This window comes from Melanerpes formicivorus, unplaced genomic scaffold (genome assembly GCF_026170545.1).
Source record: "Melanerpes formicivorus ecotype bairdi unplaced genomic scaffold, bMelFor1.0.p_v2 SCAF_20, whole genome shotgun sequence".
In the NCBI taxonomy this organism is placed as follows: Eukaryota; Metazoa; Chordata; class Aves; order Piciformes; family Picidae; genus Melanerpes; species Melanerpes formicivorus.
Genome location: NW_027142372.1, coordinates 3,068,611 through 3,129,558, shown reverse-complemented (window position 1 = coordinate 3,129,558; position 60,948 = coordinate 3,068,611). Strand labels below are relative to the sequence as shown.

The 60,948-nt window shown below is 36.5% G+C and overlaps 1 long non-coding RNA gene across 1 annotated transcript; it reads right to left on the bottom strand.

Moving 5' to 3' along the window:
- Positions 1–19,600: 19,600 nt before the first annotated feature.
- On the bottom strand, positions 19,601–46,176 carry LOC137447409 (uncharacterized). Its single transcript, XR_010988861.1, has 3 exons — positions 46,130–46,176; positions 44,853–44,973; positions 19,601–19,683 (listed from the first exon to the last, which is right to left on the bottom strand). It is a non-coding gene; the product is annotated as an uncharacterized lncRNA (long non-coding RNA).
- Positions 46,177–60,948: the final 14,772 nt, after the last annotated feature.

The following is a 60,948-nucleotide window of genomic DNA, read 5'->3' as shown; positions in this document are numbered from 1 at the left end:
CTATCACTACTTACCCATGTCCAATCACATCAAAATATTAGTGAATTAGACATTATCCAATCTACTGGCCTCAAAAGGTAACGGCTTGACTGAGGCAGACCCGATGAATGGAACTCAGAAGCCAAATTATATTTCTGATATCAGCTAACTTCACCTTGTGTGACTGTTTAATCTTCAGCCTTTCTTACTGTCTGTATCCACTGTAAGAGTTCAAATATTCACTTTTTCCATATAGATGCCTCTTGTTCTTCAGTCTGAAGCATCACTGGTCCACTAGAAAAGAAACAACCACCAAAATAGAAGTTTCAAGACCCCTGGTTTCTTCAGTTGCAGATTATTAGTAATAACAATCATTCTTCAGTTGCAGTATTTTACTCATATTTTGAGACTCTGAACACACATTTCTCTATGGGCTATACTATACATCAATAGTGAAAAGTTAGTCATCCTTTAGTCAGCTTTTATTTTTTTTCTCCTCACCTGTTTTTCAAGAACAATAATCCAAGTTATTTCTCTCTATCAACTGCTAACCGATCTGAAAGCTATGAAGCTGTATTCTTTTTAATCATATCTGTCATTGTAGGAGATGGTCACCTTAGCAGAAAGATCACTGTAATGGGTTGCTAATGGGCTATTAAGGGGCTTTCAAGTTTCAAGATGATCATTGTAAGTAAGAACTGAGAACCATTCTTTATTTCTGTGTAAGATTAATTTTTCCCTAGTAATTCTGTGGATTAATAATGCAGGGTTTGTGCACTTCAGGAACTGCTTCATGGTTTCTTACCATATGCTACGCAAATGCAATAATTAGCTCTTGACTTCACAAATTAAAAATAAGATAGTACTACTTCCAGTTAGGGATAGGGAAAGCACCAAGTTGAGCAAGCTTTGTGAAGGACACAATTGGATGACACATTTAAAAAGGGTCTCGATTTGATCAGAGTTTTTGGCATTACCTTAACTCATATTCACTTATAGCTCATAAGCATTTTAAAATTACACAAATGCACAAAACATTTGTGACCTCAAGACTTGTTCTATCGTTGCTTTGTTCTATCATTGCTTTGTTCTCTTGTGAATTTATGGATGGCAATAGCATTGAAAATTTTCTAGACTATAAAAGTGTTCTACAGAATTCCTAAGACTATAGTCTCAGACTTAATATCCTTTTAAAAGAAGACAGAAAATATGGAAAGTGGCACCAGACATTGAGATGTGAAATATTTAACTCATTTTTGCTTATATAACTAAAGGAAAGAAAGAAAATTGATTTTATTTTATTTTCCTTCCAGTTCTATTTGGTTATACATCTTATAACAAACAGTCAGACCATTTGACTTATATGTTAGATTTTGCTTAGGTGTAGTTCTCAATTTCCTCCAAACTGAACAGGTGCCTTTCAGTGAAAAGCAATAGAGATGTTCACCTGCTCTTGGACCTTTCATATATATTGGTTATTGTTCCAAAGACGTACATACAAGTAACATACATGCAAAGGACTTTTCCTCCCCTGCCCCCAGCTATACACTTATTCTCAAATATTCCTTTCTGCCTTCTTTTGCATCCCAGTCAACATGGTCAAATCTGCCCAATGTTTAAAACAGCTTTCTGAAGTTGCTCTTGTGATTTGTCTGCGTTTTCTGACCATCCAGAGTCACCCCATGTTGCATCTCTTCCTCTCCTTTACTATTCTAACAGAATCTTGGAGGATAAGTGTCAGCAGGTGTAAACAGGCAAAAGGAGACAAGTGGCACCATTATAGTGTTGCTTACACTTGAGAGGGGCTACTTTTAGAAAAGAAAGCACTTGCAGCAACTCTGATTTGATTGGCATCATTGTCTAGTGAAGCTGGCACACCATCTTGTCAGCAGGCACAATGCCATCATAACAGATGGGCATGTGGATAGGAAGCCAAAAGATAATGTATGAGTACCAAATGTGTGTATTGGAGGGCAAGTTTCCTAGCCAGGAACATCAGAATGGCAGTTTATAAGCTTCTGCACCTATGTTTAAGGGAGATAATGTACAACGTTGCATCTTTACAATAGATGCATGGGTAACACTGCTGTGATACAACAGAAAGGGAGCAGCAAGTATGGAACCCAGTGACAACAGAAGGAATTATCAAATTTGTAACTTTCTGAAAGAAAAAGAACCATGCAAACCCCAAAGACTGTCTCCTCATAGTTGCAAACTAGGATACTGGAGCTACCAGCTGTGACATTGACCAAGAATGAATAACTGAAGCCCAGGATCCCAGGGCTCTCTGGAGGGGTCCTCTTTAAGGTTTAAGTCCCAAGTAAAACTTTCTGAGCTGGTTTTCATGTGAGCCATCACAGTTAATAACAGCTAGACTTAATTCCATTAATTCATGTTACATCTTTATGAATCCATTTGTACTTTTGGCTTCTATAATGTCTTATCTTAATGAGTTCTACAAGTGGATTATTCAGCATAAAATGAGTGACCACTACCTTTGATTTCCATTACACTTATCACTTGATCACTTTTACAGGGTAGCAGCACAGTTATGTTGTCAGAAACAACTGTTCCTTATTCCTCTTCTCTACACTGTTTGTGAATATATAGATTTCTACAATAGATCCATGCTGCACTAAGTTGTGTTTGTTTTCCAGATCTATGATTTCAGACTTCCCAGATTTCCCAAATTGGAAACAAGTACAGACAATTTTTAAGATCTGGTCTGAAGTCTTGTTTGGGCTGGAATTTGGTCTTTATTTACTTTTGTCCTCCCAACACCACCATCGCCATAGCTAATCTAGTCAGGAGCAATATTATGTGGAATACAACAGAAGAAACCAAATCAGTGGCATGATAAATATTCATGAGTAATTCCATGCAATTCAAGCTTGGCAATATTACATTTCTTCTTTAAATGGGCTTGAATCATAAGAAAAAAGAGATATTATTAGGTTTCATATCTCCTAAGCTCCCCTCCCTCCCCCGCCCCCCCTTCCCATACAAACACACTGAAGCACATTTTATTCCCAGTAACAAAAACATGAAAAAGAAAACCTATGATTCTTTTTGGTATATGCTGGAGCATTTTGCTATCTCCTTTAGTATCCACAGTAGAGTAAGTGATAATCAATAGTGATATCTGCTTGAATCTATGTGGTTTGATGGAAGCGCTTTTGAAACACATCATGGTGTCTGATCTTCTGTAACTTGGTCAGTTTTTCTTACCTCTGTAGCAGCACTGTGTCTAAATTATACCATTTTTTAGTTGAAAACAATTAAAGGTGATTATTAGCATTTCAAAATACAGTAGTACCTAGCTAGTTTCTCTCTTGTTAAAACTGGCCAGTTGGTTTAGCATTATTAGCTTCAGATCTGAAACAAACCATTCACAGAGGCCAGATATATGCATAGATATCAACACATTTAGCCACCCTTATGTTTTATCTCTGGTTTTTCACTGTAGGGAGGCTTTGCCTCTGCTTACAGAATCTTCCAAATAGCCATGTGAGCCAGACAAGTAAAATTATGCTACATTAAATATTGCATAACATGCAGAGTACTCTTCCAAGCCAGCAATAGGACCCAAACTACTCAGCACCTACTCAGCTTCTTTGGATAGGATGTCTCTGAGTCTGTGACCTGTCATATACAGTTCATTAGTCTTCAGCATCTATGTTAGAAGGTCACTCTGATCACCATTTAACGATACAAGATCTCATCAACTGACTAGGACTGTAATTCACTCTCTAGCTTGAAGATACTAACAACCTTCTGACCATTTAGTGCACCAGCACAATAATCTGCCACTAATTCTAGCAAAGCAAGTCAAGAGTTCCTGAAAAATAAGACAAAATATTTTTGTACTAGGGATTTCACGTGAAGTAGAAGTGCTCACATAATGCTCTTCAAAACATGCCAGATATTGGCACCTTTTAGAGCTCGGTGGATCTAGTATAGGATTGAAAATATAGTGTCCTTCTCTTCTGCAATAGGGTCCATTTTGCTGGAACACAAGAGCATTAATTAAAAATATTTTTGCCTATTTTTTTTCCACAGAAAAATGCTTATGTGAAATATTAACCATGTTATTTTCAGGGTTCTCATTTTGTTTGGAATTTATCACAGAGCATTCTATTGGAATAATTCTACTTCTACTGTTTTTATGGGGAACCATTTTTGATTCAATGTGCATTTGGATCTAGGTAAAATGCTGTTTACAGAGCATATTTGCCAGATTAGAAATTGTTCAATACTAAAATGCCCACCCTCTAGAGAACAACTTCTGCAGGTACTTCATAAACAACTGCTGAGGTTACTCATCCTGTTAATTACCATTGAAAATTCAGCCTAGTATCCAAATTGTGTATGTTACAAAGAATGTTTATGCCAGAGTTGTCAGCAGCAAGCTGCCTTCTATATCCCACCCCCACTGCCACTCTGAAATGCCCTTGAAACTAAGCAGATACAGTGTCAGTGAAGAATAAAATGAAGAATTCATGGGAACACTCATATACTGTAGGTACACACTCTGTAACGACATACTCCTGCTCTGTAAGCAATTCTTATACATCAGATGCTCCCAACCTAAGTTACACACCTAAAAATAACTGCTTATGTCAGGAGGTTGTAAAGCAGGAGGAACAAGTACTACTTGCACCCAAGACCCTAAAACCAAATGGATAAATACTCTACCTTTAATAATTGCAACAAGGACCATTTCAGAGCACAATTACAATTGATCTACTGATGAGATTGGGTTCAGAAAAGGCTACTGATAAAAATCCACACCTCAGGATAAAGTTAATGAGGCTGTCGAGGGAGCAGCAGGGCCAGATTTAGTGCCAAAAATGCAGCAGTCAGGCTAGAAAGCAGTGCTAAGTGATAAGGAACATTGCAGCTCAGTGACAGATAGATTTAGAGCCCTTAAGTCCAATAAACAGATGACAAAGATTGTTAAATCAATTCATAAGAATTATACTGAATCCTGACTAAGATGCACATCAGACAAATGGCACTGCATTTAAAGTTAGGAAATAAAAGAAGGTAATCCATGTGTCACATGAAATATGAACAAGCAAAAGGCTTTCTCTGTCTTGTAAGAAGTTCAGTGCCTTCTTGCTGAGCTATAGTGAATTTCTACCATCATGATGATGAAGACACCCTGGCATCCTTTCCCTGGTATTTCAGAGGCAGATTATAGAAACAACTGCAAAGCATCTTGAACTTGCAAAAGACCTTGAAGCAGGATACACTCAAAGCTCAACACAGATTTTTCCAGTTCTGTTTCCTAGAGTTTTTGAATAAAACTTGCAAGCCAGTTGGTGAAGGGGGACAAATAAATAAATATGTCAGAATGTACAGCAAATCACTATGTTATTATGGCTGTGTATAGTTCAGAAGTCCATTCTAAGGTCATTTCAGTGAAATCCTGGTACAAAATATCATGGCAGTGGATGGCTGCTTACAAACATTGAGTCCACTCCAAGTTAGCCAAACCAGACCGGGAAGTTCTTCTTGAGATCTCCTCAGTGTGACGCCAGAGCGCGTTCTTTCATGCAGTCCCAAAATGCTCGTGTCCAAACACCACAAATAGATTTCCTTCTGTGTTTTACTTATGACAGAATGGAGCTTCAAATCTTTAGACTTCTTACTTTGCCGTAATACTAATGGTGCCCGAGGATGACAAAATAGGGGGTTTGGTATCTGATGAACTAAAAATACACAGGGCAGTAAAATTTACAGAGAATAAAGTTATTACAGTTTCTTGAGTCCAGAAATTACTGTAAGAATCTTTCAAATGCCTTAATAATCTAGGTCAAAGCCACTGCATAAAAAATTCAATATTGATAAAAGAAAACTAATGTACATTGTGGAGACAATGGGAATTAGTCATTCATCTTAGCAAGTTCTGACCTGATATATTATGGGAAAGGTACCTAACCAATATTGTAGAAGGAACAAGAGCTCATAAAAAGAAAAGAAGTAAAATAATGTGGATTTCAAAAACCTACAGATCTTCAGCGTCTTATAAGGGATACTGAAGAAAGAGTGTTTACAGCAGCAGTAATATGATGGAAGCAAAGAAAAGCTCCTAGACAAGGATAAATTGCTTTTTAAACTCTTATTTTGTTTATTTTCTTGAAAAGAAGACAAATAGGAACAGGCATGACAAAAAGTGTATTAAGAAGTAATGAAAGCTATAAAAAGAAGGTCAACTGGGAGCTTTTCTTCTTCTTTTCCATAATACAATAAAATGAAGTAGTTATTAAATTGAAATGGGGCAAATTAGGAACTGATAAAAGGAAAATAATTTTTCTCACACAACACATAATTAGATTTTGGAACTCCTTGCCACGGCATTATGCTAAGGCCATAAATTTAACAAGATTCACAGAGGGATTAGATTTCACATAGATAAATTCTTGAGCTACACAGTAGCTGAAACCAGAAATTTTACTTCATGTTGACAAAGAATTACTTGAAATGATTTAAATCTCCATATTTCAGATGCTAAGACAAACTTAATGAGTGCTTCACAGATGACCCTTATTAGTCAGTATGTTGGACTAAGCCATATTAGAGCTCTCCTTCAGTATAGTGACTCCCAGGTACATCACTTTTCATGGCTATAAAGCTGGAGGAATGAGTCCACACTGCCAGGCAGATAACAAGTTTGGGGTCAGGGAGTTGAAGAGAAAGGAGTAAATAAGGGAGCAAAGTAAAGGGCTTTCCAGTTACTCATGTTTGAGGTTTACAGCCACATATGCCACAGCTGAGGAGAGATTCCACATGGAAGAAACTTGCAGAGATTTTTTTGGCCTCCTCCATCTTCACTAGCTACTCATACAGTCATAAGATATTCTTTTAAATGTTGATCATGAAACATTGCAATGTGGCAACTGTCATGCTAGATAATACAGTAATTGGTTAGTTTAAAATGTGGGAAAATGTCATCCTGTGCATAAAGAGCAAAAGCATGCTACATTTCTTTCCTAAGTGTTGAAGTCACAAGGCCCAGGAATGTAAGTGGATATCCCCCTTCCTGAGTGGCAGTGGTGCACAAGAATGAAGTTTGGCTGTTTTAACCAAGACCTAATTCATAAAGAAAAGGTGGGAAGTAGCTGCTCGACCAATTTATCATGAAATATAAAGGTATTTATATCAGAGTATTTCAGGTATTGAAAATAATTCAGACATTTATGGAGTCAAGAGAATGGCATGAGAACTAAAGGGAACAGAATCATGGGAAGAACGAAAAGGAAAGGAGTTGACAATTGCACGAACAGATCCAAAACTATCAAGGAGATCCTCTAATCAATGGTTTGGCCTAGCAGGAATACAGAACTTTTACAAAATAGAAGAAACACTGCTTCACAAGTGTATAGAAGCTGCATATTAGACAGCCTTTTTTGGGCTATGCTCTGTGATAAGATATCAGGAGTTTAGCTACACAGAATTTCATTTCTTTTAGCTCTTCTAACTTACGATCGTTTATTGAACTTCAGTATTGATTTACTTCCAAATCAAGTGATGTACCTACTTGGACTATTACTTTTTAGGTAAACACTAACAACACTACAAGATGGAGCTCATCCAGTGTTTCCTAATTCATCAGTAGTAGGAAACCTATGTATTTTCAAGCAATGCAAATTGGTTTTGCTTCTGCACTGCTCCTACTTTTTTCAAACACTGATGGCACAGAACCTTTCCCAGGATTCATATCAAGTATTCATTTTAACAGCATTAATTTATTATGTGCTTTATTCCATTCTACTCTGTGCAACATGACTTATTCAAAAAGCAAGCAATGTTCCAAAGCAAATACTCATTTTCCATTCTAACAGTGAAGTTCTTGGTGGATTTTGAGAAAGGGGCATAGTCTGGAGAATAGCTCCTATACTTTTTGGTTAGGTATCATTCATGGCAGTATTAGGGTATTTTAAATATCTATCCTTTCTTCCAGCATTTTAAACTGTATCACTGTATCCATTGTAAAGGTAGAACTACCAAGTAAAATTGTGACTTCCCAAACTAAATCTTTTAATTTATCTTTACTGCTATTATTTTGCTCTGCTTCTTTGGCCTCAAAACACTGTAGATCATTATATGATCACTCAGCTTAAAAAGAAGAGCATTTTTCAATACAATGTTGGAGCAACTGTCAGTAGGTCACTTAGCCCCCTTAATGATCCAGAGAACATGTCAATGTGACTGTGCCCTTGGTGCCAGAGTGAACTTGTGTTCCCAGTAACTGTACTGAAGTATTGGCTAACTACAAATCCTGCATTCATACAGCTGCTGGGACTCTATTTTTCAGCCTGGGTACTCTCTTCACAGTATGAACAGGAAGGGCTGCCAAAACCCAATACTAGCTGTTAGAACTGGTAAATAAAACAAAATGGAAGTTTGAGCTGCTGTGAAGGTGGTGGAGCACTGAAACACGTTGCACAGGGAGAGCCCATCCCTGGAGACATTCAAGGTCAGGCTTCATGGGGCTCTCAGCAATCTGACCTACTTAAAGATGTCCTTGCTTACTGCAGGGGGGTTGGACTAGAAGGCCTCTAGAGGTCCCCCTCCAACCCAAGCTAGCATTAACACTGCAAGGCATCTTTTCATTGTCATGATACATAACACAGGGAGTGAGATTTCTGGAGAAACTTGAAGTTCTAGACTTAAGCTTTGTCACATGAAAGATCATTTAATTAAAATATTTAAAATAATACTGGAATAAGATCACTAACTTGGACAAGCTCTCAAAGACATTGTGGATTTTGAATGTGACACAGCAAGCTTGAGAATTGCCCAAACAACTGAACTTGGTCAACTGAAAATTATGTGGTGGCAAAACAAGAGTGTCTGAGGAAAAAAAACAAGTAGTGCTTAAGAACAAAACATAATCTGTGAACATTAAAAAACTAAATAAATTTATATGTCATTCCTGAAAAATCCTGTCAAAAATATCTTTTATTCCTAAACTGACTTATCTCAAAGTTATTAATAAACTGACAACGTAGAATACAATAATTCTGTAGTCATTAATACTTATGTTATACTTTCTCTGTTTTGATAGCTAATTAAGTACGATTGGCTAATTAAACATCATCTTCACATTTGGAATTGAAATTTGCATGAATTTTTAATTCCTTCAGTATTACTAGCATGTTTCTCAACAGGCCAGTGCTCTGTAGTTTACAGCTAAATGTAGTTTTCAGAAACTAAGTCGAAATGCCCTCCATCAGCTAACAGGCAAAAACGTGTTGGTGTAAACATGTATGTCAGTGTAAAGGAAAGGGAGCTCAGTATCATGTTGGTAGTTACATCACAGCTGGAAAGTAAGGCATTAATTCTATAAAGTTAATTTTTCTCCTAGTTCACTGATAATACAAGACAATATGAGTATTTCTACTTGATATTCTACACTTAAGAACTTCAAATACTAGGCAAGATAATTATATAAATGAGCAGTGGAAAGGTGTTGTCATGACATAAGAGAGGCAAATTATGTAGCTGTGAAAAAGCAGATTCTAGGATATCTCTATGCATAAGAGAAGCCAAGCAGGTGACGGCAAGCTCTACTATCACACAGGCTATAGAATGTCATACTGTGATATCTGGCATTATGTTACAGTTCTTTACATGAATGATGTCTTAAAATTGCAACACTTCAACCTCCGCTGCAGTTGGGACTTAAAAAAATTTCTCATTTAGTAATTTATTAATATAAGTAGCATGTTAATAGAAACTGGTAAAGAAAAATCCTGGTATTATTCACATTTTGTGCATTAACACACTGTGATGAAAGACATACCCAGTACAAGAAGGGGTAAATATGTAACATAGGCAGAAAGAATGTGTATATTGTTACCACCATTCTAGTGAATCCACAAGTAAGTGATCACCGATGATGTTTTCACAAAACTTATGCCATTTACCGTTTCTCTAACCACACCAGTGAGGTCAGAGCCATTAACACTCCTGCATTAGTAGTGTATGTCCATTAGGACTGAATATTCAGAAACAATCCTGCTGCACTGCTGCTACAAACTCTGCAATCCTGCAAGCTAACTACAGGCATCAATCAGCAATGTAATCTGAAAACCTGAACCCCTAAACTGATCGCCTCAGTTTGAATGACATTGACAAAAAAAAGAAAAAAGCACCAAAAAACCAAATAGAACAGAAACAAACAAACAAAAAGCTAAGTGCATTTGGGGTGGCAAAAAGTAAGACTAGAAGAGAATCAAAAAAAATCTGTAAGGGCCAGCAGATCAGAACATACTGCTCTATTTAATTTTCACAGTAACTGCAGCTTGCATGAAGCTAACATTATTCAGCATAAATAACACTTAGAAAACTTCAGAAGACAAATTGCCTCCTGCAATGTGACATCAGGGCAGTGTAATGAATTTGATACACAAATTTTATACACAAAATGTATTTGAGGTACAGGCCTGAAAGTATACAGGAGACTTGTACTGAAAAGCAACACCAACCTGAGCTCATGCATGAAACATAAGACAACATTTCTGAAAAATGGTCATTTCTAAATGATTACAAAACCTTCTACTGATAAATATTATAGATAGTCTAAAATTATACTCCTTGGTCAAAAATTTAGAGGTTTTTTGGGAAAAAAATATACCATTTTCATATATTAATGGCAGCACCTTTCAACAGGTGTTTCCTATTTTTACTGGGCAAGAAAAATCACCTCTTTATAAAGATTCTCTTTTCCACAATCAACCTTTATTTTGTTCATTTCTAATAAAAGGAAAAGCTAACAAAGTAGATGGCAACCTTTTGTGTGTGCTCTATTAGTTTAATTCTATAAAACAAAAGTAGGTTTTGCTCAGCAGCTTTGCCAAACTGCATGCTAAATTTTGGGTTTCATCAGCTCTTAGCTTTATCATCAACAAAAAAAGATAAACTACAATAGTGGTCTTTCCTTTTAGAGCAAATTAGAAACTGTCATGGGTTGAAATTACCCCCCAACTAATTTGAGAAAATTACCCCCCAACTAAAATTGCCAGACCAGCTCAGTTTGGATTGGAAGCAAATGAAGCTATATTTACAAGCAAACTATGATCTAGAAATATGAAATGCAATGAATATGTACAAAATATACAATATATATACAATATTTTATATATGCATATGTATATAATTTATAAACAACACAGAAATGTCTCAGAACCCCACTGGATGGATCCAGGGGACCTGTTCACTTCCTCCCCTACTTCTTCCCTCCTTCCCATTGCCTCACACAGCAGTCAAAACAGTCAAACCAGAGATACCCATTAACGTGACAGAAGACAGAGAAGTTGCATGCAGATGCCACAGAAGAAGAGGAGAAAGAACTGTTTATGCCTCTGCTCTATGTTCCCATTAGCAATCCAATGACTTATATAGACCTTATCATTACTTTCCTTTTACATACAACGACAGTTTATTTTCAGTCTTTGCAGTCAGGATCTAAGCTACAGTTTCCCCTTCAAACTGCAACCCAAACTATTTAATAAAAAGTATTTTCAATACTTTGAGTTATGTACAGATAGTATTTCAAACCACTTAGATTTTTCCCATGAGAGATCACTTTGTGAAACAACATCTAAGAAAAACCTCACTCTTAAGGTATTTTTCTCTTTAAATTTAATCCTGACCTTGAAATAAACTGAATAAATTCTATGTGGATCTAATAGCTACTAAAATAACCTATTTATGAAGAGGAAGCTACATAGCCATTGAAATATTTATAAATAGATGGTGCATATAGAAATACAAAAACTGATTTTGCAAAAAAGCATGATTGTAAGAGATCTGCAGCTGTTCTCAAGCTTTAGCATTGCTTATGTGAGCCAAGAGAATTTTTTTTTTCCTCTAGTATTGAAGCTGAATTAAATTCATGGCTTGTTTTTCATCCCCTTGGGTAAACCCCTGATGTACACAGGACCAGGCAAAAAGCTTACCCTCCATTTGATTTTCCCAAAATTGAGATGTTTTTAAAAATAAGCATAAATGTATTTCAAAAACCAACTGCTTTGGCCCCAAATCTAGTTTTTTCTTGGCAGGGTGCACTTGTTTTTAATCTGAATGCTAATATTTTACAATGTGGCATCAGATATAAAATAGGAATTCGCATTGTGCCAGAGATCTATAGTATTTCAATACTAGTCAATCAGTAAATGACTGGACCGGTGCTTTTTATTTCAAAGGAACATTATTTAAACTAGAACATAATGCTGCAAATTATTCTGTAGATGATATGTACCAAAACGTCTAGAACTGAATGCATTACAACTGTCTCAAAGAGAGGGGAAGCAGGGTAGAAGAAAAAGTTGTGTCATTTTAGATCAGGTTAAATATGTCTAAGAAACATATGTGCAAATGCTATTCTGAAGGAGAACAAACCTTATGAAATTCTGAAATAAGATCTTTATAAATACTTTGGAATGCATTGAAAATTGAAGGTATTCAACAACTTGGAGCTTCAGTTCCACCTTCTATTTCTGCCCGCACACCTTGCTTATAAGTAGAGAAACAATTTAACCTTTCTCACTACTAGGTGAAACATATTATTTATAGTTAGTCCATTTTTACACACAGACATAGGCAGAATTCCTGACTGGACTTTCTTCTGTATGACTGTAAAACAAGGTACAGCATTGATTTGTGGATGTTCATTGAGTGTCTTTAATATACTGGATTGTATTTGATTTATCAGAAATAAGTAACCTGATACTCACACACATCAGGCTAAAAAGTCCGATGCAGTCAAAACTTACGCTACAAAATGTGAGACTGAAAGAAACTGTCTCAGTTATGTCAGGGAAAATTACAACTTCTAACGAGGCTTTGCTTCTTCACTAGCTGAGAAAATGTAGTGAGAAAGCTGACTTTTTTACCTATTGAAGCAAAATGGTTTTCCAGACACTAACAGAATATTTGCATACATTTGCATAGCTAGTTGAATAGATAATTTTTTTAAATATATTTAAGATTATTAAACAGAAGAAAACTCTTTGCAGAGAGTTTTGTTGCCAATTTGTAAGGAGATATAAATTTTAGCAGAGAATAATATATGTATTCCAGAGTTTTTCAGCCAATAATTTTTCCCCAAGTCCTTGCAGCTTTTTAATGTGGTGGATACACATGTCTTTCACAATGACCTAGCTAAGCATAAAGTGAATTGATATGCAACTACTAGGAGAAAGCTTTAAAAAACCCCCAAACCTACACATTCCTCCTTTCACCAACCTAAGCTTGATATCTCCAGTTAGGCTCATTAATAAAACAGTCACCTGGGTACTTCCCCACTTACTGGACAAGTGAGTTTCCCAATAATACAGATCTCTACCCTATATCTCCTGGAACAGATTCATTATTCCAAGTCAAACCCCTTCATTTTCTATTAAGTAAGTCTTTCCTATTATTATTTACCTCAATGTGTCTTCTCAGGTGGTACAGTCTCCATGAGATATTTTGCAGACCTGACACAGTTTATTAAGGCAGACCACAAAGATCTTTCAAGTCATACAAGCAATCATCTTTCTACTGTTGCCAACCCCTCCCTTGCTTTCCCCAAAACATGAGACCCCACTCACCAATTCACATAAGGAGGTGAAAAGGGAGGATGTGGCTGAGGGAAGATAATACAAGGGTTACATGGCTGTCCTCTGTTCACCCATACAGTGAAGGAAAGAAGTCAATAGAAGTCTGTAACAGGGAGAAAACACACAGAGTAGTTATTTTAAGTACTACACTTGAATTTTTCCATTTCTGTAGCCTTTTCATTTTGCTATATAGGGATTGACTTACAGTATACTTTATAATACAGTTACTATGATAGTGCCAGCTTACTGTATGTGTTTTATATGAAGCTTGACAATGCAGAAGCTATATTATTTCACATCCTTTCACTGTGGATTTTTATTTTAATACTGGGATTTGGTTTTAAAAAAAATTAATGATCTTGTAAGCCCAAGTAGCTGACCAAAGATTACTGAACACAGAGAGAATATTATCAGTCCAGTGCAGGATCACAACTGAACAGAAAAAAATCTCTGTAAGTTTTATAGGCTAACACTATAATCATGAATCCTCAAGCAAATTCATCTTGCTGTATTCCATCTGTAAAAAGTGTACAGGGAAACAGTTTTCTGGGTTTTTTTTTCATTAAAAAATATCCTTGCTAGTTTTAGTAGCACAAGAAGTTAGCTTAACTTTCTTTGGATTCCTGTTTCTTACTGCGATATGTGCATGTATTCAGCAAGCTGGTTTAGTTTTAGTTCAGTTGTACAGTGAAACACCAGCAAGGCTACTTAATTCCCTGTGTTCCCTCTACCTAGTGTTTATTGTATTTCAGATTTAATTTGACAATCATATGTTTAAACACCTGATTTACTTAAGTCTGAAAAGCAGCAGAAACAACTATTTACATTGTTTTTTGCTTCTGTACCCAACATTAAAACAATCTCAAGGCAGCCCCAAGCAACAGCATGAGTCCAACCACTGGGGCATGAAATCTGAGAAACCAGTAGTCCTGGTGGAAACTTTGGTTGGGAAGTTAAGGGATACAACAATATTTCTACATGAAGTGGTGGCACTCTTCTCCCTGAGCTGATTTTTATTTGAGCAATTGCTTTGTTCTGTATCTTTCACTTAATATTTATTATTTAGTCTGTTAGGATATGCATTATGAAACTTGGACTATATAATTTTTTTCCATTTGTAATTACATGCAGTATAAGTTAGCAGATAATAAACTCAAAAGCACTGTGTATATGCAAAGTCAAGGACATAAACCAAAACCATCTAAACCAAAACCAAAGCAACCCGCACCACCAAAGCAACCACAAAAATCCAACCCAAAACCAAAAGAATGAAGACAGATAAAGGACCAATAGTGCAAAATGGAGCGGAGCAGGCAAAATAAGGTGGAAAATAAAAAGAATGTTGTTACAGCAGTTGAGAGAAATTATGACATTAAGTGCAAAGAAACCCCAGGTTATTACAGGAAACAGTATGACTTCTAATGGCATGGGTATTCTGGTGACAAGAAGGAAATACACAGTAGACACTGCTTCTAGAAAGTGACATAAATGATTCTGTGAAGAAAGAATAAAATCTGTAGGAAAACAGGATCACTGCAGAAACTGAACATCTGAAGACTGACAAAAATGACAACATCAGAAGGCTTCTATAGAAAAATACTTCACAATCTTGGAATGATTTAACATTAAGTGGCAATTCACAGAAGAAACATAAAGAAATATCTTTAGAAGCAAGAAGACAGGTGACAATTTCTGGCTCATAATATGATCTCTCAATTACCCCATGCTGCCATAAATTACTTCTGTTTCCTAATAGAGGTTTGTTTTAATATAAATAAAAGCAAAATCTAATAATACAGTTTATGTATGCAAAATACTGTGCAATCTACAATCAAGATAAATTAATATCAGACTACCAAGATAATATGCACAGTTATCTCAGACCAACCACTGAGTCAGTAACAGAAACTAAAAATTCAAGAACTGATAGTGCATTTCTTCCAGTTGGTGAATTTTAGCCTTCACCATATGGTCCTATCATCTTGCAACAAAGAAGACATAATATCTTGGTGTAAAGTATTGGAAGTAATTGCAATCCACAATTGTAATCTCCAAGTTAATATCCTACGCTGTAAAACTGATGAGCGTTTTGGACTGGTATTCAAAATGAGCAACTTAAACTGGCAGGAAATTTGAACAGGGTTGAATGCATATCCCAAAGCCTTAAGTCAGACTTATAGCCTACCTGTGCCAAGATCTTCCTATAAGCCATGTTGCTGGAACAGAGCAGAACTGAACTGAAAAATAAGTGCATTTTTATATAGCTTTTGCTGTTATATTGAATTCTTATGCTCCAGCTGGTTTCTTTTATGACCTACATCTTTAATGTCAACTGACAGTCCAGAAATTTTATGATCTTGATTATCATTTTTATAATGGACTTCCTGAGAAAACATGTTGTTTTGGGACAATCTGACTTGCCCAAGGTATTGCAGACCCAAGGTCTGAATGAAGCTTTCCCCACATGTCAATCATGTAATGCTACTACCATTCAAGCAAATATCCTTCATACTATCAAGCAAGACAGCAATTAAGGATTGCCTTCTATGATTAGAAACAGAAGAAAACCCTATTTTGTGGCCATCATTTATTCTGTTGCATACAAAACCTAACTCAGTATCTATTTCACTATTTGGATGCAGTGAAACCCATCCTATGCTTTTGCAACTTTTTTTGTAACCTATCTCATAGGCAAAAGCAAATCTGCTTCATCATTTTTAACAGGTTAACACAGGATAAATGAATTATCCTGCCTGTTTCCCCCAGAACAGAAATGAGAACATACCACACAAAAAAAAAGAACTCCAGGTTGAGAGAAAGAGTTGAGATAAGAGAAGAGCTTAATATAAAATAATAATCATAATGCACAATTACCTTAGATTACTTGCACAGAAAGTACATTGAAATGCAGGAAAGTAAAACAAAAAAACAAGGCAAAACACACCCACCAAACAGCGTAAACCAGCAAACCAAACCCCACTCAACTCCCACCCATATCGCCACTATCCTTGCAGAAAAGAGCCAACACCCAAAAGCCAAGAGCAGTAACTGGAACAGAGAGCCTCTTGTGTTAACAATCTGAACTTCAAGCCCCATAACACCTTGCTCCAGCCAGCACTTTCATTTTGAAGCTGGCATGAGGCAGGATGGTTTCGAACAGCAGCAGCAAATTTAAATTCAACCCATGACAATCATTGTCATCTTGCTTGGGATTTTGACATTAGCTCTTCACAAGTATCACTAAGAGAATTTGGATTTTCATTGTTACATCTGGATATGCCCTGAACTGAACTTCTGCCCTTTCATCGTGCCTCAACTCATGATTTCTCTGAGAGTCAGAAACCACCTTGTTACAGCAAATATGCAGCTTACTGCAGACCTAGTGCCTAAAATAAGGCACAAGTGCATCCTTTTTATTGCTTCCATTTCTCAATACTGCTTCACTGGAGATACCTAGAGCCTTAGCCACCCTCTCAGAATCAGACCCTTACATTGGCTTCACTACAATCATAATCAGTTTGTTGCCATTAATTACGGAAAGCTATGATTAGAAACTGACATGTTTTGAGTTGCTTAACCATTTATAAAGCTCTAGAGCAAGAGATACACACAGTATTTGCCTTGTGCATAAGCAGCAGCAATATGCACAGAGAGTGGTCTGAGCACACAAATCATCTGAAAAGGAAAGCACTTCGTTTGTATTTTCAAAACAAACAACAACAGCAAAACCAACCCTATTGCATTATGTTAAATACCCTGAGGGTTTAGCATAAAACGTGACTGGAATGAATCTAAAGGAAAAAAACTTTCTGTCTCATTAGATGATCTGAGTTTCAAAATCTGTTCTAAAAGTGTTGTAAAGTGTGTAGTGTTGTAGATTAATGCACTGAATACATTTCCACAGTGCTTGATGTGTTTCATAAAAGGTCCATTTCAGAAGTGTGCTGTATTATAGGTGAACAGTCGCAGTAAATAATCTTGTTACAGAAACCTAAGCAATTTTTACAAGGCGTATTTCTGGCTGACTGAACAATTTATTCTCCAGATGTCACATTGTATTTTTCCAATATAAAATGAAACAGGTTTTTTTCCTTCTTCTTGTTTTTTTTTTTTTCTTTTCTTTTCTTTAAGGCAGACTCTTTTGTTTGGTGAGACTGGATGAAAGGTACTTCCTTAAAGAGAAAAATGTATTAGTAAAACCTGTTACGGTATAAAATTTGCACTACATGTGATTACTATATGCAATTTATTATTTAATTTTATTTAGAGTGATAAGAGACCACAGCAAAGTGTGAATATTGCTGAGGATAGCTATGTTCATTTAAAAAACAGGAATCATTAGCTCTTGAACTGATCATCCATGTTGATTCTAAAGGTTGCAAGCATCTTGACTAGCTCGGTGCATAGTTAAATCTGTGTCACTTCAGACGTTACCCAGTAATAAACCCATCTGCCATATTATAGGCCCTGGAAAATTACATGATAATGTGATATGATAAGAACTGCCTCTCTAGAAGGCAAGGGCAATTAAAAACATTTTCACTAAGCAGACATCATCAGTAGAGATAAACAGGGTAATTTTCCAGCATGTATTTTCTTGGCTTCAGGAAGGAAATACTTTCACAGGAAGCTCTCACCCAGGAAAATTCACAGATTATCAGCAACCTTTTTATTGATGAAAAAAATGAAAAACAACCCTATACACTAGAGACTAGCACACATTTCTATTTTCTTGCTCTGTTTTCTTGATCATATGCATAAGAAAAGAAGTGTCAAAGGATAAACTGCCATATTTTAAAAAATATTGCCCAATTTACTCATTGTCTTTTATATCATATGTTTCTGTTTCTCTTTCTATCCACAAAGCTGTGTATTCCTGCAAACCCATGTAAGAATGCCAAACAGTTGAATTCTACAAGTGCTGGTCTGTTAATACATCTGCTTAGAGAAAACTGCATTAGAACCAATAAACATTGGCCTTAAGGGATAATACAGTTCCAGAAGCCTCGTCTTTAAATGAAGCTGGGTTTTACAGGAAACAGACTCAAGATGAAAAGTCTTTCTTTGATTCAATCCTATCTATGGTTTTCATATGTCAGTGCCTTTTTATGAACACTACAAACATATCTGGGTTCTGCTATATTCAGGGTCATACTGGAAGATACTCTGACTCATCTCAAAAGTTTCTCTGTTCTTCCCACCCTATACAACCTTTTATGCAAAGCTTGCCAGTAGACAGCTCCCATAAAACACACAGAAATGCCCAAAGGCAAATATAGTTACAACACTTAAGCATGCCATTGCTCAAGTAGATCTCTCTTTGAATATTTTTCATTGGTCTCATATCTTTCTGCCCACCTGCATTTTTAGAGGTATTAACATGTTTCTTGAGCTGCTGCTTGCAGGGGTTTGGTGTCAGGAAGAAATCTAAGACCAAAGTATAAATTGAGATAGTTTGTTCTCATGGACACCAGTGAACTCTTCCAAATGCTCTTTTCTGCTAAACATCACTTTCAGACCACTCAAGATTGTCCAAATACAGAATTTGATATCAAGTATGTACTGAAGAAGACCAAATACAAGACTGATTTTTTTGGACTTAACAGGTAAGAGGCTTAGGGAAAGATGCAAAAAATTACATCAAAGTCTGCAAGAAAGTATATTCCCCACATATTGGAGCCAAAGATTATTGATAAAATAGATTTAAACCTGAGTAATAGTCAAATTGTAAAGCACCTTCAGAATTGCTTCCGGACAGGGAAAACTCACTCTGATAACATTTGTGTTTTTTTCTCATTGTCATTTGAGTTTCTACCCTTGATTCCCATCTTGCAACAGAGGTGAGAAAATTGCTGCAAAAAGAGAATATTCATATGAGAACCAGAATGTTGATCATATGTAAAGGCCAATGTACAATGACAATGGTTCACTTACTCCTCAGCTTCTCATTCACTTCCCATGTCCTTTAGCAGGCTTTGGAATTTCATTCAAGTCCATTATTTTTTGAGGGTGAATCAGGATAATTGGTCTGGTCTCTCTTCTTGCCTGAGAGATGGAAGGTCTCTGATAGCCTTCTTATTAAGGTGATAACCTGTCAAACACATGAATGTGCTGTGATATCCTCACTTTTGACAGACAGTCCCCTTTGGCCTACATTGGGGTTTGTATCAGAGTTTCCTGTTGAAAGTCTAAGGGAGATGAATGAGGAAATAAGGCTGAGGCTTTTCTATACATGACCCATTATTCATATTCAGATACCAGTAAGCACCATGAAGAATCCTTTCATTGCTAGCAAGCTATGAATGACTACAGAATAGATATTCTGAATTTTGCTTATTACCTAAGTTCAAATGAATTAGATTAAATTTTCTTACCTAAGACAGAACTAATGCACAATCAGATGAAAGCAAATCAGTATTTCCAGGGTCATTCCTGGTTAAGTTTTCAATATAAACACCAGCAACAGCTGTGTGGTTTTGCATTCCCTGCTGTTGGTTCATCAAAATCCCAGTCCTGAAATGAGGCAAGAGCTATTGGAAGTCATGATAGGTGCAAGAAACACAGGAGCTACACAGTAGCCACACAGTGATGGATTGGACATTGTAGCAACACTTCCAGCACGCAGGCCAATAAATGAAACCTTCTTATCTCAAAATAAACTGTCCGGATTGCCTTCACATGCCTGCCTTTGTTACTCGCTTTGGAAGAGGTGTGAAGAAAAGCAGAAACACAAAGTTACACCTGTAAAGTATACTACTCAGCAGCAGATGGCATGGAGGTAAAAAAAACTCCAGCATTATATAGCTGTGGTGGTCTCACTTTAAAAAGCTTTCCCTCTGCTTCCAGATTTTCAAGCACAAAAATCAGCCTGAAGCTCCTTCACTGCCATTTCAAAAGCCCAGAAACTGACCACAAGGAGCATGTTTCACCACCAGTGCCATGTCCCACTGTGGAGACAAATATGCCAGTGTGAGGTAGATGATGCTGGTAAGAGAAACTGGGAGCATAAGGATCAGGTAAACCCAGGTTTTAGAAACTTCCAAGTAATGGGCATCTTCTTACCTTAAAAGTTTGCAATGAGCAGTTGCTGAAACACAGATCAAGAGACTGCAATGCAAGGTATAACAGCAAACGTATTAAAACATACTTATTAATTAGTAACTATGAGTATTCTTAAGGTTCTGGTGAGCTCATAAAATAATAGGAAATTTCACACTGAGGCAAATTGGAAGGGAGCCCTTTCACAAAAATATCTTTAATTGGCCATCATTTCCCATGCAATAGTTTTCTCCAACTACAGACACTTGTGTCCCTGTTAACTCTGCCTCCCACACAGTCCAGTCTTCTTTTTCCCAGATCCTACAATAAGGCAATAACACTGTGCTCATCAACTATCCTATTACCATAGAAATGATAGCAATGTCACAAATTCCACAGTCTGATTCCTTGACAGGGCTGATTAGGAACAGATGATGAGCTGGAGAAAAGCTGAACTCCTGATTAAACACAGATAGCTCTTATAATGAACAAATATGGTAATAAAATATATATTGAAATCATGTAAAAAATCAGAATCTTCATATTCTAGATGGAGAATATTCATTGCATTACACTGATTTTTAAAATTATTTACTTGTTTGTAAAGTTCCCTACGTTATTTTCAAATCCCACATATATATGTAATTAGTAATCACACATGCTCCAGGATTCACTGAAAAATTTGTGTGATTTCAGCTTGTAGAATACTAGTTCAAACTCCCCATTTCTTTCACAATAGATTTGCCATTGCAAATGCTAAGTAAATACATCCAAACAAATACAGATAAATCATATGCTTTTATTCTTTTCTCTCACATCTACCTGAATTTTAAGGCCCTTTATTTAGGACCCTTTCTGATAAGTTCCGACTGTTCCCTTAATAAAACCATCTCCCATGAGGTGCTTGCATTTTGCCTGAGTCCCAGAAAACCACTTTTCCCTATTCTCAGTGAAGACCTTGGCTCAGTAGGATACTGACACACTCCTCTCCCACTGCTTCAATACCTTAATGAATGAATCAAAGCCAGATACTTTATCGTCTTCTGAATCAAGATGTGTATTGAGCCCACAGCGACTGTAGATTGAAAAGGACTATTCGTATCATTCAAATCATTCGTCCCAAAAAGAAGCAGCACCATATATGAAAATAGAAAAGTGTTCCAGTACAGTTCCTGTTCAAGAGACTGTCTTTTCATTTTAAATTCTCACACTAAGCTGAAGTGCTAAATCCTCAATTCATACTTTACTGGAGACTTGACAACTCTGATTTCAACTGCAGTTTATTTTACTAGTAAAAGTGTGCAGTAGGGTGTGCATACCCATTCCAGGCCATCTCTATTCTCAGGCCTGCTGCAGTGTTTCTTCTACTTCAGACTATTTAGTCAATGCCATTAATCAAAATCCTATAGCAGAAAATGCATGCATAAGTCCTACACATTTATTGCCATGGCAACAATTCAGGCTCTTGTTCATATGTCAAGCTACATCAGTGGAGATAAATTCTATTGTTTTCACACTGACAGTTCTCTCTGTGTTGGACTTAATCCATGGAAAAATATAGCTTTGCCTCTTATTAAAATAAAACACAGACCACCCAACTCTCAAAATCTCATTCTTCACATAGTATAACTGAACAATCTGAAGAGTTATAAAATTACAGTTTGATACTTCGGTTTATGATAGTAATTAAAGTGTAAAAAATGGCCCAGTCCTCATGATATTGTTTTTATCTGTGGGACTGGTTAGGAATTTAATTCTTCATGAAAAGATGAGCTCATTGCTATGAAGCTAAAGAGCTATGATACTAGAGCACTGTTTCTTGAATTCAACTGCAGTATTTTAAAATAAATGCCTTTTAAGCTTTAAGTGAAGTTGATGGTAATTCATTTTCCAACTTAGCTGTAGATACTGTATTCTTTAAAACATAAAAATTAATGATTAATGAATAATATCCAGAGAGAGATTTTATATTTCCTTTAGCTCATGACAAAATGCACTCTCATGTGGGTGATTCACAAGTGTGAAAGAAAGACAAGCACCATTTTTTGTGTGTAAGCCTCTGTAGATTTACTGGTGTGTGCTGTATTATAAGTCTTAATGCCCAACATAATTTTATGTAATCTTACTGCATGCTAGACCACAGTTTTGTTTCCTATTATTTCCATAAAGACATTATCACAGACTAACAAGAAACCAGTCTCTTGTTAGTAAAATATTTTTAATGCTTCATACTCTCATTATTTCCAGTGTACAGTGTATCTTGCTTCCTGGAAAGCCACAAGCCTCATATTACCACTAAAGACATATCCTTTTCAATCTGACCCTTTTTTCACTTCCCCATGCAGATTTAAGCCCCTAATTTTACATCATGCTTCATATTGACAAAGCCTATTACCATGATATACTATACTGGAGTTCATTTCAACTAATATCCACCACTACATCTGTTACTGTCAGTACCCAGTCTAAGTTCCTGTGTCAATGAACATGAAGACAACAATTGCATTTACTTATTGTTGTGCCATGTTATGCCAGTATCAGAAACTGCTTCACATACACACTGTGTGTGACTTGCATCAAATATATATATTTTTAAATGGGGGGCTTTGTGCAATTTGTAAATATCCTGTGAACTTCATTCATATTAATGAAGCAGCGTTTGCACTTTACTGGCATTTTTATGCAAATTGCAGTAACTCTTTTTGTGCCAGGCCTCTATACGTGACACAGGCCACAGCCCCGTAAGCCAGACTCATTTCCCCGGATGAGCAGCACAGACTGGGTACAGAACATGCCTTTTCCCATCATCCAAAAGGGAGAACCTGGGGCTCTGAGGAATCATAGAACATGTCACATAACTTGTCTATTTAGTTTTCAATCTTGCCATGTTCTTAAGGAGAAGCGCTAACACAATGTCTTTCAGAGTCTGAGCAAATGAGAGCAAAATCCCTTTTCTTAACTCCAACAAGTAACGTTTTACAGTTCTTTTCCTTGCTCCAATTAAAAGCATCATGTTTCTCATTGCTTCTAAAACCAGACATACACTAGTTTCAATGAAACATATTTTTAAATAGTAATATCTGAAGCAGAACAAAACCAGCTTTCTTCCATAGACATAAATTACACATCAAAATAAAAAGTTGGTTCCCAGTTTAGCACTGCCCTCTGGTGATACGTATCTTGGATATGTATGTGACCCATTTCATTAGTGTATCTATCTGGACAAGAACTAAAATTAAATTTAGGCATTTAAATCTAAGACAGGGATTCTAAAAAGCCTCGTTTAACTAGTTTGGCTGCTAACATCTCAAAGATAAATACTTCCACTAAGCTCCCAAGCCTGAAGGTTTCTATATGTATAGGCAGAATTATTCCTTTCTTGATAGTGTTGGGATGGTTCTGCTGTCTTGCACACTCATCCTGTCATCTCCTTCAGGAATACCTTCCACAGAAGTAGGTTCTCAGCTTCCTAACATACATCTACAGGAGTACTGACAACCTCAGCCATGCTTTATCTTTGAAAGACTTCAGTATCTACCATCAAACAAGTGTTTTAAACCATAGATCTGTCTCTAGGTGATTGTATCTGAGTTGCAGGGAGTCATCTTAATCCCAGAGGGATGAAATTTATTAACCCTCTCTCAGCAGATGGTTTCCTGCAACATTTACTTCCTATTTGTGTATCTCATTAGGAGGCATCAAACTACCATGCTATTATTGAAGAGCTCAGTGTTTCTCAACATTTGAGAATCCATTATGCTGGAAACTTCTTCAAAGAAAGTTTTTGTTGAAGTAAAATTCTTCTACCGTGATGGCTTTCACTTACAATTGCATAAGACCAGGTTAATTATTCATTTATTACTGCTAAAGAATATAGATCTCCAATCCTAACCTACCACACTGAAAGACATTAGTCTATTGTTCCTGTCATGAGACTAATGAGCAATGCTCCACTTACGAATGGATATCATGTGTATACAGAATGAAAGGCTGTATGGGAAAAAGGTCTGCTACATATTCACTATCTGTGTTAAAATCCTTTTCAAGGCTCATTCAGAGTAACTACCAGGTGCTGGGCTCCTTTCAAAATCTGGCCTTTTTAATGTATGAGTGTCTCCTGATAATGTTGAAGATGCATCAAGAAGAAACGATGCAAGGTGGTACTCTGAATATAATACTGTTGCAAAGACTGACAATGTAAGATTCTTAATGATATAATTTTAAATACAGTGTGATTATATAATGATTTTTTAAAAAGAAACAAAAACGACACCAACCAAAGCCATTTCTGCATCTCAAGTCAGGGTCATAGCTGCAGCTAAATGGAGAATGCCACAAATGCATGAACCTGATCTGTCTCCTTAAACAATAATCAAAACAAAAAGAATGAACTTTCCTTCCAAGTTCATTGCACAATACTTCACATTATTAATCAGAATTATGTCACAGGATTATTGCTTTGCTTAATAATGTGTTTAATGTAAATTTAATGTAAAAGATCTGTGATAGAAGCAGTCAAAGCTCTATTAAAAACCTCTTGCAAAGTTCAGCCACTGCATTAATAGCTTTAGACTAATAGCCTAATGTTAATTTGGATTCTAATCTATTATTTTGCATGATATTTAATGTGTTTTTTAATTAGGTTTTTTTTCTTTTTTTTTTTTTTTTAGACAAAGCAAGGGAAAAAATATATGGGTCAGAGTGCATGACTGTCATTAACTGCAGAGCATTTCTGGGACATGTATAATCATAACACAACTTCTGCAGTGAAATAGTGTAGACTACACTCCAGTCAATAACCTCTGTCTCATTCTGTAAATGGGAAAAAATAGATGACAATCAAGTGATAAATACCTGCAGCTGTTCACACATACTGTTCCAATTTAACAGGTTCTCTCTTAGCTGGTCCAGAATATTAATTCACTTATTCATCCCTCACTCTGGTTCAGTAAAAGATGAATTAGACTAATACATCTTTGATAAACTCACTTCACTCCAAATGAGAGTTTGAGAACAATTACATGATTAATTGCTCTGGGAGAAGTGATGATATGGTAACCCCCAGAAAAAAAGGGCACAAGTTTATCCAGAACAGGATAGGTGAACACATCATGCCTCAGAAGTTACAGACAGAACGAACAGCCATAATGAGAGATGTATCTCCTTTCCTCAACTTCCTCCTAAATTCCCAACACAATTCCAGCAATCTTAAAGCTGTGATCTAGAATAATCAAATATTATTTCCATCAACTTCCTCAAGCTTTAAATGAGTCTCTCCAGGGTAAATTACTATAAAGTCAAAAGAAAAGTTTACAATATAAAAATCATTCTTCAATTCATATGGAGACTTGGTATCTTTAGAAGAAAATGAAAATAAACTCAGGAACAAGAAGTAAAGTAGCATTCATTTGGTCTCGATTAAATGGGGAATATGTACTTATCGCTTCATTTTTATCCTCCCTGGTCATCTATTTGGTCAAATCTTGTTCTTGCCAGAAAATATTCAGTAGATTGTACTACTAAAATTACTGAAGAATTATTTCAGTTCAACTCCCTGAGATAAGTCACAGCCTAATCTGAAATACCTTGAGAATTTATAGAGCTAACAGGACAGAAAGTAAAAAAGCTTCACTTTTGTGGAGCTCCAAAAGTACATTTTCTTTAAAAAAAAAAAAAAACCAAACCAAAAGAAAACAACACAAAACCAAACCTACCAGAACATTTTGAAAATTAAAGCCTTATTGCTCTAAACGCTGTTTTATTTTCATCAGGTACAAAACCATACTCTACTATTTTAACATCACTGATTCCACTGGAAAAATAAAGGGAGTATGTTTTGGCTCAAAGTCTGGTTAAATGGGTTTTGAATTAAATATTTAAGAAATCTAGACAACAGTAGATACCAAGAGTAACAATTTTCTATTCTTCATTTGCAAGTACTGAACAGTCAGACTTTTTTTTAAGGTTCTTTATTTTCTTACTACTTGCTTAGGCTTCTGCATGCTTTTTGCCTTGAGGAAGAAACTAATCTTATCTGAACAAATATAACAACATTATCCTGGCAGTCGGAACACATCTTGGAAAAGAACAATACTGTCGCTGTCACTCAGTAACAAAAAAATACCCTGACGGTACAGAATTTTGTGTTGCAGAATTGAGCTCTGGAATATTATAAACATATACTACTTCCAGCTAGTGATATATTTTAAAAGATTTTCTGTCAGTGCATCATGAAGCAGATAGCTGTTGATAAGAAACCTGTATCAATCTCCAATTCATTTCTCAAATAATTCTCCCCATTTAGTGTGGTGGAATAGATATGGGACATTTAATTACTTCATCTTCTTTCCCCCCTAAAATAGCAGTGGTGACAATGAAAATACTGGGCCTGGCTACAGCAGATATAGCAGCAGTGAGTTTTCTTGTGATAGGTCATTTCTACCATACCTAAATATCTAAGAATCAGATCTTGTGTCTAAACACAGTTTAGGTGTCCTCTCATTCACCTGGTATCTTTGCAAAAGATCACAAAAAGAGGTAAATTGTGTTTACATTATATTTTCATTGACAATGGCAATTACATAAAGTGACTGAATTAGGCTTAGACATAAGCATTCCAATCTTGGGTCTACTATATCTGCAACTTGGTTTAACTTAATATACCTTAGTTCACCGCTGATGAAAGGCATTGATGCTGTTCCTGCTCTATAAAAATTTATTTGTATCTCTCAAGTGCTGAGATACTTTGGTAAAAAAGTACCATATAAATGCATATAAAGGAAAGCAAGTGATTATCATCCAACCCACCTGCTACAGAATAGAAAAAAGGATCACTTACTTCCCCCACACACACCAGGGGGAAAAAGCCAGCATCTTGAGATAATTTTTAATTAGACTCTTAAGTTCTCTGCACACAATAAAACCCAGATGAACAGGTTCTGTGCCTAGAGACCATCAAGAAAATAGGAAAAGAAACAATCCAAATCCATAGGACATGTGATGTTTTATCAAATTGAAGCAGAATCCCCAGCCTGTTCAAAGTTTGCGGTCAGACTGTCAAAGAACAGGCATTATTGACAGTAAAAATAAAATAATTCTAATGTGAGACTTGAAAAGCTACATATTCCTCTAGTCACTCCAGTAACAAAAATGATGTTATTTTATTATATGTCCTGTTGCCTCAATGCCACACTTTTCTGCAGCTATCACTGATTGGAAGAAACAGAGTAGAGAAAAAATCCTCTTCACACTCCAACTCATTATGCAAATGTCAAAAGTAATCAATTAGGTAGGAAAGCCTCCAGAAGTATCTTTGGGATGAAACAGCAGTATTTGATAACTTGACTTCACAGTTCTAGAATCATGGACCCATCTAGCTTTCTTCCTCCCCAGATTATCTTCTAGAGTCACAGTTTCTTTGCTGGTTGCAGCAAAAGTATAGTTTCTCCCTTGTTCTTGTTCTGTGTTTTGTGCAAGTGCAGCACTTCTGTTGCATAGGGAATCATCTCATGTACATACTACTACTGGCAGTATTTCACACATGAGGAATATGCTAAATGTCTCCTGTTAAGAAAGCTTGTAGGTTTTCTAATGTTTATCACTTAAATTAAAACTGCTTATTACAAGTGTTTTGCATTGCACATATATTTAATGACATAACAAATCTGGTGAAAAAAAAGGTCCAGAATAATGATGTTCCAGATAAATACTTGTACAAAAGCCAAACCTGAATAATGTCCAAAGGCTGGGAGAGGGAAAGATATTCCTGAGCTAACTGCAGTTTCTCATAAGACACAGTTAGCACAGACATAATTGTAAGTAAGTCAAGCAAGGTATGATTGATTTATTATACTGGAATCCATTAAAAGTATTCCATTGCAGTTTTAAAACCATATAGCCATTAAATATCCTTGAAAACACACATTCTCTACCATCATTATAAGATATTCTTGACAGCACATCATTTTTAATGGCACCATTATAAACAGGATTCATAATGCCTCTGTTTAGTATGTAACAGAATTGGAAGTCAGTAATATACTGACTTGTATTCAACATAATCAGATAAAGAGCACTGGGGGAAAGATGAGAGCACAATTAATATATGAATAATTGTTTTGTGTAAAATGAAATGTTTCAAATAGGGTGTCAAATAGGCATTAAGAGGGAAAAATGAAACAGTAGAATAGGCTTGATGTACATTACTTAAAAGTACAACATGAACAACCAGTGCCAATATATGATCTAAATAGGAGAGGAAAGATAATGCCCAAGGCTAATTGAAGTGTTAATAATAGTTTCTAATTGCAGCAAACTCTTACATGCTTAAAAGAACGCCTAGATTCAGTACATGTGCCTTAAAACACAGCTTCAGCTCAACCCTTGCTTTTGTTTATGGTCCTTTCTAAAACCAGGACACTTTAAGAACAATTATGCATAGCTTTTGTCCCTTCAGGTGTGTTGGGGGAATCAGTCTTAAACTGTTATTAGTCAATGTCACAGTAAGGAAATCATGAAACCTAAAGGATCTCATGAATGTTGAAGTTTACCTATAGATAAGTTATAGCTCAGAAAGCTGGGCACTTGAAAGGAAAAAAAAAAACCAAAAAAATACCAGGTCCTAAATCAGGTATACAATAGGCAAGACAGATTTATATGAGGAAAAAAGGAAATGAGAATTTTCTGATGGAGTATAACCCCTCACTAAGAGTAGTATCAAGAGAAGATGTCTCCTGACTCACCGTAAAAACTAACAGGACTGTAGCAACACCCAGCAGCACAACCTGAGGCAAAGTGTCCAGGTACCTTCTCCCTGAAAGGCCTGGCAGTTCAGGCAAAAAGATTAATAACTGAAAACAAGATCCTGCAATTAAAGTCTCTCACTGATATTTGTTGCAACACAGACATATAAAATTAAAGCCATAGGGTATTTGTAGTTATTTCTCATGATGCGCGAAGACAAACTGACAACCAGGAAGATTCTAACCAGCCATGTAACTTGTCATAATGAAGAAATGAAATAAAAAGATCCTGTACAGGTCCATTATTCTTTCAATATAAATTCTTGTCTGTAATGTCCTCTGGATAAAGTCTGCGCTAGTTTGTATAAGACCTAGTAAAACCCAACCTGTCTCTATCTGACAGTAGAATTTCACAAGAAAAAATCCTCTCAAGACAGAAAGATCCAAACTTTTTGTTCTTATGCTTAAAAATAAAAGGTAAAATACATTTTCTGTCACTGTTCTATTTCTCTTTTTCTGGACTGGAGCTAATTCACACCTTCATGCAGGACACCTTCGCTGCTCTAAATAGGTTGTCCTGTGGGGCTAGTGCAGGCAGGAGTATGTATACATAAGTATGTGTATGAATATATACATGTGTATGCAGATTCAGATATCACTCTTTCCACAGAATCTCTAGTACCTGGGAGCAAGCATAAGTAGTATTAGTAAATCAGGTCTCCACAAGTTTCACCTTGTTCGTTACGTCATTCATGTCAGCACTGTCCGAGAAAAGAAGGAGGTGCACACATAGGGCAATAAACTGCTCAAAGTGACAACATGCATTACATACCTCTGGTTTTGTAAAGAGCTGCCTTATCACCATGCTGAGATAATCAATTTAGCAGTACATTTATCTTCAGGTATTAATGGCTGCATATATTTGCATAACTGTATAATTTTCTGCAATCTGTTCTTAAGCAAATAAGGAATTACAGACTTACAGAGTCTCACCTTAACTAGTATTATGTTCCCCTGATTTTCCTAAAACAGAGAAGATGCCTGAATGTTTAAAGTCACTGCAACATTTCGAAGCATTTACTTCTCATCATGGGATCCCAAGATTTTTCCCTTTTCTGCTATTAGAATATTAATTACCCTTCTACATAGCATAGAAAATGGAAGAGGAAAGGTTATTAGGTTAACTATGCAATGAAACCCCATACAAAAAAAACACGTCAAATCTTCAACTAAAGATGTTGATAATGAGTATATGAAAGTCCTTTTGTGTTAGTACTTGTCCCCAAACCATAGCAAGGCATAGCTCCACAAGCTCTGTTTGCCATATTGGCTGTATTCCCCAGATCTACTCTCCCTTCTGCCATGTCAGCCCTAAGCCTAAATTTACTTTCTTGAATACATGAGGACCTTTGAATTCTCACTTTGCACTATTATTGAACATCCTAAACAAATCATAAAATCACAGGGTGGCTTAGATTGGAAGGGACTGTAGAGATCACCTACTCCAAACACCCCACCAAGGGCAGGGATACCTCTCAACCAGACTCAGCTGCTCAAGGCCTCATCCATCTTGGCCTTGAACACCCCCAAGGAAGAGACATCCACAACCTCCCTGCGAGACCTATTCCAGAGTCTCACTTTTCCATCTGTAACACAGAAAGTCTTTAAAGTAGATCTACTTAGTTCCATTTTTCTGAAAGTAAAGCAAAACTGCCTGTATGGTATAAAACAGTATCACAGTATCACTTAGGTTGGAAAGGACCTCGAGGATCATCGAGTCCAACCTATCAACACAGACCCCATGACTAGACCATGGCACCAAGTGCCACGTCCAATCTCCCCTTGAACGCCTCCAGGGACGATGACTCAACCACCTCCCTGGGCAACCTGTTCCAATGATGAATGACTCGCTCGGTGAAGAACTTCCTCCTCACCTCGAGTCTAAACCTCCCCTGGCACAGCTTGAGACTGTGTCCCCTTGTTCTGGTGCTGGTTGCCTGGGAGAAGAGGCCAACCCCTTCCTGGCTACAACCACCTTTCAGGTAGTTGTAGAGGGCAATGAGGTCTCCCCTGAGCCTCCTCTTCTCCAGGCTAAACAATCCCAGCTCCTAACATTTACTTTAATAGTCTAATTCCATCGGTACCACCAGAACCTTGTAACTAATACAACCAAGATGTAAGAGCCAGTATATACTCTACCACAGCTGAAATCCATCACACGGGTGAAACACAGATCAGGTATGAAAGTTTAAACAGCCACATATTAGAAACAACATGGATGGAGTATAAGATGGAACAGTAGGGAATACCCAAGAGTTGAAGGGATAGTGAGCTAAATCTGAGAACTGTACTGTCCTGCTTGTGGCAAACAAGCCTGTACTTGGCTACCTAAACGTCCAGGTTGTTCTAAACCAAATTTCCCAGAAAATGTTGCTAACTTCGTGCTCCTCAGTGACAGAGGCTCAGTTGCCATCATGAGCTAACTCTCTGAGCCAAGTCTGCAAGAACAATGCCCTGAACAGTTCAAATACCATTTTATATGGTTTACATTTTCAAGTACTAGGAAAAAAAAAACATTTGGAGAGTGCTCTAATTTTACAATCCACAGAAGTATCAATTTTGCAGCAATGATCTCAAAGTTTTAGATCCCCAGCTGTAAAACAGAAATAGTACTATCCAGGGCTGAAGTGACAAAATATTTAATTATGTGCATAAGGTTTTACACACTACAGTAATAATTTATACTGAAAAATCAATCAATTATATTTAGTGAGAATCATGTCAGAATTAAAACTTCTATTAGTCAGATTTATTAGAGCAGTTTGAAATAAATAAGGGAGAGAAAACATCTGAATGAAGACTGCATCACAAGATACATAAGCAATATAGCCTCAATTTGATTAAACTGTAGTATTTGAATATTTGACTTTATAAACTTAATAACATTCTTCTGGTATGTACTTCTATTGCATGCATAGTACATAATAGAATGACTTTCAGTCATAGCATCCTTGTAGTAGAACAGAAGCATTTGCCATAGGTTTTATTAAAAATGCTTTAATGAAATTCTAATCAATAATACTTTAGAGAAAGGCAAAGAAATTGAATACATTCATAGGTAAAAGGAGATGTTATTATCTCAGTTCAGTAACTATGAAATAGAAAGATGAAAAAGACTGTTTTTCATATTAGAACTGAGCACAGCTGTACAGTTATATAATAAAGTATCACTTGTATCCATGGCAATAGGGAGTAATTGATGCACCACAGTTATTTTTACAAACCCAAACAAAAAAAATTCAACTGGAAATTTCTCTGCCAGTTTCTCGGCATTGTATGTGTTTTATCTGTACATAATGTACAAATTTATAGTCTGAATACACTCACTCGTCTGACTCGTTGAATAAAACATGCTGGGTTTTGCTGCATATTAAAGACGAAGGGCATCTCATACCCAACCACCAAGTCTTTCATTAAGGATTTCATAAAAAAAATGTCTTGGACTTACATTCAGATCTCATTGGATTATGGGATATATACACTGTAGTTACTTTAGTTTGTTGGTGGGGTTGTTTTCGTTTAGGTGTGGTTTGGTTGGGTTATTTTAATGATTCATATTTTTTTCAGGTGTGGTAAGTATAGGAACACTTTGGTGAAAGTCTGAAGATGGCTTTAATGGGAAAAAAGATAATGGTGATCCAAAAGCTTAGTATCCATTGTACCCTGGATCTTCCCTCATATGCTTGAGTCTCCTGGTCCTCCCCGGGTAACTATATGTCAAAATATAGGATGCTTTAAAGGGAGATACATACTTCACCATCACTCCACTTAATGCCTTGAAATTATACAAGAAAAGGATATTTTTAATGTTCTGGTGTGGTTTTTAGTTGGTTGTGCATTCACTAGACAAAAAATAGTCAGATTCCCCCCATCAGTCTATTAAAAACAATCTTGTCTACACCAGGAGAGAAAAAAGTAACATTTTGATTTTCCAGATACAGATCAGTCTACCCATAACAGGGTTTGCATTTGCAGTCAGCAGTGTTTACTTGCAAGAAACTACAGAGAGCAATAGTTTACTATAAAGACAAGTATTCTGTCAAATGCAAACCTCCTGTACCTTTTCCTTGACACACTTTGCTGCAGGATAATTTTCCAATGGCAGCCAGATGACCATGACAATAACTCCTGCAGTCAACTTCCTTGATTTCACCTTTTTGTTTTGTTTTGTTTTACTTTTTTTTCAAATTAGAATTCTAATTATTATTTCAAACTCGAGATGAAAAATGCTACTTGGTTGCTGGTATTATCCTTAACTGACTTCTGGGGATGATTAAATAAACTGCATCTTCGAGACAATGGTCAGGCAAAATCTCTGAAGTTTTTGTAAGTTATAAAGCATTATACATAACCCTTCAAAAATATTCCCCAAAGTATACAGAACATTTAGCTACGTACTCAGTTCTGTATTTCCCTTCTTTACACAGCACAGCTTCATCTCCTTTCTCATTTCTTTCAGTGCTTCTTTTCACGTTACTCTTCCTCAGTGGCTGTACAAATCCTTTGCCTGAATTATCAGATATACTTGAACAAACTCTGCTCTGGAAATTAAAAATGGGTAAACTCCCAGAATCATAGAATCGTTAGGGTTGGAAGGGACCTCAAGGATCATCTAGTTCCAAGCCCCCTGCCATGGGCAGGGACTCCTCACACTAGATCAGGTTGCCCAGAGCCACACTCAGCCTGGCCTTAAAAACCTCCAGGGATGGGACCTCCACCATCTCCCCATGCAACCTGTTCCACCCTCATGGTGAAGAGCTTCTTCCTAATATCCAATCTGAATCTACCCATTTCTATTTTTTTCTATTCCCCCAGTCCTATCACTACCTGACACCCTCAAAAGTCCCTCCCCAGCCTTCTTGTAGGCCCCCGTCAGATACTGGAAGGCCACAATAAGGTCTCTTCCAAGCCTTCTCTTCTGCAGACTGAATAGCCCAAACTCCCTCTGTCTGTCCTCATAGGAGAGGTGCTCCAGCCCTCTAATCATCCTCATGGCCCTCCTCTGGACATGCTTCAGCACCTCCAAATCCTTCCAGTAATAGGGGCTCCAGAACTGGATGCAATACTCCAGGTGAGGTCACACCAGAATGGAGTAGAGGGGGAAAATCACCTCCTCAACCTGCTGGCTACATTTCTCTTGATGCAGCCCAGGATCTGATTGGCTTTGTGTGCTGCAAGTGCACACTGGTGGCTCATGTTAAGCTTCTCATCCACCAGCACCCCCAGGTCCTTTTCTTCAGGGCTGCTCTCAAGCCAGTTGCTGCCCAGCCTGTATCAGTGCCTGGGTTTGCCCCAACCCAGATGCAGGACCTTGCACTTGGTCTTGTTGAACCTCATGAAGTTGTCATGGACCCACCTCTCCAGCCTGTCAAGGTCGCTCTGGATGGCTTCCCTTCCCTCCAGCTGTCTGCTGCACCACACAGCTTGGTGTCATCAGCAAACTTGCTGAGGGTGCACTCAATGCCACTGTCCGTGTTGCCAACAAAGATGTTAAACTAGACTGGTCCCAGTACTGATCGCTCAGGGACTCTACTTGTCACTGGCCTCCACTTGGACATGGATCCATTGACAGCCACCCTTTGGGTACAGCTGTCAAGCCAGTTCTTTGTCCTCTGAATGGTCCATCCATCTCAGAAATGTCAGCTGCTGCTGTTAAACAGCAATCTTATTACTTAGGAAACTCTACATCACCATTTACTTGAGTGATAGCCCAGTTACAAAATTTTTCATGAGACCAGCCTGAGAAAGATTTTAAACATTGATAATGGAAGAAAGCAAGAATGTACACAAAATCAACCTACTCACAAGATGCTTTTTTCCCCACTGTCCTGGAATTTACAAGTTCATCTGGCAATTCATGATAAGTGGACTTGACATAGGTCCTTAGCACAGGACAGGCTCATGGAGAAGCTACAGTGCACATGTGTGTAAGCACACTGTTACCTAATATAAACTATTTTTATTTACAAATTCCCTCCTCTGATCCAAAAATTATGGCCATTTTAAATATAATTTATCTCATCACCAAGTGACTAGTCTTATTTGTGTTTATATTTAATGGAAGTGTCTAAAAATAGTCCTCCATTATTTTCTCTTTTTAGGCTATTTCTTCTCCTTCCTTCCACTGCTACATCACAATGCCTTTTTGTCTAGGGATGCTGAACAGGGAATTAAAATGTGTTAACAAAAGAAAGGTTACGGACTGTGAGTCAGCAAGAACAGAAGAACCTAACACACCATGTAAAAGCTAATAATATTTAGATAGGGAGCCCAGAATCTGGCATTTTCATTATATTTTTCAGTTAGCATGAAAGTTTAATCTTCCACTAATCATTTAAAATGTAAAACAAACAGGGCTCTCAGCATATCACAGTCTATACTCAGGTCCCCAGGAGAGTGAGAACCACAAAAGAAACCTAACAATGGGATGCTATACATTCTGAGATATTGCCATTCAATCTGATTTGCCACATGCCCATACATTTTAATGCTGACTTCATTATGAAATTGCTTCTTGATTAATCATTGGCAAACAATGACTAAATTGCACTTCAGCATCAGCTTGAACTGGGGCATTGTTAACAGCAACATTCATCTGAAAAGTGTACCAGACGGGCCAAGGAAAGGTCAGTACGGTACTACCACAGGAACAATGGACACAGCTCATAAACCAGCAGCAGAAACAGTTGAACTGAGACTACAGTAGTTTTATGGACTATCCTGTGAGCCTAATTTTTTATTCTTTTTAAAAATCATGTTAAAGAATTGCATTCTCAAAGTATTTTATAGCATCTACTGCCTCACTACTGTCAGCAAAAATAATAAAATGCATATAAAATTATTGAAAATGCTGTTCTATAAGTGTTGGGTAGAGTTTTGAATGGACTTCTTCACATTAAGAGCAATTATTTAAATCTATAACTGCACAATTTTTCATGGTATTTGTATAGCTGCTTAGCACCTGAATCAGTTCCAGTCTGAAATGTTCTTGAGTCTTATAAGACTCAGATCATAACTTCCCTCATGGATTCCACTTTTCCTGTCCAGTGAGTGTTCGCTTATTGCTTTTATGGTAAAGACTTGCCTTTACAATCTCTAACAGATGTTTCTTTTCAATTATCACATACATAACCCTCGCTGCTGTGAAGCAAAAGATGTTCTATCATTTTCCCAATCTATTTCTAAACACAGACAAGCAGCAAATACTTCCAAAGTACAGACTCTTGATAAGGTGCTCAAGTACAAAACTGCACTAAAACCTTCCACAACTCCTATTTCAACATGGAAGTGCCACAGAGAATTTGTGATCCACCTAAAATTTTGACAAGCTTCCTTTGTCTTTTTTTTCAGCTTCATCTCAGACTTGAGTTTCATCATGATCCTCTGGGATAGCTCTCCCAAGTCCTTTGAGTCTTAACTTGCTTAGTACACTCAGAGTATCTTCTGTGCTTCTTCCTGTGCCCTGTTCAGAGTGTTACATCAGGGTCATGAAGAAGTAGAGTAATGCAGGGCAATAGAAAGCCTGTACAAAATACATGGAACCCCAAACTAAGTCTCTGTGGGCCTCCTTTAACCCCTCAGCAGGCCACTGTCATGAGTCATAAATGGTCAGAATTCTGTAGCCCAGACATACTGTTACTAAAATGTGAGTAAGGATCTACAATTGCTGTGTTTAGCCATGCTAAAAATACTAGTACTGCAGGGTTTGTGCATTTCCTTTAAGTTTACATGCTCCCAAGTGTCTGATAAATACTACTTATTTATTGACACAGACAATATAGTATTAATTCTGGGTTTTTTTAACCACTAGGAGACTTTGCATAACATTTTGATAGTCTATACATTTTACTAGACTAGACATATTTCAATAAATAAATAAGTTAATAAAGTAAGTTAATTAATAAGTTAATAAAGGTAAGTAAAAAAACCTACAGGTAAGTAACAAGAAGTAAGTAAAAATTTTCTTAACTCTTACACAGCTACCTTTCTTATCAAAGTATAATTCATACAACAAATGCATGACAAGCAGATGGCAGACTGGAATAATTTATTATTTTTAATGCTTATGGTTGTATAACAGGTGCAGTCCACATGTTCACAGAGATATAGTCTCAGATATTTTAGGAGTCTTGCTCTTGTTTCAGCAGTACATGATATATAAAACCCACCAACCAAATTAGCACCTGGAAATCTCCAAAACTATGTGGAGTCATTGTGAAAGATGCATTTTTCTGCTAAGCTATAAAGTCCTCACAGCTGAATCATGGCAACTACAGGACAAGAAAGACAAAGGTGCCTGTCTAGTAGCTTGTAATTTAACCTGGTATATCTATTGTTGTTATATATATTTACAAGTCTGAAAATAATGCATAAAACAGTGAGTATGATAGAAATACTCCTTCTTTGCTTGCTCAAGGGCTTTTACAGCAAGAGCAGCATGTAATATAAAACAATTGGTTTTGTTTTCAATAAGGTTAATGTCTTTTCCTAAAGGATCACAAAACCCCTATATCTGATGTTGAATTCATAAGCAATATACAAGGGTCATCTGAAAGACTAAAATAATCAAAATCTTATAAAGAAAAGTCATAGCTATATGAACTTCATATCGAAGTGACATTCAAGTTTTGCAGGTAAGAGTTCTGAATCACAAATAAACCCACAAAATTATTTTTAGGGTCCATTATATATTAAAGAAGTATTGGCATAGGTGTGTGTAACAGACTAAAGCACTTTGCATGGATTAACCTGCCTCTTTCCCCTAACACAGTTGTGAGGGAAAAAGTAATGCACAAAAGCTCAGGGTTAAGATAAAGAGTTGAGTTTAGAAGAGTTTAATATAAAATAAGAGAATATAATCATAATGTACAATTACCTTAGCCTAGCCTACTTGCAGCAAATGTATTTCTCATTATGACTTGAGCAACACAGTGCCTGCTTAAAGACTATATAAGGATAGTATGGGGAGCTTCTTTCAGTCTCATTATTATTAGTTTTTATAGTATATAAAAAGTATATAAAACTTTTATAAGATAAAATGTTTTCCTATTTAGAAAAATTATTAATTGCTCACTGATATTTTCATGTGGGTTCCCAGAATGTATGCTACAATGAGATGCATATAATCAGCTCATTCCTGGATTGAAGCAATTCCTTATAGGAACTGAGTTGGCCTTTCAAAAATGTATTTTGTTTTCCTAGGAGAATAACCTTGTTGAGTGTAAGTCAACATTAATAAGACAAGTATAAGCACTCTGCTTGTGGCACATGGACTGAAGTCTAATGACTTGGTTGTATATATATTAAAAAAATGGTTTCGTGTGTTTATATTGACTGCTAATTTTACAGATTGCTTCTATGTACCTTAGCTGGCAGGCTGTTGGATGCTTTCTCCTTTTTTATTGTTTTTAACAATTCTACAGAGTGCTTAGGAGAGTACTGTAGGTAGAGAAGCATTTCAGAGAGAATTTGATGGCAGGACAAATGTTACTGAACCTGTAAAAAGCCTGTGAGTCTAGGTTTTCCATTCCTGCTAAGTATGTTGTCTGCATAACTGCATGGGCTTTGTGATAAGATTAGTTTAAAATCTGTTCTTTGCAGCACCTCTGTAAATGGATGACTATGAAAGACTATGTGTGCTTGTAGTTTGGAAGTGCAGATTTTTGGAAGCAACATTTTTCTGCGTAAAGATTAAAAGACTGAACGTTAAAATATCTTTGGGACAACGTGACAAATATGAACGTGAGCTTGTGGAACTCACAAGCAGGTAACTGAAAGAAGAGCTACAGACAGTAGCTACAGACACATTCTCTGGAAAGGTAGGCTTGGATTAGCTTTCAACATTAACAAAATTTAAATTAAAAAAAAAAATCACTGAATGAGTAGTACTCAGCTAAAAAATTTAGAAAATTTAATTACTTCTATTTTTCAGTCTTATCTCTGAGCCAGAGAAAACCTGGAGGAAGATCATCTTCTGCTGTGTATTCTTAGTGACTCTTTCAACATCACACAATATTGTATTTTCCACTCATAGTTGAGATCCTACCACAGCATTTTGAAGTAGAACCAGTACATCCGGAGATACACCAACTAAAGGAATTCTACAATTAGCTGGGTTTTCAAATGTGAATACAGAATCATAGAATGGTCCAAGTTGGAGGGGACCTCTGAAGGTCATCTAGTCCAACCCTCTGTGTTTGGTTCATATTTACCATTAGAAAACAAGAGTACCACAGTCAAAAGCCAGCATGTTACCCAAACTATATGGCTGTCTTCAGGTGGAAAGAATGACTCACATACATCAATCTTATCCTAGATATCACAATGGAACAAATACAGACAGGACTCACACTACCCAGTACCACTACATTCCTCACACTTGCAATTCCAGGCAGGAAATAGCAAACTTCACCCTTGTGGAGACTCACAAATAGTAAAGTACCCTCTATCAACAGATGATAAAAGGGAAAAAATAACCAATAAAACTACATAATGAACAACTACTGAACAAACAGAGCTCTAGCACTCAAACACAGTCAAGTTATTGCCTAGCCTATTACAAGGATTTTACAGTAATATCATTTGATTTTCTAGCTTCGTGGCAATTATATCGAAGGTCTTTTACTCTTCTCATTGCTTTAAAATAAATTCTATTATGAAGTCCAAGGCAGGAAGGAAAAATAACAAAGTTGTCCAAGGTCACAGCTGTTCAATAGCATATTTGTAATTTTTTTGCAATCTTTCTTTAAGTCCTGGAAGTCAACTGATGGCATATTCTGCTTCCTACCCAAAGCATTCAATACAGTACTCTTTTTTTTTTCTTTTTTGCCACTATCGATAAGAGAAGCTCAACTTCTTCATTCTGGATGCAAAGTGGAATTTGCATAGTTCAGGTTAAATTGACTTTGGCTACATCTCCCAACATCTGAAATCATACTGCAGTTCTCCAGTGCTTTTAGGACATAAATAGATAAATTCATAGATTAAGCTGCTTCTGGCAGTACTTGCTCTTCTGTGAATAGTGAACCAATTCCACAGCACATTGAAACACAAACTGTAGTTGCAATACCAAGTTGGCAATGTATCTTTGCTGTCGATTGTTGTGTGCCATATGGACCCACTTACGCCGCTTCTTTTTTTGGCTCTGGAAGAGAAGGCAGCCATTGTGGCCAGTCATGAGGTCAGTTTGGAAACCAAATGGCCCAGGTGCAAAAACTTCAGCAGGGACATCTGCATCCATGACCGTTTTTTTTGGCCAGATTTATCCCTGCCCATATATAGAGACGATATCTGCCTTCTTGCGTAATGTTACCATTTTCTGCCAAACAGAACCCAGTAAAGTCTGTTCTAATTTGTATTGTACGTGATCACAAAATGCACCCAGTCTACTGCTATTTTTGGTATCCTATTCTACTCTTACATTTCAAATATAAAGAGAGCTAGCATTCTTTTTTCAGACTATCTCTTCCATCAGATAATGCATATAAAAGTTCAGGTGAAAGTTCTCACAAACTCAAATGTGGATATTAATAAACTCTTTTGAAAAGTTTGCTGCCAGCAACTAAGGAAAGTTGAGATACTCGGAGGAAAGATTAGAAGTGTAATTATAGTGATATTGATATGGCTACAGCCTCATACTTTGTACAAAACACAAATGCTTCATCCTTTGATAAACAATTCTTAAAAGGGATAGATAGATGCATATTAATCAGGCTTATTTTGTGTTCAACAGTATCACAGTTAACAAATATCTACTGGATATCAAAATCATACTTAGACTTCCTGCTACAATTCTCCCTGAGACCCAGATAATTATACTAGTCTCGCATTTCTCACCTCAAAAAAACCCTACATATACACATAAGAAAAAAGAAATAGCTATATAAGAAAAAAACCAGACCCTTATCATTGCAGGGCTGTAATACCTTTTGAATAATAAGCAAAATGTATTCTAAAGTAACTGATGAATTTCATATATTAATACCATTCTGCTGGTACTTTTCCTGTTTGTCAGTCTTAAACCAACATACCAAGTTTAACCTTCAGATTGGAGAAAGCACAGATAAAGGGTACCTGTGTGAAATCTCAATGGAGCCTGATGTGCCACTGTATCATTTTATTTCAATACTGTTCTAACAGCATACAATGCAAGATTCAAGGAATGAAGGTCACAATATTTGATGAGGACCTTACAAAAGTACTATAAAACAGAACTCTCTCATAAAGTATACAAAACATGCATGTACAAATGTGTTATGTCACATACAAGAATTCTTCTATTTTTACTACTATCATATATGTATACTTCTAGTTTCATTTTAGGCTTTATCACAGCTTTCATAATTTTAAAATGGATTGAATTTATCCTTCATTCTAATCTAAACAACTACATCTCTTCAATGCAATTGATCTTTCTTCTATCATTTGGGAAAACTGTTATCCACAGCAGTTTGGTCACTTCAGTTATTTGCCCTGAGGTAATATACATCCACTGAACATAACACCTACAGAAAATTCTGACCGGACTCGAGGTGAGGAGGAAGTTCTTCACCGAGCGAGTCATTCGTCATTGGAACGGGTTACCCAGGGAGGTGGTTGAGTCATCGACCCTGGAGGCGTTCAAGGGGAGATTGGACATGGCACTTGGTGCCATGGTCTAGTCATGGGGTCTGTGTTGATAGGTTGGACTCAATGACCCTCGAGGTCCTTTCCAACCTAAGTGATACTGTGATACTGTGAAAGGCACAAAACTTCTACAAATCAAAATCACAGGACTAAGCTCTTCAGGCTAGCATAAGCCGCACCAACATGAGGTTCTGCAAGCAAATAAAAATGCCAATGGGGAACTACATCATGGTCAAAGTAGCATTTAATTTGTAATTTCACTTCACAAAAGGAAGTGCCACATTCCCTATTTAGGGTTGTCTTGGAGTCTCTGCAGCAGTGGCCTTAACCCTATTCACAGGCCTTCAAGAAATCCGTGTCTGTGACAAAAAAACAAATAAATATTGTGGAGTCTACTGCCATCAGAAAACATCTGCAAAACCAGTTTTCTTCCCAGGAAAGAAGAAAAATTAAGGTGACACTCTGGAATGCTTGTGAACTGGCATTTTTTTGACACTGAGTCTTCGTCAAACGACTGACAACAGATTTCAGAAATATGTAAGCAATAGCAATGCACACAAGCCTTTAGAGAGTCCTGTGGTTTATTTGTAGGTATTTTATATTAAGCATATGGAAAAAACACATCCAGAAAATAATTCAGAATTCCAGACACATATGCATCACTCAGACATATCAGTAATGCCAAGGAAATACAGAGGTTTCTTTGCTTGATTTTTACACATGGATTCTGCCTTCTATTAGTCCTGAGCTGTTCCATTCCAGTCAGCACATCACAAGGCACTCCTTTGGTGATTACAGGGCAGCAACTTGAGCTTCATGCTTTAAAACATCATCTTGTATGGACTACATGTAAATATATGGGGTTGTACACTACTATATGTCTACTTCAGAGATTATTTTCCCTTTTGTATTAGTAAATACATATCAAATCCAAACTATTTCCAATTCTGCAATTTAAACTAACTGCTAAATGCCTCCTGGTATTATGTCACAAAATACTGAGAAACAGTGGGATCCTGATATAACATGTTGAAATGCAGAGAACATATTAAGCTTCGAGCTAATATCAGCTGTAGCAAGCAAACTCAGCACAAATTTTCCAGTATGGCATACAAATGTCAATGTCCTCCCATGCTGTATAAATGAAGATGTGTGTGATGAATATACCATCTCTGCAGTATCAGTCTGTCCTGAAGGGACAAAAAGCCTCAAAATTGCCCTGAATCAGACAATGGGGCAGGAGCCAGCAGGTCTGGTTTCTCAGGAAGTTGCCCATGTTGCTCAGGCTTGTCTGAACATGCCCTGGGGTCCAAGTGGGCCAGGTGCATGCGCCTTTGGCCACATTTGGAGAAAACTCATTCTGTAGGTTACAGTGTCAGATTTTTCTCTCTTCATCTTTGTTGTCACTGGCCATCACTGTCTGGGAAATCTATAAATACCAGCCCAAAGAGCCAGTGTCTTGCCTTGCAATTGTCCAAACTCTGGGGGAAGTCACAAGCCTTGCTTGGAATCTGAGCTGTTCTTCAGTTTACCAAGACAGAATGCAAGATCCCTCACAGTATGTCTTATAAAGCCCAGGAGCAGACAGACATGTCTTGCCAGTCTGAGAGATGAACCCCAGGAGGAACTGAGAGTCCCCAGGACAGTTTCATTTTATTGGAAGAAGCAACAAGCACCGCTGTGAAGATTGCAGCTGAAGAACCTCTCCAAATAGGCAAAGCTACAAAGCCGACAAGCCCTGCAAGCTTCAGCACCAACCTCTTTTCTATAAAGCTTTCATCTACAAAGCCTTCAGACATAAACCCTATATGTGCTACAGCAACAAGCTGCAGAAGCCAACAGAAATCGAAACTGTGTTTCTGCAGCTTTCACGTGGTCAATGCCATTTTTTGTTTTGTTTACATTACCATGCGTGCCACATGGTACCACGACCAGTGAGTAATCACAAAATGTGATCATTATAAGCATCTGTTAAAGATTTGTTGCCCTAGAGTACTCTAGAGATTCCCTGCCCCCACCCCCCACCGCCCCCCCAACAGCAATCTCCAACATGTTGCTGATGTTCTCTTTTTTCCTTATGGTTTCAATTGCTGTTTGTTTTTTCTAGATTTTTGCTCGTATTGTTTAAATTGTTACATGTCCCTGCTGGTGAGATATCTGTTCCACAACCAAATATTTTGAACCAGTAAATAGGTTTCACTATTAATTAAAAAAAAAAAAATATATCCTGCAGAAAGTATTAAAGTTACTAATATTTTTATTAATTGTTCTGTCTACTGAATATTCATATTCTCCATACGATCATAACACAGTCCTGCCAAAAGATACTGGCCAGAAACCGAAGTCGCTTCTTGAATGACAACAGTAGAGGTGCCTCAATCAACACCAAACATACTGGGATAAATCTTTAACAAATGCAATGCAAGTGTCTTAGACTTGTCCATCCTATTTACTTCTAGGGTTTTTGAGTAAGCCTCTTTGAATCCATCAATTTCACACTGGCTTCAAACACATCTGGGACTACTATACTGCGTATTAAAAAAAACGAAGGAGATCCACCATTATACAGAATACATGGCATAATGGGCTTTAGTTACAGCCACAAGTCTACTTCTTTTTCCTGTAGTTCTATCATGTTATTACCTAGGTCATTTCACCCACACAGAGACAACCAGTTGAAACCAGGAACTCTAATTTCCCCTCCCCACAGAATATGACCATTTACCAGGCTTGTCTGACTGTTTATGTCATGTTTAATTCTCTATTAAATATGCCCCTCTGTGTATTGCAAGCTTACCTATAATTGTGGAAACATACACGAACATCATGTTCTTCTAAGTCTTCATGATCTCAGCATTAGTATGGTGAATATATAAATGTTTACATGATAGATGAATTCTTCCATCTGAAGACAAAATCTGGGAGAAATGGCAAAGAAACAATTTGTAAACCTGTCCTTAAAGTACTTACAAAGACAGTACTGTATTTAATCACATATATCAAAATGCAATTGCAATGTTCTAAATCAGTGCAAACATATGACAAGCTTATATAAATTATACCTAGGCCAAATTTATTACTGGCTTAAAGGAAATCTACATAGGACTCTACAAAAGGCTATGTCAGCACAAATGTAAAGGAGTTGAGGTTTTGAGAAATCAGCCTTGAACAATAATCTTCTGATAAACCTCAAACCCTAGATGGTCTTTGTGGGTTTCAGACAACAACTGTATTCATAAGATATCATGATGAGCTATCTGGCTTATTTTTAACAGTAATGTAGATAGTGGTAATGGTTTTGATATTAAACTAATATCTAGCATAAATATTATTTTTAAGAGATCCCTCCTATGAGGACATACCACAATATCCTCATGTTGTTCACAATATTTTTATATGGGTACTTGCTGAGCAATATACTCATTTAAATGAAATTTTGGAATTCATTTAGTGTTCTACAACTGAACAAAACAGACCCTCCTACTTTACTGCCACTGTGATAATGTTCATGGCTAAACAGTGGCCTTAGTCCAAATGCAAGTCTCCAAATATCCTTACATTAGCACTACTTGTTTTCTTCTTTGCCACAAGTTTTTAATTAATTGAGCTTCTTGATACTGTAAGCTATAGAAGATCAACTACATAAAAATGAGATGTCAGATTCTCCCCATATATCAGGCATAATGTTATTTTTGTCGTATCTTTACCAGACATCAGATATGTTAATATTTATGGAGTATACACTGAGGAATACCGCTAGAATTAATAAATAATAAAGCTAATATTTTTTGCAAGAATAAATCATTAGATATCTCATTATAAACTGGATGTCTTCACTTGCAGATAATTTATACAGTAATAAATAATAGGAAAGCACAGTGTTGATGGAATTATATTTCATTATTTAAAATATCTTGCCAGTCATATAAGAATGTATTCTTTTGTGTTCAAAATCATGGGAATAAAACTGTTTTGGGACTGAGGGTGCTTTGAAACAAATAAAGATGCCTCTAATATGCCAGCTCAACATTATTGAATAGGTGTGTGAAAGACATAACCATTTATCAAACATACCTCAAAATCATCCTGGCAAGACATAGCTCAGAGATGTTCAGCTCATTGCTTCTATTTTTCTCAACAATAATAGACTTCTTGCACATTTAATAAAGTGGTGCCTTGCAGGTTTTAATGTTGCAATTTTGACTCTGCCCTGTAGAAGGGAAATAAAGAATCAGAAAAGGGGTAAGGCATTTGGTGAGTTTTTGTGCAACAGTTGATTAACAGATTCTGGGGTGAGCCTTTACAGAGATTTTGCATCAATTTTGTTACATCTAGTGATATGACAAACACACATCAAAGAATTTGGTGGATGTTTATTGTGATATTCAATACTGTTTACAAGTCTGATGTTTCTAGTCTTATGGTTAATTTTGTAAAACCTCTAACAAATACAGTCAGCACAATCTTTTGATGCAAGGAAAGCAGATGTCATATGCAGTACTCTGAGAAGTGCTGTAGGATTGACTCCTCCACCCTATAGCTTGGGTTTTCAAAGTGTGCTAGAGAATGTAGCTATTCAGTTCTCACTGAAAGGAGACAGCAACTGGTGCTGAACTCCATTAGACCTCTTCATTTGTAAAACCTAGCCTGTTCTCCTGGACACAGGACATGTCTTCATTCTCTTTCTAATCTATGCCTGGTTTGCATTGTACAAGTGCTAATTAACTGATAGCAACATAATTAAGAAAATGTTGCTATGGATCACTGTAATTCTTTTTCAGAGGCTGACAATGATACAGAAACAGAAATTTGAAACAGCAGCTTGCTGCCAAGCACAATGGAAATATGAATATCAACATGAGGTTACGATTAAAGCTCCGGAACCTTCCAAGTAACTCATGGCTCTACCGCTTCATTTTCTTACAGCTCTCTTCCTTTTTCTGCAGAGTTTCTAATCTATAACATAGTATATGGCTATGAGATTTACATATGATTTCAGTAAATCACTAAGCGCATTCTGCCATTGAATTTCTTAGTATGTGACTTAGTGAACTGGGTTTATGTCAAAAGCACATTAAAAAAAGATAAGCCTAGACAGCATTTTCAGCCTACAACAGATAAGTTAACACTGTTGTTTAGTCTTCTGTGTCTGCACCTAAATGACAAGGTGATGATTTGTTTAAACATTAGTTTTAAACATAAACTGATCAAATATTATCTAAGAACAGCTTAAAGGGAAGTGGTACATAAAATTGATGTTTAATTGATTACTTTACAAGTCAGTGACCTACGAGACTAGAAGCTAAGATAAGTGAAGGCATAAACTAAATTATCCACCGGGTGGATTCCATTAAATTTCTCTCTCTGCTAAATTAACATCCTGGTAACACAAACAGTAATGTTATAGCAGACGATAAAAAACCACCTAGCCAGTAGTAAAGCAACAAAATGTTATTTACTCCAGTTGTTTTCAAAAGCTCTGTGACAATTTATAAAGTAACAATGTGGTTCTCTGGAATCTACAAAACATCTCCTTCCTTTTTTTGGGTCTTTTTGGTTTGGTCTTTTGATCCTATTGTCACAATACTATTGAGAGGGGGAAAAAATCACAACACATTTACACTGAATTTTAATGAGATTATTATGCATAGGAGCCAAACTTCTTTATCCAAGAAAATAGGTATCATGAAAGGCACAAAACCTGACAGATTGTTAATTCCAAACTCCTAGAGATGTCTAACACACCTAGTAGTGTTCTAGGACTGCTCCTAGCAGTCTTCAAGAATTCTCTTGGTGCAGTAACTATATAGTAAGTGGCACAAGAAAGACAGTGAGAAAGATGCAGAAGAGAACAGAGTAATAATTTTAAAAAGCATTTTGCTTACTCTGCTTATGCTATACCCTGCAAAAAAGTATGATTTGAAGTACTTCAAGAGCTGCTGTCAGGACTCAGTAAAGTAAAAAAGGGGCCCAAAAACATGGCTCAGATCCACTCTTTATTTTCATCTTCCCTTTGTTTGCCATTGGAGTCACCCAGCATAGATGGATGACGTGAAATATGGATTTCCACATTCACAAAACCACAGTATAATAGGGGTTGGAAGGGACCTCTGGAAATCATCTAGTCCAGCCTTCCTGACAGACAGAGTTCATCTAGAGCAGTTCGCACAGGGCAGCATCCAGGTGGGTTTTTAATTATTCCAGAAGCTGAATATGTCTTTTGGGATCTTCAGTGTCTGTATCTTTCTATATTTGAGGCTCAAGGTTCTCTACACTGAAACACAAAGTCTGAAGTAGGAACCACAATTCCTTATTTTGGACATACCTGCCTGTCCTGCAAGAATCACACAAAGCATTTGGACCCTATCCTGCAAATCACTATGAATATAACTGCAAGCTAAAACCCCACTGAAATTAACAACATCTAAAGCACAAAATTACAGGAATAAGTATTGTGCAGCCAGGGCTTTGAGCATTAGCTATCCAAAAGGTAGGATGAAGTACATATAATATTTTCTATCTGTACTTTGTGTGAAAACAGAGCTCAGGGGAGCAAGCTTTCTAAAAAGACAAGTGACAGCACTGACAAGATGCCATTCCAAGAAACATATTTTAAAGTTTCCCAACAGTCTCCTGGCTGGTATCTCCAAATGACCAATATGGAATACAGAGATAAATTAGACCAAAATAAATCTGCTATATATGCAATTTTTAGAGACATTACAGGAAAGATAATAAATTTCTCTGGATTTTGTTATCGGCTAGAGACTATTTTGTGCCTGCCCCCTCCCCCCCCCCCTTTTTTTTTTTTTAATGTAGGAATTCTCTGTGTTTATCCAAGGTAAACATGCAAGCATTAATAAGGTAAGAACATGGACATTGTTTGGGATTAAATTAAAGCCATTTGCTTTATGCACACTCATTTCCTTTTTTACTACTCAATTCCCCTATGGTGCCATCTGATCACTTCTCGAATGTCCCCTGTGCTTTTGCCTTAACAATCTTGCCTGGTAGGCCATTCCACACGTTTGTGATTCTCGGCATGAAAAAAATGCTTCCTGACATCTGTTCTGAATTTGTTTCTCTTTAATTTCCATTTATGCTTCCTTATCCTAACATCTGTGTCATTCTGAAAACAGTAATTCAGATTGACATTATCTGTGCCATTTAAGATTTTACATTCCCTAGCTAAAAGCTGCTCATAACCATGTAGAATTTTTGTAGTTCTTATTGATAGTTAGTTTAGAAAGATTTCCTAGTTGTAATTCATATGATTTGGGTTATACTTTGGCTTTGCTGTTGGTTTCTTACTCTTCTTTCAGGCACATCTTGTTCAAATCGAGGCCTAACACTGTACTCAGTGGGCCAGTTTCAGCCCATAGGTCTTTCCCACAGCTGTTGTATATGAAGAAAAGGAGTACAATTTGGCCCAAGAAGCTTAATACGGTATCAAGAGAACTGCATATTATGCTAATTCCTGCTGTGGGTTAATAGTATGCCTTCGGTACCTCTGCAAATCTGGCGCTTAGGAAAGTTTTCAATTGTTTCTCTCAACAGCTTGAATATAGAGGCTGGGTGACCAAATCATGTTCAGTGAATATTATACAGTGATAATTTCACCCCCCTTTTTTTTTTTTTCCCCAGACAGAAGTAAGAGATTATGAAAATTAATACTACAGTTTTCTTGAGTCTACAAAAGAAGCTGGAACTATTTTTTCCCTAGTCCTTTAAATACCTAAGACTAAATCGTAGGTATCTCCTTTTACCTGCCCTTAATGAAACAGATTAATTCCGAGAGATGAATTCTCAGAGCCTACACTCTCAACAAGCAAAGCAATTACCAGCATGTTTAACAGCAATTAGCAAAAAGCCCCATTTTATATGGTTGGTAACTATGATCCAGTGTTTGAAATGTACACTCCCTACTGCAGGGAAGGAAAAAAAAAAGCAGCAAAGAAAAATGGTAACTGGGGTCTGGACTATAGGTTCATGCTGGAGGAACATAAAACATCAACCATTGATACCTCTTTTGTGGGAGTTAAGAGGTATAATTCATGCAGACCTGTGTCTCAAGTCACAGACAAGTGTTTCTGCTTTGCTTCTGAAACACACAAATTGGATTATTTTAAATTATTTGATGTTATCAAACATTTAGCAGTACTTTAAGATTTTTTTTGCCTTATTCATGACTGTTGAAATAGTATTTCTAGCATGTGCCAAAGGTGCTAGTGAACCATGAAACTGGTACTGACTAGAAAGATTCAAACAATAATTGCTAGCACTTAATTGCCCTATATAAATTTTCTTCAAAGTGTAACTTCTTACAGTGAGTATTTCTGATAACACCAGAGTGTTTTGGAAAATACAATTATATAACATAAATCTCAGTTATTCTCAAGTTCATAATTTCCATTCTGGATATGAGCACTTTAAAGTATTATTATTCAATTTATTTCTTGTAAGAATGTAAGGAAATGAGCACAGTCTGTTTCTCCAGTCTAACTAGGTTACCCAGCCTTGGTGATGGAAAACTCTGTCCATCATTCAAAAACCTGCTCATGCCACATAGTAAAACATAAGCTAAAGGTGACATTAATCTTGCTCTATAAAGGATTACCTTGATTCATTCATCCAGATCAAGTAGGGGCCTTTGAAATACCTGAATATGATCTACCTTATATCTCTAGAATATGTCCAATGAAAGTAAAATAGATCATAAGATACTGTGCAAGTAAACAGGACGGAGGCGTGTGTGAATGCGTGTAGGAGAGGAGACTTGATTTTAACAATGAGGTACTCTAAGAAGTAATGTGTCACCTAAAACATGTTTCACATCAAAGTAAAATTCCTACTCTTTACAGCCAGCAGAGAACTGCATATTAAGCAGGCTAATAGGGCAAAGGGGCAAAGAGGAAGAGGAAGAAACTGGTAGCAATATCTGTTTTAATTAAAGGTGAGGAAGGAAAAATTTGTACACGTTATTTACAGTTAGTGCATATTTCTTTCTTATTAACAGGGACTGCAAGCAGCAAGCTTGGCATTCTAATTATTTCTGCTGAGGAGTGTGACTTCAACAGTACTCAATATTTTCTGAATCAAAACAAGACACTTATTTTACATCTTGTCTTTTAGGTTGCTTAATTTAGGCATGGAAAAAAGGTATTTTCTCAAAATGTTTGATATTCTGGAAAACAACAGAAATTCCTGTACTTCCAAGTAATGTTTTCTGTCTTACAAAGCAGGCTGCTTTTACTGACCTTCCTCTAACTTAGCTCCTTCCCTGATTAAAAGGTAAGTTTCTTTCATGGTTATGTCATTTTAAAACCTATTCAGATGTGATAACATTTTTGCTCCTGTATCTTGGCAACATGATTTATTCTGTTAACACGGAGTGTTACAGTCTGAAAAAGCTGTACCATCTGGATTGAATTAATAGCCTACCCAGAAAAATAAATGAGAATGGTCTGCTATAATTAACATGAAGGTAAAGTATATTTAACAGATTATTATAATTAATATATCAGTTACCAATTTCATGCTAAACAGAGTTGTGAACACATGCTATTGAGATTAGTTACCCTTTCTGTATGTGCCTAGTAAAAATGCAATAGAAGAATAGATCCAAAGAATCAATAAAATTGACCTTAAGATTAAGAATATCAGATATGAAATTTGAGGCAGAGAGAGGCAATGCAGGGTATTATGAAATAGCAGTAGAAAATTACTAGTTTCATGAATTCAGATTTAGCACAGTAAAACTGAAATGTGACCTTAAACAAAAGAAATTGCCACCAAAATGCAAAAGTGATTAAATTAAACACTGCTATAGGCATCCATTTATGAACATGGACAAGGGCATATTGTTTTCTAAAGCTGTCTTGATTTGTATTATATAAAACTTAATATGCAGTAGAAAAATCAATAAAAAGAGATGTGGGTTTGATCAAAATCCCATAGAGCATTTTCATCCACACACCAAAAATGTTGGGTTTTGTTGGTAGGCTTTTCATAAAACACAAACGTTGGTCAAGTTTTCACAGGGCACCAAAATGACCATTGGCTATTTCGTGACTTCCTCAACATCTGAAAAACATGAAGTTCAATTTCTTTAGCTACCCCACAAAATGTATTTGCTTCTATCCAGGGTCTCAGATGTCCTTCCAGCTGAACTGCTATGACACTGCCAAGAGATATCAGAGAAAAATTTACAACTCCGTGATTAATATTTATGCATCTTTATCTTTCTTATTGTGTAGTAACAAATTCAGAGGCTCCCATACAAATGAAGATTAGCATCTGAAACTAGCACTACTCTTGTTTGGCACTGAAATTAAATGTGGGGTTTGTTTTTTTAAAAGAGCAGTTTCCAACTGATCACCCGCTCCTTTGCATAATTAGGGGGTTTGTGTCTCCAGATTATCTTTAAACTCATGTTATTATAAATCTTGTTTATTACTGAAAAGACTAAGGGTCATTTGACAATGGTGTTAGGCGCATTACAAACAAAGTATGTAGGAGAATCCATTCCAAAAGGCTTGCAATTTTAATAGAGAAGACAAAGAGAACATGAAAGGGGCAAATTAACTTCAAATGCAGTTAGAGAGCCAAGGGAATTCCCTGCTTTTCTCCTGACTTTGACTTTTTGCATAGGCACAAAAGTAAAAATATTACTATTGTATAACATTTAAAACACATTTGGGACCACAAAATCATGAAACACTTTGAAACAAAGCTACAGAAAATCACACAAAGAAACCTAAACCAGATATTTTTTAACAAAACAAACAAAAAAGGGCCAACAAACATTAACTGGCACAACTTTCTACTTGTGGAATTACTCTTGGATATCAATAGGTTGTAGAAAACACTGAACAGAAAACTGGGGCCCTGATCAGAGGGAACATTCGGTGCTTACACAATTCCACAATTGTATACATAGCTGAAGGAATGCTACAGCAATTGTCTCAAATTAAACAATTCCTCGAGCTGATTCCTATAGAATAGGAAATAAAATCAACCAAAGATAATTACAGACAGGGTAGAAAAATGTTTCAGAAACATCCATGTAGAAATTAAGACAAAAGTACAACACTTCCACAATCCTTTTCACATTTATGTCAGCTAGAATGTTGCTGCTAACACTCCCCAAGACTTTCATTTACAACTCCAAGAGATACTCATAAGAAATTATCCTCCCAGCTCAATCAAATTTGCATTCTGATGTAAAATGTCAACAGCATTGTCACATTATTATGTGAATAGATTATAACATCTAAGTTTCCATTGCTAAGTATCAGCTGAGCTCAGGGGAAGAAATTCTATACTGAGAGAGTGATTGCCCATTGGAATGGGCTGCCTGGGGAGGTGGTGGAATCACCATCATTGGAGGTGTTCAGGAGGAAACTTGATGGGGTGCTTAGTGCCATGGTTTAGTTGTTTAGGTGGGTTGGATTGATTGATGGGTTGGACACGATGATCTTGAAGGTCTCTTCCAACCTGGTTGTTTTTTATTATTATTATTATTATTACTACTACTACTACTATTATAAGTCAAAGGCCTTTATTATCACCCTATCCTCCCAACGCCGGTGGGTCTTCCTGACACTTGTCATGGATAACTTTGATACTAGTGTCACCATCTCCCACCTCAAGAGAAACATCAGACTAAAGGCTGTTTTTAGGCTCATCTCCAGTGATCCTGGTTTTACACCCCTCCAGCCTAGTTTTAAGCCCTTTCAATGAGTCCCCCCCAACTCATATTTCCTTAATTCAAGCCACAACTGTTAAGTCCATTTTGTTCATCTTTCTCAGGCTCAAATCTTCAGCCCACTCCTTCATACAGAACCTTGTGACTTGCATAGACATTGTTTGATCTTATGTTTCTTATAGTTTTATGTGTATTTTCCCTTTCTGCTACAGTCTTTTATATTGTGAAGACTAGAACTGCCTTTAGTATTCAAAGGTATTTATGAGACTCTCATTGACTCTTTTTTTCTCCCCTTAAGAATTTGTGTATTAAGTCTTTGGGGTTTGTTGCTGGTTTCACCATTAATGAACAAATCTTTCCATAGAATAGTTTACTAAAATAGAAACATCTCTTTGCTGAGTGGTGATCACATGTATGAAATATAGGTGGGTACATCTATAACCCTGTAAAGAAGCTTACAGACAGATCTCCAAAGTCAGTTCCTTCACTCTGTCTTTTGTGATCTTTCTTTGGTACTTGTACAACTTTCTGTATTAAGCAGGTACCAGAGAAAGATAGAAAAAGGTTTGCTTGATTGTACACATCTGCCACATTGTTCATTAATTCAGTGTTTCTCAGACAGATATATTCCTTCCATCTTAAACAGAAATATTGTTACCTTTCAGTATTCCCAAATAGGTCACCTTTGCTTCCTACCGTACTTAAAACATGCACTACAGGATTTCACAAACTTGCCACTAAATCAAAAGATCCTTATGTCTCCTGCTCTATTTTGAAATTACATTTGGCATTCATGTAAGGAAGAAACATGTTTGCCACAGACTGGAAACTTATAACACAGAGGGACATTTTTGGACATTTAAAAAGTCAATGCTGTTTGCCTGCTGTGCATTTTCACTGCAGGAAGAGGTGAGAGAATAGTAATTTCAGCATTAGATACTAGCTGAGCCATACTGTAAAGTTAAACACCACTAGTGTCTTTTTCATTTCACTATAAATTAGAGACATACACTTAATTAGTTTTTATTAAGTTAAAAAGTGTCGTGACATGCTGCTATACAGGTAATTATCTGCAAGTGAACAGAGCTGCCTTCTGTCACTGTGTGAATTCCCATTGCAAATATCTGATTTCAGCAATAAAAATCTTTACAGAAATTTTAAGGCTCTTTTTCTCTCAGGTCTTATTCTCCATTACTAAGTATATACTTAACACATAATAGAATAACATTTTAAACAGCATTTTCTCAAAGAAAATAACTGAGAAGCATATTCCTGGTCTTAAAGAAATCATAGGCAGGTATCTTAATCTGACAACTTTATACAGGTGAGTTATGTTTGTTCTGCAACCAGCATCACCTTCTTGTAAAGTAAGAAAGTAATATTCTGATTCAGGAACAAAAAAGCTAACATTACAGTGTGATCCACATAACACACAGTTCCAGTATCACTAAAATATGATATGGCCAAGCTATGGCATTTGTATTACAGGAGCAGTGATAGTTCCTATATAGCAACTGAAGCCCTACTGAAGCAAGCGCAATAGATATCTAATGAAAATAAGATTTATTCTTGAAAAATTACATCAGTCTAAGTAAAAGATGACAAGAGCACACAGCCTGCTTAAGTACCACAAGCTTATCAAGAGCTTAGACAGGCTTTGGGCAAGTACCACCAAGTTTCATGGAATTATTTTTGGCCACTGGAGGGCTCTTGTATTTTTTCCATGAACACCTTGGTAAAGAATTGACACAGTAAATATTCATGTTAATAGAGCCCCTAGTTGCTACCATGACCAGTATAGCTGTGCAATTTCACGCAAACCTTATCCAATTTACAGTGCTTTTATTTCCATCTGCAATTAAATGCTTAAAAAAAGAAGAAAAAAATCCTCTCATGTAGAGACTATTTCTTCATAAATAGGACACTGTTTCACAGGCTCTCTTTTGTATGCAGTGGTAGTGATGAGATCTGTACAAAACACAAAAGGAATAAAGTATCAGTGTTCGGTATTGTGTGGGCATTACCCAGATTCCCTGTTAAGTCTCAGTCCTGAACAGGCAATAATAACCATTACAGGGCTTCTTGGTTTTCAGCCACTGCTGTGACTCTCAATACAATGAATACAACACAGAAAACATTTTAGAATTGCTGATAAAAATCCTTTATTTTTCCATCTTTGAAGAAGTATTGGGAGAGTTTCTGACAAACGAAGGAAGTTATTTCAATGAAAAGGATAGTGGGAAGTATATTGAATGAAAAAGAGGCTGGAGGGCAGGAAATGCAACAATAAAGTTTAATTAAATTAAAGAACAAGCTCCAACAGTGAAGTATATGCTGCACTTGTGGTGGGGTTTTTTGCCTAAGAACAAACAGAAAGTTTCATGTAGGTTATTGAAGACAGAAATATAACTGTTGGATATAATAGACATAATATATTGATCTTTGACTCAAAAGCTGATGTTCCGCTGACTAGCTCTGTTTTTTTTTTTTTTCCCCCCTTCAAACAACTCCCTTTCAAGTAATATTGTTTAGGAATCCAAAAGGACTGTGAGGATCTAAAATAGCATGCTCAGAGATATTACTTATTTCAGTCATGGAAGCATAACAATGCCCAAAAGAACAAGAAGTACCCTTACAAGGAACACACAACACTGCAAGACCCTTATGACATCAGAAGCCACTTCAATCCATATACTGTGTTTACAGCCAGACACCTTATCAAGCTGATAACATTTTAGTTCCTCCAGGTCTAAAGGAGGATGGGGAGGAGGATGTTCAATACCCAGCATAACTGAAAGAAATCACTGTTTGGTGTAGTTGCTTTTCATATTGGAAAGGCAAGTATTTAATAAAATGATCACACAGTTTTTGACCTTACAGTCAAGACTCCTACAGCATTTACCCAAAAATGTTCTTGATGTTTCACCTTTGCAAATCTTTTTGTTAAATCTTAAGACAAACATCCACATTCCCATAATAATGACACAACAGGTTTTTGTCCTTCAATTCTCTCATTATGCCCTGGTTTGGAGAGAGGCCAACACTATGGAGCCCTATGAAACTAATGACGTTTCACATACTTTCACCTTTTTTTTTTGTGGGCTGTTGCCCACATGGTGGGAAAACAAAGTTCTTTAACTTCTTTTGATCTTTCAATGACAACATGACTTGCATTACCCATGATAATACCAATACGTAAACTAACTGCAAGCAAAATCACACAAATGCGACAGAATACGAGCTGGTAAGATGCTCTCTGCATTATAGACTTGCCACACAAAAAAACCAACCAAACACAAAAATACCAACACCAAAACCCAGATATAAATGCTCAGCCCCCTCTGAGACCAAGACCCCACCTAGCATTATCTAGAAAAGGAACAGGTGCAAGTTAGACTTGATACTCAGGACTAAGAAGCAAACAGTAACTTCTACCAGCTTCAGTTTTCTACCCTAGGGACTTAGAGTAGAAGAGCTGCATTGCAACTTGCCTGGCAATAGCTAAAAACTCAGAAAGATAAGTCACTTGAGCTGCAATTTGATTTTGAAACTGACTGAAGACAGTATTTTTCTCATCTATTTTACCTTTCACCTTTAAACCAATTTATACAACAAAACTATCAGTTATAAATGGAGATGGAAATCCTAACTCATTTTAAGATTTGAGTGTGGTACTTCTTCATTTGCTTGACATTGCTCAAATTTGCTTCATCTTCATTTCAGTAGCAGTTAACAGCATGGTAGTTTAACTGCCAGTGCTCTGGGGCCAGGACTTGACAGATTGAACTGCTGGTCAAACAAAAAATTCAACATTTTAATCAAGCTCCTCTCAGCAGACAGCATCACAAGGCACCTGACAGAAAATGAGTATTCTGTAGGACTACTGATTAATTTATAGATATATGTGATTTACTTTCAGTGCCCCCACTTGTGCAACCCAAGCAGAACTACCCATAGCAGAAAGATTACCATACTATGGTTGAAAAGGTGTAGTGATGGTTAGATGATGTTCCATATAAAATTGTATTCTTTTTACACACCTCACTTTTTTATAGCTACTTCCATTACTTTATTCAGAGCAGAAGCATAAAGTTAACAAAACCTTGTAGACTGACCCTTTAGGAGCGTAATATCAACACTTAACTGTTTGCAAAGAAGAGAAAAGTCTGGGATTTCTTCAGTATAGTTTTCATTTGGGAAAATACTTTTTAATATAAATATACATACATACCTACCCAAGAGTACACTGCCAGGCAATTTTATGTCAACACTAAATTGCAATAAATGGAAAATAGTTACCATCAGTAACTGTCAAACTATAAAACTCTCCTATGCAAAGTATTTTTGCTTCAAAGGAATACTGGGAAGTGACAGTATAGAAGTGTAACACACCATAAGGTACATAATAATTAGCCTATAGAAATCAAAATATCCGCAATATTGTAGCATCTAGGAGTCATAAACACGTATGGAGAGAACACTGTGCAAGAAGTATACAAAACAGTGTTACCAAGCTGTTGGCACTGCTATATAAAAATAGGAAAGAAATTAAGTACCTTTCTATACCTTATCATCAGGCTTTTTTGAAAAAAAGTGTATTTACTCAATTTGTGATTCTTATGAGAAAAAACAGTAAAACACATGAATATATATCTGTTTTTAAGACTCCAGTATGAAGTCTGAATTGTTAATCATACTGAATTTTCTCTACTTTCCTACACAAATGGAGAACAATAACTGGCAGCTCTATCAAAACCTGATTCTGCTGTACTTAACAAGTGAAGTACCACGTTCTTCTTGTTTCCTCACTTGAAGAAATTAACTCTAGTGGACTCTCTGCTTCTGCAGGTTGATTATACTGCGTTGTACTTGCATTTGGAACCAGAGAGTATATCTACCTGTCTCCCAGTAGACGATTCTTGGAAAATACATACATACAGAGCATCAACAGAACATGAACCAGTACCAGCTCATGACTCCGCAGAGAACCAGCTGCCTCAGTGAGCACTTCTCCTTTCAAACTGGCTCAAACACTCCTAGAGTGTTTCTAGCTCCAACTGTGCCAGTAATTCTACTCTGCTGTGTGGTACTTATTTGTTTTAAGCTTGCTGTGATGTATTACCTTTTCCACAAAAGGACGGTGCTATTTTCCCCACTATTACAAAGTGATCAGACCCAAAATATTCATCTCCGATGACAGCTTCACTTCACAACAACTCGTGTGATTATAGCAAGAATGATAATCACTAATAAACAAAAGGTGAACTTCATGAAAGGCCTAAACTCTCTTTAGTATGAGAACAGAAATATCCAAAATTAACAGCTGAAATTCAAGGCTATGACATTACTATCCACAGTAGATGCATTCTGCTGCATCTTCTCAAGGGACAGGGAGATAAATGCAGTCCTGCAAGCAACTTCTATGACAAAGACTGGTATTTCAATTGGGATACAAGCTTTGAGATACTGAAATGTGAAAGCCTGAAACAGCCTTCAACTACTGCATTTCATAATAAATAAAAGTTTAATAGTTAATATGGAAAAGAAAAAAAAATGTATGTCCTTCATTTAATTCACTTGACAGCTTCCAGTTAATAGGACCAATGTCATATTGGAAAACCAAAAAGTTTACATTTTTTAAAGGCCTCTAAAAAAAAAATATTTTTCAGCAGGCACATAAAAGGCAAGTTGAATATCCTCCATACTTATATTTTACAAAGGTACGCTGAGTTTTGTGCAAGCAAACAGGTATGCCCAGGAACATTCAGAATGTGTTTGGGACTGTGAGAAATAGACTTACTCAATACACTGTCACGACACACCAGATTATGATTCAACTATAACACCTTTTATAACCTTCCTTTTTCTCAATGGAATTACCATGATGCACTCCTAATTAGGATCCCTGGTTCCTTAAAGTAGATTAGCTATACATAAAATTGTGTGATCTGGGAAAGCCTTTTAGACAGATGTGTGAGATGAGCTCAAGCAGAGCCCCTTCTGACCGTGGGTAGAAACAAACATCTAAAGCAGCACATATTCCAGGGTCACATAAGGAATATTTATTTCTTAATACCCATTAAATTTCAATAAAGTACAAAATGTTTTTTATTAAATAAGTTCAATACTTTAACAGATATCAATATGTAATATTTATATTTAATAATCTATTGTTATAAATGATAAATGAAGTTTAAACATGCATATCATGATAAGACATTATTAGCTATACTATAACCATTTTGTCAGACAGTAATTTCCACTTAATTTCAGTTATTTTGTTAGTCACAATTTGTATTTTCCTTTTTGAGTTCTTTTACTCCTCTGTTCCTCTGAGCTTAGGTTATTTCTTCAATACAGCAAACTGTTGGGATATAATGGTTAAATAATGTGAAATTCTACTGATGCCAGTGAAATAAAAGTGAGTTTTACAAAACCAAGTTCCTTCCCTGAATATAATAACAGTAAATTTCTAGTGTCCTGTAGTGCAATATCCATTAGATTTATTATGTTGCAATTCCCAATCCCACTACTTCTGCCTGAGGGTGAGTATATTACATTTCATCACAGTTTCATTTTCTCCTACAGATGAGAAATGGGAATGCTATTGCAGTTATGTAGCATGCATGTGTTAAATCTGATCTCTAATAAAATCAAACACATCACAACTCACAGCACTTTAGCACAGCGTCGGCAAAATGAAACACCATCTGTCATCATGTAGAGACTGCCTTATTGTAACACAAAATCAAACTGCTCAGTGTGAACATTGTTATTTAATAAATGGGTGAATGGAAACTGATAATTATGATCTTATTTATTTTAAATGACTGGTTAAAGCTACAAAAAATGTATTACAACTTATCAACCAGATGTGTGGACATTACACTAACACCAAGAGCAAACATTTATAAGCCAAATCAAGATTTTAAAAGCATTTAATGAAGGATTGAGATAAATATGTGAGACATATGCTTACAACAAAGACCTGCCAAAATGGAGGCTAAGGATAGGAACTGATGAAACAAAAATTCATTGTCTGTACTAATGAGACAATTGTAGCTTGATACAAAACCAGCTGTTGTTCAAGAACAGCTACTTGTGGCAAGCTGAAAGGTTTAAAGATACAAGGAACATCATGCTGAATGGATTGCAGTGCTAAAAGTTAGCCATCATCCCAACATAA